The sequence below is a fragment of the Theropithecus gelada genome, chromosome 1 (assembly GCF_003255815.1).
Source record: "Theropithecus gelada isolate Dixy chromosome 1, Tgel_1.0, whole genome shotgun sequence".
In the NCBI taxonomy this organism is placed as follows: Eukaryota; Metazoa; Chordata; class Mammalia; order Primates; family Cercopithecidae; genus Theropithecus; species Theropithecus gelada.
The window spans coordinates 43,922,630-43,992,219 of record NC_037668.1 but is presented as its reverse complement, the minus strand read 5'-3'; the positions used below and the strand labels follow the sequence as shown (position 1 = coordinate 43,992,219).

Here is a 69,590-nt window from a genome sequence, read left to right as displayed (position 1 = left end):
AAGAGACAGAGAGAAAAAGACAAAGGCAGACAGAGAGGAGAACCTGGCTGGGCAGACACAGACGGAGGGAGGATTTCCTGTGGGAAGCTCCTCCCCTGACTGCCTGACGGGGGCGCTGAGGGCCAGGGCTGGAAGGATGCAGGTCCTGCCACCCCCCAACCCCGCCCGCCCCCTGCCTGTAAATGCCTGGTTGGCTTGAGGGGCAGACGACAGGCAGGGTTCCCCGCTTGGATGGAGCTCCAGGAAGCGGGGAGACGGAGCCCCGAGCAGGGGAATTGTGGAGCCTCCTGCACCAGGTCTGGCCCTGGCTGGTGGGAGTAGGATCTGGGAGTCCTCACCGACCTGGGGTACAGACTTGCCGGGGGGGATGGGGGAGTGCGGGTCTGGCTAGTGAGGCTCTGGGTGGGTGGAGAGGAGGGCAGCCATGATAGGCACTCAGACCCTGGGGCCTAGACCTGCTGTGTGGCCTAGGGGAGGTGCAACTGCCTCTCTGGACTTCAGCCCCACTCTAGGGCCCCAGAACCAGAAGACCCCCTAATTCTGTTATAGGGGTTAGGGTCTGCTTCATGGAATCCTCATGGCGAGGCAGGCTGATGCTGAGCCCCAGACGGGCGCACTCTCATTCAGTCCTCCCCATAAGCCCACCAGAAGGCTACCGCTATTCTCCCCTTACCTTACAGGTGAGGAAACTGAGGCTCAGAGAGGTCTTGTTCAAGTCACATGGCTGGTACAGATTTCAAAGCCTCACGACCTCACTCCATCCCCCTGCCCTCAGGATGCTGGGCCCTGACTCCTGGCTCCCTTCTTTCTACCTGTGGCAAGGTAGCAGAGGCAGGTGCCTACCTGCCCCCCACCTGCCCCCCAGCCACAGGCACGGTGCCACGGCACCCCCCAGGAATGTTGCTGCATTCCTGTGGCAGGGGTGTGGTTGCCGTGGCTCTGTTTGCCCGAGGCCTGGGCTGTTGCTAAAGCAAGCCCTACCCCCAGGCGCTGAGTCAGCAGGCTGGGCAGTCCTGGCACTCCCAGCCGAGCCCGACCCTCACCAGGAAGGTGGTGGCAGGACCAGAGGAGGAAGCTCCAATTCCCATGGAGGAGGGAGGGGTGCCTGGGGCAGGAGTGGGCCAAAGGCTGGGAGTAATGGGGGAAGTCAGGCCCAGGAGCCCAGGGAGGGGAAGGGAGATCCATCCCCCAGAGAAGCTGGGGAGCAGAGTGAGGATTTCAGACCTGAAGGAAGGTGGCTGCTCCGCTGAGCACTGTCTGTGTGCCAGGCCCTGTGTCGCTGCTTTGTCTAGCCGCCTTATCTCATATAATAAAACTGACTCACTCTCCTCACCTTCTGTCTTTCATAAGGTGAACCTGAGGTGCGGTTAGTTCTTCTGCAAAAGGACACAGACAGGCCTGTGATGCTCAGAAAGGCTCTGCGTGCCCCAGGTGGGAATGGTGGGGACACGACTCCCCCACGCCTCCTCTGCCAGGCTGGCTCTGTGAGCCTGGACTCCCACTCTGGGCCTCAGTTTCCAAGCTCTGCTGGGGTCGGCCGAGAGGGAGAGGCGCCGTGACCTCCTCCTCAGGGCTGATATACTTGATTAGGGACAAGTGACCTTGGCTGGCCTCACCCACTCCAGGTCAGACATTGATCTCCCAGCAAGATCTTCCAGCAGTCTCACAGAGGGTGCCTCCATGCTCAGATTCCTTTTTCTTTTTTTCTTTTTCTTTCTTTTTTTTTTTTTTTGTATTGAGATGGAGTCTTGCTGTCGTCGGCCCAGGCTGGAGTGCAATGGCGTGATCTGGGCTTACTGCAACCTCCACCTCCCAGGTTCCAGCAATTCTCCTGCCTCAGCCTCCCGAGTAGCTGGGATTACAGGCGCCCGCCACCATGCCCAGCTAATTTTTGTGTTTTTAGTAGAGATGGGGTTTCACCATATTGGCCAGGCTGCTCTCGATCTCCTGACCTCATGATCTGCCCGCCTCGGCCTCCCAAAGTGCTGGGATTACAGGGGTGAGCCACCGCGCCCGGCCAGATTCCTTTTCCATTATGGGCCACACCCCTAGCCTGCCGCCCTCACCCCACTCTATCCCCTGCCACTTAGAGATGCTGAGGCAGAAGGCAAAGAAAGCCACACCCCAGGAGAAACAGTAAGGTGGAGGGCCCAGGGCCAGGAGGGGCTGGGGACCGAGGGGGCCTGGGCTGTTGGCCTCCTGGTGCCAGCTCTGCTCCCTTCTGGGTCTTCCCAGGAACAGAATTGGCAGGTTTGGGGCACTGGGTGCCAGGGTGGGAAGATGGGTGAAGCCGGTGGGGCGTGGGGGTCAGGAGGTCGGGAGTTTCGATGGCGGGTTTTGGCGGTTTTTTGATAAGAGAACCAAGGGGTGGTCACAGTCCGTGGGAGACAGGGCTGAATAGGGCGGGGTGGGAGGGGGCAGTGATCCGACTCCTGGCCAGCCAAGCACTTGTGCCCCACTGTCCAGGGCCTCCGCCCAGGTCTCAGGACCAGCTGCTCCCAGCCGTGGCTGCCCTCCCAGGTTTAGAGTCGGCGAGACTCCAATACATGACATGAACCTGGGGACTCGGGGCTGAGAGAGGCGGTGTCTGTTGTACAGATGACCCTCCCTTGGAGACATTCACCCTAGAGCTGCTGGACTGAGCTGAGGTCCCAGTCTGATGGGGGAAGGTCACCTCTGTCCTGGGAATATCCCTACTCCGATGCAGGACCCACAGCCTCTGTCCTCAGGGAGCTCCTAGTCTGATAGCCGAGGCCTGGCCTCTGTCCTGCCTCCACTCTCATGGGGGAAACCACAGCCTCTGCCCTCTGAGGAAGGGACATGTACTCAATTTCTGGAAGAGCCCTCCAATCTGCTAGAGGAGTCACCACCCCTTTCCCTCGGGGAGTTTGCGGTCTGAAGGCAGAGGCGGGCAGACTTAGCGCTGACTGGCAGGGCTGCCCAGAGCCCGGGCCCTTCACCTGCTGGGCCTGCTGAGGCCAACTTGGAGGTGAGGAAGGCAGGGCAGGGCCCAGAGATCCCCAGTCCTCCCAGGGATCAGCCTAGGGTCAGGCTTGGGCGAGGTCTGGCCCCGCTGTCCTGACTAGGGGGTGGTCTCTGCAGACAGGCCCCGAGGCACATTCTCAGGCTGTGTCATGAGGCAGTTCTGCTGGGCAAAACAGTTATTACCGCCGGTGGCTGGCGAGACAGGGAGGGTCTATTACAGGGTTGGAGCTGCAGGCAGCCCTCACTTCACTCCACCCCACCCACTGCACACACACACCTGCGCACACACACACTCCCATGGGCAGACTCACTAGTTGCATGATTTTCAACGAATCCCTTCACTTCTCCAGGGCTCAGTTTCTTCATCTGTAAAAGGAGGATAATGACATAGGCTTGCCTGGACACGTGACACCTAAGAGCCTCCATCCCTTACCAGGTTCCGTTGCACAGGACACACACTCTCAGACATGGACACATATACGACCTTGAACACTCACCTGGGAACTCCCATACAGTATGCACACATGTCCTGGCTTGCATGCCTTCACCCAAGTGCACACACACCTGTATAAGAAGTTAGAGGGGCTGGGCATGGTGGCTCATGCCTGTCATCCCACCACTCACAGTTGCCAAGGCAGGATTGTTTGAGCCCAGGAGATCGAGACTGGCCTGGGCAACACAGGGAGACCCTGTCTCTATAAAAACATTTTTAAAATTAGCTGGGTGTGGTGGTGCACATCTGTGGTCCAAACTATTCAGGAGACTGAGGTGGGAGGTTCACTTGAACCCTGGAGTTCAAGGCTGCAGTGAGCTGTGATGGTACCACTGCACTCTAACCTGGGCAACAGAGTAAGGCTCTGTCTCCAAAGGAAAAATAGAAAAAAAAAAGGTGGAGGACTGGGGCAAAGACTGCAGGAACCCAAAGGGAGCTCTCATACCCCCTCCACCAGCAACATTCTGTCTCTGGGGCAGCCTCCCACATCTACAGGCTCAGTGCCCCTTCCTTACCCTCTCTCCAGGGGAAATGCCAGGTTAACAGGGGGAGTACGAGCATGTGAGAGCCACGCAGATCTGGCTTCAAACCCCAACTCTGCCCCTGAGTCTTAGTTTCCTCATTTATAAAATGGGGAGATGAATAGTCTTTGGGAGATCATGAGGCAGCAGGTAGGGGTGGATTCCGTGAGATTATCTATATCAAGTGTGTTGCACATAAAGTGCCTAGGAAATAGTAAGTGCTCACTAAATGCTGCTTGGATTGACTTGGGAAGGCAGGACCTCTCTGGAGTGTGGAAGAAAACAGATAATTACCAGGTGTTTTCAACAAACTTGTTATGTTCCAGGACCTGAGCTGAGTACTGGTCCTCAGATCAAAAACAAAGCAAAAGCAAACCAAAGCCTGGTCCGTCCCTTCCCTGAAGATGCTTGTCCAATACTGGAAAGTTGTCAACATCCAGTTTTAAGTCAGCATGAAATATGTTGGGAGACATGGCCAGGCGCGGTGGCTGAAGCCTGTAATCCCAGCACTTTGGGAGGCCGAGACAGGCAGATCACGAGGTCAGGAGATCAAGACCATCCTGGCTAACACAGTGAAACCCCGTCTCTACTAAAAAAATACAAAAACCTAGCTGGACGAGGTGGCGAGCGCCTATAGTCCCAGCTACTTGGGAGGCTGAGGCAGGAGAATGGCGTAAACCCGGGAGGCGGAGCTTGCAGTGAGCTGTGATCCGGCCACTGCACTCCAGCCTGGGCAACAGAGTGAGACTCCGTCTCAAAAAAAAAAAGAAAAAGAAATATGTTGGGAGACACAGCAAGGCAGGAAGGCACAGGTCAAAGAATAGGGTTGCCACTTGCCAGGGGGTAATCTTAGTCAGTGACTTTCTTTCTTTAAGCCTCTGTTTCCCTCTCCATATAATGGGCATGAAATAACCACCTCCCTGCGCTGTTGTTCATGTTCATGAGGTTTTGGGCACATGGCTGGGCACAGTGGCTCATGCCTGAAATCCCAGCACTTTGGGAGGCCGAAGCAGGCAGATCATTGGGGTCAGGAGTTCAAGACCAGCCTGGCCAACATGGTGAAAACCCATTTCCACTAAAAATACAAAAATCAGCTGGGCGTGGCAGCGCATGCCTGTAATCCCAGCTACTCAGGAGGCTGAGGCAGGAGAATCACTTGAACCCAGGAGACAGAGGCTGCAGCGAGCTGAGATCATGCCATCGCACTCCAGCCTAGGTGACAAAGTGATACTCTGTCGCACATTGCCAAGATCACTAAGTAGAAGGGATGGTGACTGTGGTACTGCTGCCCTGGAAGTTGTCTCTGGGCCCCTTTCTCCTCTTCTGAGCCAGTGCTGGGAAGGGTCTGAAGGTCTAGGATGAGGCTCTCTTTTCATGGCAGAGCTGGAGGTTTCCCTGCCGAGAACCCAGTCCAATAGACCTCAGACCTCAGGATCAGGGCAAGGGACTGGGGCACCTTGGGGTGTGCTTGTGCTTGGAGAGACATGGTCAGCCTTTAGCCTGGATTTGGGCATTTCTAGTGACCATAGACCTGCGGGAGTAACAGAGGTGTCCTAACCCTTAGCAGTGTCCAGTCTGACAGGAGACACACAGCCCCTTGCCCCCGGGAGCATCCAGTCAGAGGAGGGAGACAGCACAAGAAGTCACCCTCTCGATAAGCTAAGATTTCACCATGGCAGAGCTGGAAGGCCCCTTAGAGATGTCTCTTGAGTCACTAGGAGCTTGGTCTGGAGGGATTCACCTAGGGTCCCAAGGGTGGGGACGCAGTGGGGGGACAGAGAGTGGGGGGGGTGCGATGCAGCAGGGCTGAGGTGAACTAGAGCATGCATATCCTGACTACCGGCCTTCAGAGTCAGAATGCCACACTCGGCCTCCGCTCAGACAAACCTACGCTCTCATTCCCACCCTTGCGTGGCCACTCAGCAAGCGCCTGGTGCGAATTTCCCTTTTTACAGATGGGAACACTGAGACCAGAATGAGGAGGGAATTTTCCAGGTGTGAGACCTTAAGCAGACCCCCACCAGCTTTAGTTTTCTCATTTGTAAGTATCGATAGAAGTGGCCTTTCCATACAGGGTTGGTATGAGGACAGAAGAAGATGGGGGTGAAGGAAGCACAGAGACAAAGCTCAGCCAAGCCTAGCTATGATGACTGTGATGATGAATTACTATTGTTACGAAGTGTCAGTGGTGCCACTGGGCATGGTGGTGGTGGCTGAAGGCTTCCTGGAGGAGGTGACTTTTAAAGGCAGGGGTGGCCGAGTGCAGTGGCTCATGTCTGCAATCCTAACACTTTGGGAGGCGGAGGTGGGCAGACTGCTTGAGTTCAAGAGTTTAACACTAGCCTGGGCAACATGGCAAGACTCTGTCTCTATAAAAAAAAAAAAATACAAAAATTGCCGAGCATTGCTGGGCACAGTGGCTCATGCCTGTAATCTCAGCACTTTGGGAGGCTGAGGCAGGTGGATCATGAGGTCAGGAGTTTGAGACCAGCCTGGCCAACATGGTGAAACCCCGTCTCTAGTAAAAATACCAAAAAAAATTAACCGGGTGTGGTGGCGTGTGCCTGTAATCCCAGCTGCTGGGGAGGCTAAGACAGGAGAATTGCTTGAACCCGGGAGGCGGAGGTTGCAGTGAGCCGAGATCTGGCCACTGTACTCCAGCCTGGGTGACAGAGCCAGACATCGATACACACATACACAAAATTAGCCAGGCGTGGTGGTGCATGTCTGTGGCCCCAGCTACTGGGAAACTGAGGTGGGAGGATCACCTGAGCCCAGGGAGATGAAAGGCTGCAGTGAGTCACGATCGCACAACTGCACTCCGGCCTGGGTGACAGAGCGAGACCCTGTTTCGAAAAAATAAATAAATACATTTTAAAATAAATTTAAAACAAATTAAGGCAAGGGTGGTGGGTTTGGGGAGGAGGGGCAGAGAGAGAGGCGGGCCCAGCGAGGCTGGTGGGGCTCAAGGGGAGGAACCTGCAATGGTATGCAAAGTGCTTGGGGCTCCCCGGGCCACCGCTCCCCAATCCCGTTTCCATGACGACGGAGGTCGCCGCCCCCCAGGCCCGGACCCCTTTTACGAGACGCAGAGGCAGTTCCTCGCCGCGGGGAAGGGGCTCTGGCTCCGCGGTAAACTGCGAGCGGCGACCCTCAAAGGCGGCACCTGCGGAGCTGGAAGCTGGGGTGGACCGGGGTGCGAGACTTGGGGGTTGGGGGTGAGGCTGGGACAGGGGCCGCCCCGCCCCGTTTCCTCTCGCCTCCTGCGCTAGCTTCCACACAGCACTTCCCACCCTGGGACCCTGGCTACCCCAGGACCCGCTCCCAGGGCAGGTGGGGCACCCCCCCACCCACTCCCCGCTAGCCCTGCAGGACCCGGAGTTCCACCCCCTGCCCCCCACCGCACCCCCGGCTCGCGTCCCTCCTCTAGTCCCGCTCCATTGTCCTGGCAGCCTTGCTCTCTCCTGCCTCCTCCCACCTCCCTCTCCTCCACGTGGCCCGGGCTCCTTCCTGGGCTTTCCTGGGTGCCCAGCATTCTTCATCTGCCACTGTGTCTCTGTCTCTCCAAGTCTCTTTCTGCTGGTTTCTTGTCTCTCAGCAGCACGAAGACAAGAGGGAGCGGTGGTGGGGAGTGAGAGCCCTTTGAGGGAGGAGACTGGATGACCCCAGGCAAGGGACTTCCAGGGCTGGGGGAGCCTGGGTCCCCAGCCATGCTGGTCATTAGTCAGGCCCCTCTTAAGGAATCAGGAAGTAAGAATGGAGGCCGGGCACAGTGGCTAACGCCTGTAATTGCAGCGTTTTGGGAGGCCAAGGCAGGTGGATCACCTGAGGTCAGGAGTTCGCGACCAACCTGGCCAACATGGTGAAACCCCATCTCTGCTAAAAATACAAAAATTAGCCGGACATGGTGGCTGGTGCCTGTAATCCCAGCTACTCCGGAGGCTGAGGCGGGAGAATCACTGGAACCCCGGAGGTGGAGGTTGCAGTGAGCCAAGATCTGGCCACTACACTCCAGCCTGGGTGACAAAGAAAGACTCCATCTCGGAAAAGAAAAAACAAAACCAAAAAACAAAATTAACCAGGCGTGGTGGGGCAGGCCTGTAATCCCAGCAACTTGGGAGGCTGAGGCAGGAGAATCGCTTGAACTCGGGAGGTGGAGGTTGCAATGGACTGAGATCACACCACTGTACTCCAGCCTGGGCGACAGAGCGAGACTCTGTCCCCCTCTTCCCCACCGCCAAAAAAGAAAAAGGAATGGAGGTGGGAGAATTTTCCAGTCGTATATTTCTTTTTGAGCAGGCCATTGATGCCTACGGTGCAACAGACCGCAGTGTGCCCCCTACCAAGAGGTTCCCGGTCTCCCTGTCCCCCATCCCTCCCCAGCTCCTCATCCAGGTCCCTGGCCCTCTGCTCAGCACAAGGCATGCTGGTGGCCAGAGACATATCTACTGACATGAACACATGCCCCTACCTACACAGCACTGGCTGGGGGATACCACAGGGGCCCAACTAGGGAACATGTCAACAGTGACAAGAATGGACAAGTGACCTGTGGCATGATGGATGGGCTGGCAGACAGATGGATGGATGGGTTGGTAGACAGACAGACAGATGGAGCTGCTAGGAGGTGACTACCTGGCTGTCTGGGAAGTGATGGATGGGATGCAAAGAGGGCTGAGAGGGGCTGGGCCAAGGTGGGAAGGAAGGAAGGAAGGAAGGACAGATTGACAGATGAAGGACACAGCTGAAGGGGTTGGGGGATAGATGGGTGGGGTCTGGACAAATGATGAGAGACCCTGCTGAGGACAGGGACAGTGTCTTGCAGGGGTGTTGTGGCAGAAGTGATGGACAGGGCTGGGTGGGGATAGACTGCTCACTGCAGGGCTAGCTACAGGCAGACGGCAGACAGATGGACCCATGTGTGGATGGACGGATGGGCAGACGGATGGAGGCGGAACAGGGAGGGAGTGAGCAGGGGCCCGCTGGGACTGGTTGATGAAGATGGATGGACACACAGAGGGAAACAGGGCAGGAAGCGGAATGGGAACTGGGGGAGGGAAGACCATGTCCTGTCCCGAGGTGGTCCCTACAGAGCCCCTGAGACCTGGCCATTAGGAAAGTGTATGCGAGTTTGCATGGACAGGTGTGTGTGTGTGCGCGAGCGTGTGCACAGGCATCTGTGGGTGCCCTGGCGTGGCTGTGTTCCTGGTACTTCCTGGTGTGTGTGGCCTTGTGAGGGCCCAGGCCTGGTGATGGGTGTGGAAATAGGGGCCTGGAGGAGTGTAAGCTCTCTCCCCTTCCCTCAGGGGTTGAGGGGGTCCTGGTGGGTTTATCCAGGGAGCATGGTAGCCAGGGGGCCTGGGGCAGATTTCTGGTGAATGGGGGCCTTGTGTGTTAGTGCCTGCAGGGAGGGGAGGGGGCTAGAGTCAGACTGGGAGGTTCTCAGAGACAGAAAACAAACAGAGGGGCTTCCCTGACCCCTTCCTCCCTTCCTCCCTTCTTCCTTCCAAGCCTCCACCCAGGCCTGCAGCCAAACTGTCAGGACTCAGGAAGGGGGTGGCCCCTGACAGGTACCCTGCCAGCCTGGGGCCCCCAAATATGGTGTCAGTGATAAAAATAATCCTAGCTGACATTTACGGACTACTTGCCATGTGCCAGGCACATTGCCAGGTTTTTCAGGCTCCCATGTCTCCCCACAAGGTGGGTATTGTATTATTTTTATCCCCACTTGACCGAGAAGAAGAGCTCAGGGCAGTAAAGCACCTCATCCAAATCTCCCAGTAAGTGGTGGCCCTGGGAAGCCAGAAATTTGCCCTCAGCCCCTGGCCGACAACAGCTTGATCTTCCTCTGCACATCTGCCACGGGGACACGGGTTGTCAGGCTGACCCTCAGAACACAGTGAAAGGAGGAGAGGAGGGTAGAGAAAAGTTAGCAGTGATGTCCAGAGGCCACGTGGTTAGCTGAGTAGCATCAGGGCCTTTAGAGCTCAATGGCTTGGATTCAGAGCCTGACTTTGCCACTTCCTTGTGCAATGTGGAGCAGGTCACTTCACCTGTGTAAGCCTCAGTTTCCTTGTCTGTGAAATGGGGAGTGTGCTGCTCACAGAGGCTGCTGGGAGTATAAAATAAGGTAATATAAGAAAAGTAGGCCGGGCGCGGTGGCTCAAGCCTGTAATCCGAGCACTTTGGGAAGCCGAGACGGGTGGATCACGAGGTCAGGAGATCGAGACCATCCTGGCTAACACGGTGAAACCCCATCTCTACTAAGAAATACAAAAAACTAGCCGGGCGAGGTGGCGGGCGCCTGTAGTCCCAGCTACTCGGGAGGCTGAGGCCACAGAATGGCGTGAACCCGGGAGGCGGAGCTTGCAGTGAGCTGAGATCCGGCCACTGCACTCCAGCCTGGGCTACAGAGTGAGACTCCGTCTCAAAAAAAAAAAAAAAGAAAAGAAAAGTACCTGGCAGGTTGGAAGGCCCCACGGTCACAGAGGAGGATCCTGGGACAGAGGTAAGGGCACTTCCTGGGGGCCCCTGGGCACCGGTCGCCCCACCTTCTGCAGCAGCGGGAATCTCCCATTTGTCATTGTCTCTGGATTGTATCCTGGGCCTCTGGGCATGACGTCATGCTCTGTGCTTGGCATATAGTAACTTGTGCCATCGTCATACTGCTCTAAGAGGCTGAGCTACTGTCATCTCCCAAAGCACTGATGAGGAGAGGAAGGGAAAGACACCAGTGACTAGCCTAGATCACGCAGTGTAATCATTCATCACCCGTCAGCTGGGAAGCCACCACGTTTATTTGCTCATTCATTTAACAAATTTGTAGGACAGACGGGGGTTGGGGATGGTTCACAACTCACAGAGCAGCAGCAACTCCAGCCCTTCTCCTTGAGCTTACACACAAATGGGGGTGGTGGGTGCAAGGGGAGACAGACAATAGACAAATGAACAGTAATCTCTGGAGTGTGGCAGCTGGTGGTGGTAATTGCTATGGAGAAAAATACAGCAAGGAAGCGGGACAGTGAGTCCAGGGGTGGAGTGGGGTGAGAGGCTGCTATTTTATTTATTTTTATTTTATTTATTTATTTATTTTATTTATTTTATTTTGAGACAGAGTAGCTGGGATTACAGGCATGAGCCACCACGCCCAGCTAATTTTGTATTTTTAGTAGAGACATGGTTTCTCCATGTTGGTCAGGCTGGTCTCAAACTCTCGACCTCAGGTGATCCACCTGCTTTGGTCTCCCAAAGTGCTGGGATTACGGACTTGAGCCACCATGCCCGGCCTGAGGCTGCTATTTTAAATACGGCGGTCAGGACATATGGCACACGTGAGCTGAACTTCAAACAGGGATCTGAAGGAGGCAAGGGAGCCAGCCCTGAAAATTTGGGGGCAGGGGCACAAAGGGATCCAGGCAGAGGGGACAGTACGTGTAAGAGCACTGCGGCAGACCTGGCCTATTTTTCGAAAAAATAATTTTTTTTTTTGAGATGGAGTTTCGCTCTTGTTGCCCAGGCTGAAGTGCAATGGTGCGGTCTCGGCTCACCGCAACCTCCGCCTCCCGTGTTCAAGCTATTCCCCTGCCTCAGCCTCCAGAGTAGCTGGGATTACAGGCATGCGCCACCACGCCTGGCTAATCTCGTATTTTTAGTAGAGACGGGGTTTCTCCATGTTGGTCGGGCTGGTCTCGAACTCCTGACCTCAGGTGATCCGCCCGCCTAGGCCTCCCAAAGTGCTGGAATTACAGGCGTGAGCTCCCGCGTCCGGCCCCCTTTTTCTTTATTTTATTTTTATTTTTTCACACACATTCCGTAGGATGAGATGCTTTTTGATTTTTTAAAGAACACCTCGTTGAAGACTCGCACTCAGAGGCCGGAGAAAAGCCTGTGGTTCCGATGGTCAGGGAAAGGCGTTGGGGGTCGAAGCTGAATTGGGAGAGAGAAGGATGTGGCCGGATGGGGAAGGCAAGGCCGAGCAGAATGAGAGGCGCCCTCAGGGAATCGGGGATGTTGGAAGGGGGCTGTGAATACAGGCGGGAGGTGGGCGGAACCCGCCGAAGCTACCGGGCGACCGCCTCCCCAGTGCGGGCCCAGGCTGAGGCCCCGCCTCGCCCGGAGGCTCCGCCCGCATCCAGGCCCCGCGGGCAGGATTTACCGAGAACCCACTTCAAAGGCTCCCAGGAAGCGCGAGAGAGCCCCAAAGGAAGCGGCGCAGCCTCTAATCCAGCTCTGGGGGTAGGGGAAGCCCCGCAATTATTGGGGGGCTTCCTCCCGCGCTACCCCCTTTAAAACCCGGGAGCCCACATTTAAGTCTCCCCGCCCCCACCTCAAATTGCCTCCTTGCTGGGGGTGAGGCGGTGTTCAGCAAAACTTTTATTCAGACGAGTTCACCCCAGAACCTCACCTGAAAAGCTGAACAGTCTCTCTTTGCGGCTGCAACCGGGGAGTGTTTTCTTTTGAAAAAGATGGGGCCCTAGTTACCGCATGTGTGTGTAACACACACGTTTACTGGGCACCACTGTATGCCCGGCACCATGGGGGATGGCAAAATGGAATAAAATCAGGCCTCTGTCCTTCAGGGATCCCCCTGGCTAAAGAGGAGGGAGTGAGAGCTGGAATTATTTATTTGGCCTGGGGGAACCCAGTCGGTTCTTCAGAAGTGACTTTCCATCGATTGTAAAGGTAGATAGCCAAGATTCAATGCACATTCACTGTGTGCCCAGCACTGAGCGAAGGGCATTAGATACATGATGGTCTCACTGAGTCCCAGGCAGCAGCCCTGAAGAGTGGAAACCAGGATTATTGCACCCACGTGGCTCCACCAAGGCCACACAGTGGGTTACATGGCAGAATCCAGGTCTGCTGGACCCACTGTTCATTCATTCACCAAATCTGTGTTGGGCTCGCACTATAGACCAGGCACTTTCCTACCCTTTGGCACTCCGTTCTCCTGTGTTATGTATGCCAAGGCAGGTCGAGAAGGAGCTGCCCAGATGGAAGGGGCATCTGGGGAGAGGGCACAGCTGGGACAAAGGCATGAAAGCCCAGGATGTGTTCAAAAAAGAGCAGGTCGACTCGGCTCTGGGGGAGACACACTTCACTTCTTAGTTCCATCTCTGCCACGTACCACTGTGTAATTTTAGTCATTTCTTCTCTCTGAGCCTCACATTGTTTCTGCAAAAATGGAAGAAATATTAGTTTTTCCTTCCAGGGCTAGAGAGGATTGAATGAGTTCACAGAGGTGAAGTGGCCTGGCATAGAGCAGGCCTTCAAGAAATGTGGATTGAAATGAATGGAGGGGGCTGGGCGCGGTGGCTCACACTTTGGGAGGCTGAGGCGCTTTGAGAGGCTGAGACCATTCAGAGGCAATGATCCAGACGTACCCATGACAGTGTGTGCTGGATCTAGCCTGTCTGGGCCAGAATCCCAGCTCCAAATTTTACTTCCAAATTTGCTGTTCTGTAAAATGTGTACAGGAGCAGTGCCACCTCATTGAAAGTGTCATGAGAACTAAGTGGATCGCTATAGAGAAGTGCCTAGAACTGGGTCCGGGACACAGTAGTGCTTTATAAGTATTGGCTACAATTCTTTTCTTTTCTTTAAAAAACAATTTTTTTTTTTGAGACAGGGTCTCACTTGGTTGCCTAGGCTGGAGTGCAGTGGTGCAATCACGGCTCATTGCAGCCTTGACCTCCTAGGCTCAAGCAATCCTCCTGCCTCAGCCGCCTGAGTAGCTAAGACCACAGGTGCTCACCACCATGCCCAGCTATTTTTTTTTCTTTTTTCTTTTGTAGAGATGGGGTCTCACTGTATTGCCCAGGCCACATTATTTTTTTCGGATGCTCTTGGCCAAAGGCAGGCACAGATCAAAGGTGGGTTAAGTGAGGCCATGGCTTCAGCATTCACCTTTGTCATCTCCTTGACCCCAGTCCCCAGCCCCAGCTAAGTCCTAGCAAAGGTGGGCCCCTAAGCAGACTGGTGGGCTGGAGGCAGGGATTGGCAGGGGAGGCAGTCACACACAAACACACACTCACTCGAGTTCCACCTGCCTGTACAGGAACCTTGTCTGCTGCAGTGGCGCTGAGGCCCTGAGGGCTCCTTGGGGCCTTTATGGGGTAATTCCATCTCCATTAGGGCTGATTGTATCGCTGTAAATACCACGTTTTGGTGCCGCTTTATAAGACTCACTGAAAAACTTTCCTCCTTAGCACCCAGTCACCTAGAGCGGGAAGGACTCTGAGTCGGACAGGAAAAGAGGGAAGGGTGTGTCATTAGATGGGTGACTAAAAGCCAGGGAACGGTCCCCACCCCATACCCTCTTGCTGCCACCTGACATACCACTCCTTTCCATAGGCCTCTGCTCACGTCACACACTGCAGGTGAGCGACACCCTGCCCTGTGCTCTCGGCCCTCAACTTGTGCATATACTGCTGGGCATGTGGCCCACAGCCATCAGGGCCTGCCTGCACCCCGCCATGTGCGTGTGCTTGGATCCAACCTTTTGAGGCCACACATGGAAACCCACACTTGTCACCGGAAGGACCGACCAACACTACGTACAGAGAGTTTCACGCAACACAGAACTTGGAACACTGTCATTCACTCAGTTCATTCATTCAGCGGAGGTTTGCTGAATATCTAGTGTGTATCAGGCACTGACTGTTTTCTTTTTTTCTTTTTTTTGACTCTAACTCTGTCACCCAGGCTGGAGTGCAGTGCCGCGGTCTTGGCTCACTGCAACCTCCGCCTCCTGGGTTCAAGCGATTCTCCAGCCTCCACCTCGAGTAGCTGGGATTACAGGTGTGTGCCACCACGCCTGGCTAATTTTTGTATTTTTAGTAGAGATGGGACTTCACCATGATGACAAGCTCGGTCTCGAACTCCTGACCTCAAGTGATCTATCTGCCTTGGCCTCCCAAAGTGCTGGGTTTACAGACGTGAGCCACCGTGTCTGGCCCAGGAACTGCCTGTTTTCTACAAACATCCCTGTCCTCCTGTAGTGTGTCCTCTAGTGACACATCTGACAGATGGAGCCTGCAAATGGCATATAACATACATGTACAAGCAGTGGCTTCCACGCAACTCACATGGAGTCTTACACACACCAGTACCCCTAGCTCAGAGGCTCCAATACAACATGCAAAACACTTATCCAAACCACATACTACACACATGCTCACACTCATCCACACACCCCATGTGCCTGTCCGCAGAGCCCCGGGCACAACACATGCCCGGCTCTCCACGGATGTGGCTTCCTGTTGCTGAACTGTGTGTAACCCAGTAACAGCTGAGATTTCATGCGTGCTTTCTGTAGTTCTGGCCCCCGTAGTTTACATGCATGACTTTATTTGATCTTTACAGTAACTCTCCGAAATAGGCTTTACATCTTCCCAGTGAGCAAACTGAGACTCAGAAAAGTGAAATAACTTGTTCAGAAACTCGCGGACTCACTCCACAACTACTGCGAAGTATGGCACACTCACAAATACATGCATACACAAATCCACACTCGCATGCACTCATACACAAATCTCTCACACCCACATGCACATTCATACACACATCTAGACACATCCACACAATCCACACATTCAAATACACACTCACACACACTCATACCTAAATCCTCTCATGCCCATGCACACACACTCATACACACATATACCAATTTTTTTTTTTTTTTTTTGGAGACCGAGTCTTGCTGGCCCAGGCTGGAGTGCAGTGGTGCAATCTCCGCTCACTGCAATCTCTGCCTCCGGGGTTCAAGTGATTCTCCAGCCTTAGCCTCCTTAGTAGATGGGATTACAGGTGAGTGGCACCACGCCCAGCTAATTTTTTTGTATTTTTAGTAGAGACAGGGTTTCACGATGTTGGCCAGGCATGTCTCGAACTCCTGACCTCAAATGATCTGCCTGCCTTGGGCTCCCAAAGTGCTGGGATTACAGGCGTAAGCTGCCATGCCTGGTCACATACAACACTTATGTCCATACACACACACACAGTCATACATACATCAACACTCTCATGTCTACACACATGCATGCACATTCAACACAATCTCACACCGTCACACACATGCACTTATTCTCACAGGCACTTGCACACTCACAGGCTCTCAGAGGACCAAGGCTCTCCTCCTATCCTCTTGGTCAAAGGCTTTAATTAACCCCAACACCTGTAATTAACCCTTCCTCTCCTCCTGCAGAAGAGACGTCTGGACCCGCTTCCCAAGAACAGGCACTAAGGCAAGAGGCCAAGATGTCCACATCTGGCAGAGAGGACCCAGGTGCCTGGGTAGCAGGTCCCGGACATCGAAGCAAGGATGGGGTCAGAGAGGAAGAGGTAGGCAAAGGGAGTCTGGGGCCTCCCAGGAAATCAGGCCTGCCACAGTTGCTCTTCCTAGACTAGTCAAATGGTGATTGGCCAACAGGCAGCCGTGGGTGGCCAGGCAGGCTGGCCAGAGCACATTTGCCGTTTGTTTCACTCACACTAGCCGCTTCTGTCAGGAAGGGAGATGAGCTCATGTCTGAGGAAGTTTTATGAAGAGGCCTTATCAAGGGGCAGGTGGTAGGCAGGTGTCCTCCAAAGTGTCAAAACCTATCAACCAATCCTGCCATGCCAGGGTTGGGGGCTAGGGGTGCTCTGCACGGCCGCCCCTTCCCCCGTTCCCCAAAAAGAAGCAATGGTTCAAGCAGAGACCGCCAGGATTCAAATCCTACTTCTACTACCCATGAACTGTACACCTTTTGGGCATGTTGTTTCTGCTCTTGGAGCCTCAGTTTCCTCTTGATGACCCCTGCCTCCCAGATGAGAATGATTAATAAATAAGATAGTGCATGTCTGATCCATTGCCAGAGGAAATGAACCTACTCTTAGATAATAGTAGGCTTAGAGGCTTCTGAACAGAGATACTCTTCTTGACCATTAACAGCCTGGTACACTCTTCAAGGGTTTTAGGAAGGAGGGCATCCGGGTCTATTTCTGGGCCACTCTCCCAGGCCTGCTGCTTAGAAGGCAACTGCTTATTGGACCCCCAATCCATTTCAGCTCAGGCCTTCAGGCCAGCGTTGAGCTCAGTCGCATTGAGCTCAGTCTCAGAGGTGAAGGACAGAATGGGTATGGCTCAGCGCAAAACCATTCCACGTTTGCAACGAGGATCCCAGGCTCAGAGATCCCTGGGGACTAACCCGTAGGGGCGCTGGCGCTTTGAGACGCTCAAATTCTGGAGGGCCTGCGGAGATCCCGCGAGTCCAGAGGGCCCCAAGGTCCTCCTCCAAACCCCTTCGGACTTCCCCTCCCTCTCCTCCGGGTGCCAGCCCGGCCCCTTTAAAGACATTCCTGAGGGCGTGGCCTCGGTGACGTCACGCGGGGCATGAATGAACAGGAGTCGGTTCTCACCCAACTTCCATTAAGGACTCTGGGCAGGAGGGGCAGAAGTTGCGCGCGGGTTGGCTGGCGGGAGCGGACACCCAGGCCGGCGTGCAGGCGTGCGGGTGTGCGGGCGCCGGGCTCGGGGAATCGGACCGAGAGCAAGGAGCGCGGCATGGAGCTCTGGGCAGCCCGCGCCTGCTTCGCCCTGCTGTGGGGCTGTGCGCTGGCCCCGGCCACGGCAGCGCAGGGCAAGGAAGGTGAGTGCGCGCGGCGTCTGGCCCCCTGGCCCCCGGGCCCCAGTGCCCCCCAGGGCCCGGCGCGTCTTCACCCGCGCAACTTTGGAAACCGACCTGGTGCCGCCCAGTGCCGGCGAGCTGGAGTCCGGAGGGCGCACGGGCTGCGATCGAGGCGAGCCCTGGCCCCCAACCGGGGTCATAGGGGCTCCGGAGAATAAGGGGTTTCAACTTGGTCGCACGGGCCTCGGAGGCTGCGGAGAAGAGGACGCGGCGCAGGCCACGCGGTTGCAGTCCAGGCGGCGGCTTTGGGAACGCGTCCCGGCGGGGGGCTTGGGGAGTGCCCTAGAGAAGTGGGTGTTTGGGAGGCTTTCCGCGGGCTCAGCTTCTTAGTGACCTGAATTTACTAACCCACTTGCCGGGGTTTTGCGGAGAAGGCATACTGTGCAGGCCTTGCAGTTTGAGGAGGGGGCTCGGGCAGACGGGAGCCCCCTGGCGAAGCCCGTGTTCCCTGAGATTTTCTCCATGCCCCCCTTCACCTCCAGTGCCGGGGGAGAGCGTGGAGGAAGGTTCGGGCCAATCCCTGTTCACACACTCCTTTCCCTCCTTCCCAAGCCGCACTCCCGGGCTCCCGGGGCAGGTTAGGGGCAGCGAGTGCGGACAGGAAGTCCCAAAGTCAAGCGTTCTGAGCAAGGGTGACTCAGAACGAGGAAATGCGGCAGGTGGGGGCCTCCCTACGTGTGGAGCTGTCAGCCCAGGGCCACCAGGGAGTCAGGACACCCGGGGGTGGGGGACTGAATCATCCACCCCCGCCCCAGTGTTCCCGGAGCCGCGCAGGGTGAGGGGCCGAAGACTTTGCTCATGGCGTGGCGGGTGTGTAGTGGGGGTGTTGTCCCTCCGCTAAGGTCGCGGTGAGGATGGGGCTCCTGCCCTGGCCGAGGACCTTCCTGTCCACCCAGCCGAGGCCAGCTTCAATTTCCAACAGTGAGGGCAAGGTTTCCCCGCCTGCCTGGGCAGAGCGAGGTTTCCGCAGGCTCCACAAGGGGAAGCGGGTGAGAAGTTCCCCCTTTTTTTTTATTTTGAGACGGAGTTTTGCTCTTGTCGCCCAGACTGCAGGCTGGAGTGCAGTGGGGCAGTCTCGGCTCACTGCAACCTCCACCTCCCGGGTTCAAGCGATTCTCCTGTCTCAGCCTCCTGAGTAGCTGGGATTACAGGCGCCCGCCACCACGCCCGGCTAATTTTTGTGTTTTTTAGTAGAGACAAGGTTTCACCATGTTGGCCAGGCTGATCCTGAACTCCTGACCTCAGGTGATCCACCCGCCTCGGCCTCCCAAAGTGCTGGGATTATAGGCATAAGCCACCGTGCCCGGCCTGTTTCCTTCTTTTTCTGCCTCCCAAACTGGGTTTGAAGGTTTTGCTGTTCCGTGTTGGGAGAAAAAGAGGCCAGATCTGGAGCCGTTGTGCAGTGGCAGGTGTTGGCGGTGGCATCCTGTCTCAGTCTCTGGAGTGACAGGACCCGGGTCTCAACTGGGACCTCTGGTTGCAGGAGGCACTCATGGTAGGGATTTCTGCCACCCTCAATATCCGCCCCACCAACGTTTGGTCCTCCCCCTTCCTGAGGGACTGTGGTTGGAGAGAAGGGGAGAGACAGCTGGAATCACTACAGGCCTTTCTCCTCGGCTGCCCATGGGGAGTGGGGGATTAGGCGGGTGCTTTGCTGCTGCAGCCCCGAGCTGGCCTGGAAGCCTGGAGCTGCCTTGTTCTTGTCCCCTGCGCCCACCTCTCCCCAGCCTGTGGTTAAACCCCACCCCCACACCCCGTGGGGTGCACGAGGAAAGGCTTGTGTATTGCACTGGGGTAGGGGTACATTTTTGCTTGACTCTGAGTCCCTGTGAAAGACTCCCTAGAGAAGTGTGCCTAGGTGGGCGTGGGCATGATGGCCCAGCTGGCAGCTGCTGGTTTCAGTTCCTGGGAACCAGGCTGGATGCGTTGTGACGGCCTGGGGGTGGCTTAGGGGCAGGCAGGAGGACACAGGTGCCTTTTTCACCTACCCCCAGGCTGCTGTGGACTTCTTTCTTGCCCCCTTGCCCCTAGGCTGTACTTGGTTGCCCACGTGGCTCCTGTTAGGTCGTCAACAGCTACTGAATCTGCCCTCTTTTTTACAAATGGGGAAACTGAGGGAGGCCCAAGTCCTTGCCAACCAGGGACCTCTGAACAGAGGACCAGACCTGAGCATCCCGCTTCTTGGCCGCTGGAGCCAAGGCCCTGCCTGCCTTATGGTTGGTGTCATGGTAGATTTCCTGGCATAGCTGGGCAGAGGCCTGGGCGGGTGGCAGGGGGTGCTGAGCTGGGGTGCTGCTGATGGGAAGAGGTCTGGAGAGTGCCAGAAAGTGCCTGGTTTCTGGTTCTGCTGGGGCCCAGTCTGCCCTCTGTCCCCTTCCCCTTTTCTTTCATGTTTTCCCCAGAGCGCCCACCTCCCCACTTCCTATAGGGCTCAGCTAGTCTTGGTTAGAGAGGAATGGGGGGAGCAGGGAGGGAACCACAGGGCAGTGGGTGGTAGTCCTGCATTTGTGGAGGAAACTGTGGAGCAATGTGGACCCACAAAGATGGCACTTACGATGGAACTCATGGCAAAGAAGGAGGTATTTTTTGCTTTTTTTTCCCCACAGAAATGGGAAGGTAAGGGGATAGAGGGCTCATGGATAAGCCCTGCTTAGCCTAAGCCTCTCCAGGAAGCCGTCTGGGGCAGCTGAGGGGCTCCCAGGCTCCCACCCTTTCCAGGGAAGTGGGAGCCTCTGTCCCTGGAAGAACCTGGGGAAAGAGCCGCGCCCGCGTCAGGGCGGAGGGACCCAGCGCTGGGCGCCTCCTGTTCCTGGTGGTTGGTTTGAGGGAATTTCCCTGGGAGGGGGCCGGGGTTGGAAACCCGGGGCTGGGGGGGGGCTTCTTCCTGCGTGAGGGCTTCTTTTCTTCTCTGATTGAGCCCTGTGCTACTCCTAGAGCCAGGCCTAGGCTGGAAAGGGAGGGCCCTCCATGCCAGGTTAACCCTTCAGAAGCCTGGTAGCGGTGAGCCCTCTCACCTGGGCACAGACCTCAGCCTCCTGTCAATCTGAGGGGGGGCTGCAGGACTGTGAGGAACCTTTGTCCTACCCACCCTGCTGAAATCAGGAGCCTCCAGATTCCTTCCTGTGTAGCTGGAACATTCCATTTGCTAGTGGGGTTAGTGAGTTTCAAAGCCCCGGCCCTGGGCATGTCTGAACAAATCCCTGCCCCTGCCCACCTCGCTGCCCCCAGCCACCCTCCCCTATCCCCACAGCCTCTGCCATGGGGCCGGTGCCACATGGGATTTCCTCTTGCCTGTCTGGGCTGCCTGACCCTTCTTAGAGAGGTCTGGCCTGGTCAGTAGTGGGGATGGCAGCATTTCACGCCCCAGCCTGGGGCCTTCAGCCCAGGTAGGAGGGCCATGTCACTTCAGGAAGGGGTTTCCAAGACCACCCTCAGAGCCCAGCTCCCATCTCCCCAAACCAGTCCATCCCTGCTCCCAGCCTGCCTGGAGCTCTGTCCACCCTTTGAGTCCTTCTCCGGTGCTGGCCTTGAGGAATGGGGCTTCTGAGGCAGATCCCTCATGCTCCAGGGCCCAAAGGAAGCATTGACTTGGTTTCTTTACCCCCACCTTAGGGCTTTACCCTCTGAATCCATCTTGCATGGGTTCTGTGCCTCAGTTTTTCCATCTCCTTACCCTCTAGGGAGGGCAGCACTTATTGGCAGCTACCTGGACTTTACTTGGAAATGGAGCGGGGGCAGTACCTAGGGTCTTAGGTTTTGGCTATGGCCTCTGAGCCTGGCGGAGAACCTGGGGTGGATCAGTGGGAGGAGCCCAAGGGCAGGACTGGTCTAGGGAAGCCCCTGGGAGTGCATCCCTCCGCCAGGCTCCAGTTGCCTCTCTGGGAACAGGATGGTCCTGATACCTGGTCCCTCTGGGCCTAGAATGTCCCCTACAAGGGCTTTCATCCCTGATTCCCCAGGAAACTCTGGCACCTCTGGCAGGGCAGTGGTCAGGATGTGAGGGGCAGGGGCGGTGGGAGTGACTTTCCCAGGGAGGGGACCTCGCCAGCTGTGTGTATCTTTGGGCCCCTCTTAGGGGCCCTATGGGTTCAGGGATTTATCCTGCCTGCTCTGTGGCTTTTGTGGTGAGAAGATCGGTTTCCAGATACCCCCTTCCCTCCTCCACCCTGGAGCTGTTCCCACCTGTTAACAGGACTCTCTTCTTGGAGTGCCACAAGATGCACGTGTACATATGGGTGCATATGTGTGTGCCACATGACCTGAGTGGGCTTGGTGTGTTTCCTGCTGGGGGGAATATGGCAGAAGCAGACACCAGTGTCCCCAAGGCCCACATGCATGTGAAGTGCTGCCGAAGGGCCTTGTTCAAGGAAGCAGACGGGGCGGTGTGGTGTCATTTAATACCCTGCTCAGTCAAGCTCTCTGCCCAGCTGCTGTTCTCCTGCTGGGCTGAGCTCCCTGGCCTGCTCTGCCCAGCTGGGGACTAACAGAGGAGGGCAGCATGGCTGGAATCCTGGCCTGGGAGACAAGAGGCCCAGTCCTGACCCCAACCTGCTATGTGGCTTCAGCTGGGTTCCATCCCTCATGGTTCTCATGAGGGAAACATTCTGGGCCTGTTTCCCTCATGAGTCAAGGGATGGTTTTCTTGGGTATGGTGACCCTGTGTGGTGGGGTCTCTCTCTGTCTAAGAGTTGGGGTTCCTGGAGGGATCCTCACCTTTTCTGCCATGGTCTGACTCCTGAAGTCAGGCTCACCCCCTCTCCCTTCTCTCTTTCAGTGGTACTGCTGGACTTTGCTGCAGCTGGAGGGGAGCTCGGCTGGCTCACACACCCGTATGGCAAAGGGGTACGTAAGCCTTCGGGGTGGGGAGGGTGTGGGAATGGAGCTGCTGGTCCCCTGTAGAGATGGCGAAACTGAGGCCCAGGGAGCATGGGGCATGGCTTCAATTCAGCAGCTCAGCCAGGTCTCGGGCTCAGGGTCCAGCTTCTCACACCAGACTCAGAGGCAGCCGGCCCAGGCCGGGGCTGGATGGGCATGGGAAGGTACTGGGGGCGGTAGGTGTAAGCCTGAAAGGTGGGGGGAACTGGGGAGACAGAGAAGGCCCTAGTGGAGCTGGGCCTTCCATGTTCCAGAAAGGCTGACAGTCAGAGGGATCTCTGACATCCCCCATCCACCTCTTGGGAGGGAAGGGGTTAAAGGTGTCCCCTGTCTTGAGATCTCAGCCCAGGAGGTGAGAGGTGAAGAAGAGACAGGGAACAGGAAAACCTGATCAAGTTCCTTCCTGCCCGCCCCTTTCCCACCTCCAGCTGTTGCTTCCCCTTCCTGTAGGGGGCTGCATTTCTCTGCCTCATTCTCACCCAGGTCTTCCCCTCTATGCTGTCCCGATGTGACCAGGAGTGGGGGCAGGGGCTGGAGGCTTTTCCCCCCAGCTGTGTGTGTCTGCTGTGTGATCTTGGGGAAGATGCTGCGGCTCTTGGGGCCTCAGTTTCCCTCTCTATACAGTGGGCCCTTGCTGAGTTCGTCCTGGGGCCCTGAGCTGAGAGAGGGGACTGTCTCCCAGGGACTACTTGGAATAGTCCCCACAGCTGGCCAGATCTGCATGAGTCGGGTTCTTGTCCCTAGTCACCCTAGCTCTGGGCAGGCTTGGCTGGGGTGTAGCCCTGAGCAGGTTCCTAGGATCCTGGAAGCCTAGCCGAGAGGGAACATGGGTCACCTAATACAACCCAGGCATTATACAGAGTGGGAAACTGAGGCCCAAGGGCATGTAGGGCCTTGGCCAATGTCCCACAGTATAGCCTGGGCCTCTCTCCTCCTCCCCTGTGCTTTCATCCATTCTTTTGTTCATTCATTCAACAAACGCTTCCCTGAGCACCTACTCTGTCTCAGGCAGGCCCTAGGGACACAGGTGAATTAGATGCAGACCCTGGCCAAGGAGCTCAGAATCTTGTGTGGGAGCCCAGATGTTGGTGTCCCCATGTGCCGTACCAAGTGCACCTTGATAAATGGCAAGGGGTACAGGGCAAGGGGAACATGGGCAACTGTGGGAGCTGGATGGCAGGGGGCACTTGGTCCAACTGTGGCTTAAGCTGGGAATTCTTTCCAGAGAAGGCTGAGTTGTGATCCAGGGAGGGAGGAACGTGTTGATCTGCTCCAAAGCCAGATTCTAAATGATGGAGAGGATCATCCGTTGTTTTTGACTTAATGCCACTCCTGTGCTTGTCAACACACATGCGTGTGCGTTGAATAATACTAACGGTAACAATAATCATACTATCTGCCCATATGCCTATTACCTTGTGCCAAGCACTGTGCTCGGCCAGTGTAGATATTCTGTCCTTTATCCTCACAGCAATTCTGCGAGGTAGGGGGTCTTGCTCCCATTGTATAGATGAGGAAATGGCGGCTTAGAGAGCATAACCCACCTGAGGTCCCGTGGAGCCCTGGACTCCACCCTCAGGCTCACAGTCTAATAGGGAGGTTCAGCTTCCAGATATGTGAGAGCGAGACCAGGGGCCAGATTCTGGCTCAGCCACTTATGGATACATCCCCTACCCGCCCCAGGCCTCAGTTTCCTTCACTTTAGAACCGGGAGAGCATGTACCAGAAAGTGTCTTCCTAGTGCCCTGCTGTGCCACCTGGGCCTCAGTTTCCCTAGGCGCCTGCGCACGCTAACCTGTGTCTTCCCCTCACAGTGGGACCTGATGCAAAACATCATGAATGACATGCCGATCTACATGTACTCCGTGTGCAACGTGATGTCTGGTGACCAGGACAACTGGCTCCGCACCAACTGGGTGTACCGAGGAGAGGCCGAGCGCATCTTCATTGAACTCAAGTTTACTGTGCGCGACTGCAACAGCTTCCCTGGCGGCGCCAGCTCTTGCAAGGAGACTTTCAACCTCTACTATGCCGAGTCGGACCTGGACTATGGCACCAACTTCCAGAAGCGCCTGTTCACCAAGATTGACACCATTGCGCCCGATGAGATCACCGTCAGCAGCGACTTCGAGGCACGCCACGTGAAACTGAACGTGGAGGAGCGCTCCGTGGGGCCGCTCACCCGCAAAGGCTTCTACCTGGCCTTCCAGGATATCGGTGCCTGTGTGGCGCTGCTCTCCGTCCGTGTCTACTACAAGAAGTGCCCCGAGCTGCTGCAGAGCCTGGCCCGCTTTCCTGAGACCATCGCCGGCTCTGATGCACCCTCCCTGGCCACTGTGGCTGGCACCTGTGTGGACCATGCTGTGGTGCCACCAGGGGGTGAAGAGCCCCGTATGCACTGCGCAGTGGATGGCGAGTGGCTGGTGCCCATTGGGCAGTGCCTGTGCCAGGCAGGCTACGAGAAAGTGGAGGATGCCTGCCAGGGTGAGTGACGGTTCTGGTGGCAGGGAAGGGGTTCTGGAGTGACAGGTTGCATTCCCAGGTTCTGGTCTTTAGCTTTGGAATCGTGGGATCTTGGTAGGCTCATCCCTGCTTTGACACACATTAGTTCTGTTAGTGGAAATTATAGATCCTTCCCAGACATCAGTTTCCTTATTAAGGCTGGATTAACTCATACATTAAGAATGAATGAATTGTGGCTGGGTGCGGTGGCTCATGCCTGTAATCCCAGCACTTTGGGAGGCTGAGGTGGGTGGATCACTTAAGCCCAGGAGTTTGAGACCAGCCTGGGCAACATAGTGAAACCCCGTCTCTACTAAAAACACAAAAATTAGCCGGGTGTGGTGGCATGCACCTGTAATCCCAGCTACTTGTGAGGCTGAAGCATGAGAATCAATTGCTTGAACCTGGGAGGTGGAGGATGCAGTGAGCTGAGATCACACCACTGTTCTCCAGCCTGGGGTGACAGAGTGAGACTCTTGTCTAAAAAAAAAAAAAAGAATGAATGAATTGAGAAACAGTAGAATGTGGATTTTATGACTGTTGACTCTAGAACAAGAATGGCTGTGTTCAAATCCCAGGTCTACATTTTTAGCTGTGTGGCTTTAGGCCATTTCCTTGACCTCTCTGTGCCTGAGTTTCCTCATCTGTTAAATGGAGATAATCATAGCGTCTATCTCGTAGGGTGGCTGTGATAATCAAATGACTTAACAGTAAAGCGCTTAGGTCAGTGCCTGCCATGTAAGTACTTTTAAATGTGGCTGTTATTTTTGATTCATCCCACGAATGTATACTAAGTAGCTCCTGTGCAGCGGCACTGTGGTCCCATGGTGGAGTACCAGGAGCGAGTTCCATGTCTGTTATCAACTCACTATGTGGCCTTAAGCAAGGTACTTAGCCTCAAACTCCTCTTTTGTACATAGAAGTGACTGAGTTGGACCCGGGGTGCACATCCCCTGGCTGCATTTCAGGATCACCAGCGGAGCTTTTGGGAAATGCTTTTGTTGAGGGAGAGGTTGGAGCGGGGCCAAGGGTCTGCCTTTCTTGTCTGAATCTCCCCAGGGCCACAGACTTCCCATTGGGGCCTCTATTGATTTTCCATTGGGGCCTCTATAGATGACACACTGGGCCCAGAAAAGGGCCAATTAAATCAGACTCTCCTTGGGGAATGAGGCTTGGGCATTAGTGAGTTCACATGGAGGAAGCTGTGGCGTGGTGTGGCCAGGGCCAGTGACAGCGGCAATCTCCACAGCAATGTGGATTTTCAATGGGTGACTTTTTCTGGAAATTGCCATGAGGCAGAGCATTTGTGGAATGCAGGCGGACCTTTGGAGGGCTGGCTCATCCCCTTTCTCTGGCATCTTCTTTGCTGAGATAAGCGGGACGTTAAGGAATTGGAGGTTTAGTGGCTGCGATGCACACACCTTGGCTAAATCCCCCCTCATCTCTGGCCTTGGGTTTCCTTTGAGTCAAATGAGAAAGTTCAACAGCACCAGCAGACTTTATGCTTGTTTTCTAGCCATGGATCCCACAGCCCTTGGAGGGGGTTGAAGGGTTGGAGGACCCTGAAGCCCTTTGTGATAGGCCCCACTTGCCTCCCAAAGCAAGTCCTCAGAACCTTACTTAACACGGTCTGTAAACCCCGGATGAGAAGTTCCCTACGAGCCTTTCTGGCCATAAGCCTGTGGTGTAGGCTCTGCTCCGGCCCATCCCATTGCCCCCTTGTCTTCCCAGCTCCCCTGTGCTGAGTGAGCCCCCCTTCCCCAAACGGCCCCTGCTTTTGGTGACCTCGAATGCACACTCCCAGTTTCAGACAATGACTGCGGGTTGGGGGGGCCCCGGGACGAGGCAGCCCAGTGGGGCGAGCAGGCTCCTCCTACATGACATCCTCGCACAAGAATGCGGGGGTGGGGGTGAGGGGCAGCTGAAAACTTTCCACAGGCTGGTGAGACAGGCCCCATAGAGATAAGCGGACGGTTGGGGTGGGGGTGTCTCTCCAGGAAGGGGGGCAGCCTTCCCTCCTCTAGAGGTGGGGGGTCGGGGTTCTGGCAGATTGTTTGCAGAGAGCCGAGCAGCCCCCTGTTGGAAGATCAGCCCAGCAGGAGGACAAGTTTCCAAGAGCGAAATTTCCTACTTAGTTGGTGGGACCCTGTCAATCGCTAGTCACCTATTGCCGGATTGTTCCTCCTCAGGCTCCTCCCACCAAAATTCCTTTCAGTGTGGATGGGTGCCGGGTGCGTGAGATGCCAGGAACACCCAGCTGGCTCCTCTTTATGCCTCTAGACTTTTCTCAGCAGCCCCTGGCCATGCTGCTGCGGGAAGTGATGACAGTCGCTACCGTAGACAGGAGCCGTCGGAGGGGCAGGCACTGAGCCAAGCAAGCACTTTATCAGACATGCGAGTGGAATCCACACTGCCTTTCTGTGCGGCAGGGACTGTGATCAATCCCATTTGATAGATGAGGAAACTGAGGTTCAGAGAGGTAAAGAGGCTTGCCTGAAGTCACACAGCTAAGATGTGGCTGCATCAGGATCTGAATCCAGGCAGTGCAGCGGTGCCCAGGCTGCAGGATGGGTCAGGAAACGGGGCGGGAAGTGACCAGTTCCTTTGGAATCCCTGACTCAGCTCCTGGCCCTGGGGTAGGCTCTCTGGCCAGTCCTGGGGATGGCAGGGTCTGTTGCAGGGGCTTGGGGGCTCTGTTGGAGGCAGGGGTCCTGGAGAGGGCACTGCTGAGCACATTGAGGGAGAACCAGAGGGAGGCACAGGGTCTGCCCTCCCTGCTGGACCCTCCCCAGGCCTGGAGACCCAGATTCTTTCACTGGGGCTCCTCCTGGTGACAAACCAGACCCAGAGCAAGGCGGGGCACCCTGAGGTCACCTGACACCTTGTCTAGGTTATTCCCAGCTTGTCCGTTTCTCCTCAGGGTTCTTTCCCCAGGAAGCCTGGAGCTCAGGAAAGAGTTAAGTGGACAGAGGAAGGGAGGCACCTCCCAGGTGCTGTGTGCGGCAGGTGGGCACGCTGCCCGGAGCGCTCCCGTGAACTATGTCAGGAATGAGCCAGCTTCCCTTGGTTCCCCCTCCCGCCTCTGGCCCTGCCTGCTGGACGGACAGTGGAGTCACTCGGGCTGACCGCTGTCCCTGGGGGCTGCTTTGTCTCCCTGTCTCCGCTTCCTGTGCTGGCTTCAGCAGCTGAACTGGCGGGGCCCCTGCTGGCGCCTCAGCCCTGGGGACCGCTGGCCAGGTGAGCAGGTGGCCAGCAGTCTTGGCCAGCGGCTCAGCTGAACAGCTGGGAGGCCAGAACTGGGGTTGTGGGGGGTTGGAGATTCCCTCCTGAGAGGCCCCTGCTCCCTCAGGGGGCCCAGCCCCTTGGGGATGTCCCCTCCCTACTGTTTCATGATCCCCCGGTTCATAGGGACACCCCATTCCAGGCACCATGTTGAACATCTCATAATCAGGGCTTTCTTCTTTCTTCACACACAACCCGGAGAGGATGAGGACTTGATCCCCATTTTACAGATGAGGAAACTGAGGTCCAGAGAGGAAGCAGTGAACAGTCACCAAAAGAACGGGGGCCTGGTACAGGAAGGCAGTTGCCCCTGATGTGTGTCCTTCCACCCACAGGCTGTATGACCATAGCACGTCCCCTCGGGGTCCCACCCCAATCTGTAAAATGAGTGGGCCGGACCTGTGGCCCTGAAGGACGCTGCCAACCTGGTGATCTGAGCTTCCCTCCTGTGGTTTCCCACTGGGGCTCAGTCTGAACCCCGGGGAAGCTGTTGACTGTGTGACTCAAGTGTGGTGAGGAGAGGTCCCACTGTTTGCAGCCCAAGTGGCCTAAGGTCCAGAGCTGACAGGGAGGAGCCCCTGGCCAGGGTATGGCTCTGGTGAAGGCGGTCTTTAGACAGGGTGGTCTCGGGCCGTGGCGGGGGCTGTGGCAGGATTCCTGTTTCATCACATCGTGGGTGGTTCCGCAGGTGGGGGACTCTGGGAGCTGCTGACCATGGCTCGCAGGCTTGTCCCCTCCTTGGGAAGTCTCACTGGGCCTTATTTCTGTGATGTTTCTTCTGGCCTACAGAGGTGGGACCATGGTGGCAGCACCCCCAGCCCCCCGTGGTAGCTCTCACCTCTGTGCCCTGTCTGCCCCACCCTCAGCTCACGCTGGGGGCAAAGCTAGGTGCTGGCAGCTCCGCTGGGCGGGCACCAGCTTCTCCCTCCCTCTCACCCTCCCTTTCTCCCTCCTGGAGGTAAGTGGGTCCCCAGAACGGAAGGAAGGAGGCGAGGGAAAGCAAACAGAAGATGAAAGGCTGGAGGCGGGGGCTGAGGTGGGGAGCAGGGGCTGGGGTGGGGAGCGGTGCTTATCAATGGTGGAGGAATGTGCCTGCAGATAGCTCCTTAGGGTGTGTGTGAAAGGGACAGGGTGCTGGCAGCCATCGGGCCCTGGGGGCAGCCCCCCTTCTGCAGGGACGACAGGGCCTGCTGGGAACAAGAAGCCACCAGGGCCTGAGGTTGTCAGCTCCCTTATTTGCTGGGTCAGTAACCCATAGGTCGCCATTTGCCGTCTGTCAGGGCCCAGAGACAAAGTCCAAGCTCCACATCCTTGGGCCAAGGTGGTTCCTGCGGTCGCCTGCTGGGCCGGGCTTGGGCGGTGACTAGCCCTAGGTAAATTGCCACCATGACCTCTTGACCTCACAACCTTGCCACTGCCAGCCTGGGAGGTGGCTGTGCCTTGGGATGAGGGGCTTCACTGGGGGCTGGACTTGCGTCACGATAAGGGCGTCTGTCCCTGAGTCACCTCATGCTGCCACCTGAGGGGCGGGCATCAGGAACTGGAAAAACCAGGGTATAGCCGGAGGTGCAGCCACTGTGCCCCAGTTCCTCTGCTCGGAGTGGCCCAGGCCTGCCAGACAACCGGGGCCAGAACAGCTCTCCACAGGTGTGCCACAGGTGTGCCAAAGTTAGGCTCTTGTGCAAGGCAAGTAGGCATCCTGGTGGACCTTCTCCACAGTGTCTCTCTGGGCGCTGAAACACTGCTCACTTCTCTGGCCCTGGAGTGCATATTTCATGTGTACATGGTAGGTTTGCCACCCATTCTCTCTCCCACTCACTCCTCCATCCACCATCCATCCATCCATCCATCATCCATCCATTCACTCATCTACCTGCCAACCCACCAAACTACCCATCCACTTGTCCATTCATCTGTCCATCCATCCACCCACTCATACCCTCCTCCACCCATCCATCCATCCACCCCTCCACCCATCCCCTCACCCATCCATCCATCCACCCCTCCACCCACCCACCTACCTATCCATCCCTCATCCATCCATCCACTCATCCACCTGTCCACCCGCCAACCCACCCATCCACTTGTCCATTCATCTGTCCATCCTCCACATCCATCCATCCATCCATCCATCCCTCCACCCACCCACCCACCTACCTATCCATCCCTTATCCATCCATCCACTTATCCACCTGTCTACCCACCAACCCACCCATCCACTTGTCCATTCATCTGTCCATCCTCCCCACCCATCTATCCATCCATCCGTCCACCCCTCCACCCATCCATCCATCCTTCCATCCACCCACCCACTCATCCACCCGTCCACCCACCAACCCAAACATCCACTTGTCCATTCATCTGTCCATTCATCCACCCACTCATACCCTCTCCAGCCATTCGTCCATTCGTCCATTCATCCACCCATCCATCCATCCACACACTCATCTACCCATCCACCCACCAACCCACCCATCTATCCATCCATCCATCCATCCATCGATCCATCCATCCATCCATCCATCCATCCATCCATCCATCCATCCATCCATCCATCCATCCATCCATCCATCCATCCATCCATCCATCCATCCATCCATCCATCCATCTGTCCTTCCATTCAGCAAACATTAACTGAGCACCACTGGGCCATGGGATACAGATAAATTGGTCTCCATTCCTGCTCCTCAGGAGCTGCTACTCTCACAGAAGCTCCTGATACATGCAGGAATAATTTCTAATGGAACATGAAAGCCAAGTTATGAATTCCCCTGGAGCTGAAACGGTGTTTATCTGTCTCACCATCATATCCTAGCACCCAACATTGTGCCAGACACATATGAAGTGCACATTTCTATTTGGTAAACATAAGATTAATAGATGCCCTAATGGGGGCCAGGAGGGCCAGGAATTGGGCAGTCTGGGAGGGCTGTGTAGAGGAGCTTAAGCTGGGTATTAAAGGATGCATAGGAGTTTGCTGGTTGGCTAAGGAACAGTAGGTATTTGGTGTATATGGGTGTGTTTGAGTGTGTGTGACCCCTGTCCCCACTTGCCCGCCCAGAATGCCAGGAAATCCAACTAGATAAAGTCAGGAAGAACACAGGGGCTTGCTGGTGTCCTACTCATGAACTCTGGGACCCCTGAGTACTTGGAAACTCTGGCGGGGTCCTGGAGACAGGCCCTGGTAGCTCTGTGGTTGGAGGAGGGGAAGCACATCTCGTCGGGCAGGCACATGCCCTGTTGACGCTGCCCCTCCACTGTATTATCTGGCACATCCGCAGCGGAAATCTCTCCAAATTCCCTCTTTCCTGGCGGCAGCAGGCAAGCCACCCCCGGGCGCTGGGGCCAAAGAGCCCGTCTCTTCCCCCACTTCCTCCTCTTGGCATAGGAGCAGCCGCACGGTGGGGAGTCGGGGCATTGTGAGGGTTTGCTAAAGCCTTCAGTGGGTCCGAGCCGGGCTGTGGGGGTTTATGGCCCCTGCCTGGCCTGAGAGCCTGAGCTGGGAACGCCCCCGAGCTTCCCAAGTCTGCTGGCCCTGGACCACCTGGAGCCAGCACTTAGCCAGGTGAAGTCTCCTCAGCAGACAAGTCAGGGCATTTGGGGGAATTGAAACCCCAGGATAAACACGGCCCGGCTTTCTGGAGTCTCAGTTTTGCTCAAAGATCTGGGGGAGGAGAGAGCTATTTTTGTATCATGCAGATACGTTATGGGGAGGGATGCAATATACTCATGGGTTTCCAAATACAATAGGAGACTTGAAAGACATTTGGGGCTTGAGGAAGACCACTTTAGCCACCCAACCAACCCCCTGGGCTGGATTCTACACTTCTCTGCTCACAGACACAAAAATGCCCAGATCTGTGGTGGGCAATGCCCTCCCCCTCCCTCCACAACACAGAGACCCACAGCTGCTCTGAAAATAATCGGGAGCGTCTGGCTTTTGAAGTGGGTCAGGCCTTATCTCCTGTCTCTTCAGGCTTGTTTCAGAATGTTGATTGCTCTTTGCTCCAAATTGAAGTGTTCCTAAGAACAGAAGTGGGAAAAGAGGCCCAGTGCGGTGGCTCACGCCTGTAATCCCAGCACTTTGGGAAGCCGAGACGGGTGAATCACTTGAGGCCAGGAGTTCGAGACCGGCCTGCATCTCTACTAAAAATACAAACGTTAGCCAGGCGTGATGGCGGGTGCCTGTAGTTCCAGCTACTCAGGAGGCTGAGGCAGGAGAATTGCTTGAACCCAGGAGGCAGAGGTTGCAGTGAGCTGAGATCCCACCACTGCACTCCAGCCTGGGCAACAGAGCGAGACTGCATCTCAAAAACAAAAAAAGAAAAAAGAAAAGAAAAAAAAGAAAAAGGAGTGGGAGAGGAGAGAGGCTGAAAATCAGACATCCTAAGTTTGAGTTCTGATTTCCTGTCTTGGGAGCTTGGTGACTTCAGGCAAGGTTTTTTGTCTCTCTTCACCTCCAAAGTGGAACGAGCGCTAATAGTGCCTGTATATAGCAGGTCTATTGTGAGGACTAAATGAGTGTAAAGTGCTCAGCCCGAGCCCTGCGCACAGTAGGTGCTTATTTGCAGTCACTGTCACTGGGACTTCAGGCTCTGTGCAGAGCAGGAGTCGGGCCCCGGGCCTCCTCTGTCCTGCTGCGTGACCCAGGACAAGCCCCCTTCCCTGGCCTGTGTGCTTGAGCTCTCGCAGGGCCAATGCTGAGGGTCTGCAGAAGCAGGATGGGCCGAGGAGGTGAGAGTGGCTGTTTGTGTGGTCCCTGGGCCAGGGTGGGGAGGGGACAGGGATGCAGCCTGGTTCTGAGAGCAGAGTCATTAGCAGGAAGTCACAATCTGGCACCTTACGGAGCTGGGTGTCCTTTGAGTCATGTTCCCCTGACTCCTGGTCCCCCCCTCCCCACCTCTGCTCACACAGGGGACTGGACGAAGAGAGTCTTCGCTCCAGATTCTGCTCCTGAGAGTTACCCGGCCTGCTTGGGCCAGGGCACTTGAAATTGGCTTCCCTGGAGAGGGTTGTCCTTAGGCTATTAGGAGCCAGGCTGTCCCCAGGGTCTTGGACAAAAGCTGCCTCCAGGCACAGATTTTTCCTGAAGGCAGGAATCTGACCTCCCCATATCAGACCTCCAGCAGCTTTCCATTGCCTCCAGGATAAAGTCCCAGCTGCTTGGCCTGGCATTCTCAACTGCTTTATTGCTTGTTGCTCCCCACATTTGTGCCCACAAACCCACTCATACCTTCCGTATTAGTCATGCTCTTTCTCACTCCTAACTCCCTCTCCCAATAGCTATCACTCCCCTGCTGAACTCTTATGCAGCCTCTGAACCCCAACCAAAATGTCCCCTGTGACTTCTCAGACTTCCTGGCCAAGGTTGTTTCCCCTCCTCCACCCCCTTAGCTCTTAGCTTGTTTCCTCCCTCTGTCTTGCAGACCTTGTCAGGTGCTTCTGCTCCCTGAGATCAGGGGTTTGTTTTCATCTTGGTGCATACCCAGCACTGGGGCTGGGCCAGACACAGAGCAGAGGATCATTGTGTGTGTGGTGAACGTGGTGCTGAGGTTGGAGGTGTCTCAGGACCCTGTCACCAGAACAATCTGAAGGATTAGTATTGTAGGGTTGTTGGGGGAGCTCCCTAGGGTGGCCTCTACTCACCCTGTCCACTTCAGCAGCTGCCCAAGCCCTGGACAGCCCTGCACCATGAACCCTGTGTCTGGGCAGCTTCCTGCCTGTAGGGCCAGGAAGGGGCTTAGGGCAGCGGTGGGATGAGACAGGATAGGGTGGTGGGAGGAAGAAGCCCCCGGAGTCAGGTGCCTGAGCCCCCAGCCTGCTGGGCCAGGACAGGACTGGCCACTGGGGGAGGAAGAGTCACTTCCTGGCTGTCCTTGTGAGTGGCGGATATGACTCGGTCCTGGAAGCAGAGCCAGAGAAAATGCCGGGGGCTTGGCCTTTCCTCCTTCCTGGTCAGCCCCGAATGGAAAGGCGGGCAGGTCCTGGGCTGGAGGGAACACCTGCAGGAATGGCATCCTGAATTGATGAGGCTGGCCAGTGAGTCAGGGTGGTGCTGACAGTCAACAAATACACATGGTCAAGAAGAGGCAGTCATTGCCCTGGGCAGCTCTCAGCTACCCAGGTGGGGACCTGACAGGCTAGTCTGCACGGATGAATGGGAATGAGGCCGGTGGGCAGCGTGCTTGGTGAAGTGCTTAGCTAGGCTGTGATGGGATTCTTGGTTAGCTGAAAGGCAAGGTATGGCCTTAAATGCCAGGCTCAGGGGTGTGGTGCTTCTTGCAGGAGCCAGTGGGGAGTGAAGCAAAGGTTTGCAGCATGTGTGTGAAGCACTTCCTGGGTGCCTGCTACATGCTAGGCTTTTGCCATGCATTTTTCCATCACAAGACATTTTGCCAACGAGAAAACAGGTCCATAGAGATTTATTGACCTGTTTGCAGGGCAGGGGTCCCTGGTGAGGGAATGAGACAGTCACGTGGGGTGGAAGCAGATTGAACTGATGTCCTCGTGCTCTGTATGTCCTGTGCCCACCAGCCTGCTCGCCTGGATTCTTTAAGTTTGAGGTGTCTGAGAGCCCCTGCTTGGAGTGCCCTGAGCACACGCTGCCATCCCCTGAGGGTGCCACCTCCTGCGAGTGTGAGGAAGGCTTCTTCCGGGCACCTCAGGACCCAATGTCGATGCCCTGCACACGTGAGTCTTGCAGTGGGTCAGGGTGGCGTGACTGAGGGTGACATGTGACATATCCGCCTGGGTCCAGCAGAGCACTGACTCCTCCCGTCTGTGCAGGACCCCCCTCCGCCCCACACTACCTCACGGCCGTGGGCATGGGTGCCAAGGTGGAGCTGCGCTGGACGCCCCCTCAGGACAGCGGGGGCCGCGAGGACATCATCTACAGCGTCACCTGCGAACAGTGCTGGCCCGAGTCTGGGGAGTGTGGGCCGTGTGAGTCTAGTGTGCGCTACTCAGAGCCTCCACACGGACTGACCCGCACCAGTGTGACAGTCAGCGACCTGGAGCCTCACATGAACTACACCTTCACCGTAGAGGCCCGCAACGGTGTCTCAGGCCTGGTGACCAGCCGCAGCTTCCGTACTGCCAGTGTCAGCATCAACCAGACAGGTGAGGTCCAGGGGTGGCAGCTGTGCCCTATGGGGCCTGCCCAGGTGGGGCTTAAGGAGGACGGCCACCTGGGGCTCGGGTGTGTTTAGAGAGAGACAGCAGAGTATGTGGTTAAAGGCACAGTCTCTAGAGCAAGCTTGTCCAACCTGTGGGCCACATGCAGCCCCAGCCAACATTGAATATGGCCCAACGCAAATTCGTAAATTTTCTTAAAACGTTATGAGATTATTTTTGCAATTTTTTTTCCTTTTTTTTTTTTTTTGAGACAGAGTCTCGCTCTGTTGCCCAGGCTGGAGTGCAGTGGCTCGATCTGAGCTCGCTGCAATCTCTGCCTTCTGGGTTCAAGCGATTCTCCTGCTTCAGCCTCCCGAGTAGCTGGGATTACAGGCACGTGCCACCACACACAGCTAATTTTTTGTATTTTTAGTAGAGACGGGGTTTCATTATGTTGGCCAGGCTGGTCTTGATCGCCTGACCTCGTGATGATCTGCCTGCCTCAGCCTCCCAAAGTGCTGAGATTACAGGCATGAGCCACTGTGCCCAGCCTGCAATTTTTATTTGTTTATTTTTTTTAGGTCATCACCTGTCGTTAGTGTTGGTGTATTTTATGTGTGGCCCAAGACAATTTTTCTTCCATTATGGCCCATAGAAGCTGAAAGATTGGACATCCCTGCTCTAGAGCTGCTTCTGAGCTCTGTGACTGTGGGCAGGTTACTTAACCTCTCTGGGCCTCAGTGTTCTCACCTGTAAAGTGGGATAATAATTGAGGATTGAGGCCGGGTATGGTGGCTTACACCTGTAATCCCAGCACTTTGGGAGGCTGAGGTGGGCAGATCACCTGAGGTCGAGAGTTCGAGACCAGCCTGACCAACATGGAATAAACCCCATCTCTACTAAAAATACAAAAAATTAGCCAGGTGTGGTGGTACATGCCTGTAATCCCAGTTACTTGGGAGGCTGAGGCAGGAGAATCACTTGAACCTAGGGAGCGGAGGTTGCAGTGAGCTGAGATCGTACCATTGCACTCCAGCCTGGGCAACAAGAGCAAAACTCCGTCTCAAAAGGAAAAAAAAAAAAGCAAGCATGCAGCAAAAGTTAGTTCTTCTTTAAGAGAAAAAAAAAAAAAAAAGATAGCATTCAGCAAAAGTTATTTCTTCTTCTTCTTCTTTTTTTTTTTTTGAGACAGAGTTTTGCTCTTGTTGCCCGGGCTGGAGTGCAATGGCACGATCTTGGTTCACCGCAACCTCTGCCTCCCGGGTTCAAGCTATTCTCCTGTCTCAGCCTCCCGAGTAGCTGGGATTACAGGCATGCACCACCACACCCAGCTAATTTTGTATTTTTAGTAGAGACATGGTTTCTCCATGTTGGTCAAGCTGGTCTCGAACTCCCAATCTCAGGTGATCCTCCCGCCTCGGCCTCCCACAGTGCTGGGATGTGAGCCACAGGTGTGAGCCACTGCGCCTGGCCTTTTATTATTATTATTATTTATTCTGTCATAAATATGGGACACCTCTGATGTGCCAGCCCCTGTAATGGGGACAAGGTGGAGGCCTGGGGGTCTGGTCCTGTGCTCCGGAACTGGAAGGTTAGGATCCTAGACTGGGATCTAAAGAGCCTAGGAGCTGGGCATGGTGACCATGCCCATAATCCCAGCATTTTGGGAGGTTGAGGCAGGAGGATTGCTTGAGCTCAGGCATTTGAGACCAGCATGGGCAGCATAGGGAGACCCCATCTCTGCAAAACATACAAAAATTAGCCAGGTACAGTAGCACGTGTCTGTAGCCCCAGCTATTCAGGAAGCTGAGGCAGGAGGATCACTTGAGCACAGGAGTTCGAAGCTATAGTGAGCCGAGATCGTGCCACTGCACTTGAGCCTGGGTAACAGAGCGAGATCCTATCTCAAAAAAAATAAAAGAATCTGAGCTGTGGAGGATCTGGCTCCACGTCCATTTGTCCCCCACAAACCCTGCCTGCCCGTAGGCAGCTTCTTACCTGCTTCCCCCACTGCCTTTCCTGCCCAGAGCCCCCCAAGGTGAGACTGGAGGGCCGCAGCACCACCTCGCTTAGCGTCTCCTGGAGCATCCCCCCGCCACAGCAGAGCCGCGTGTGGAAGTACGAGGTCACCTACCGCAAGAAGGTAACTCCCAGAGGGTCGGGGCTGGCTCTAGCTGGGCTGAGAGCAGGGGATAGGCTGGTCACATAGATGCTCACCAAACCACCCAGCCATCTGAAGAAGCACTCTTCTGCAGATGGGGAAACAGACCTGGGGTCTGCCAGGGGGTTACATCTCCCAAGGCAGCACAGCAGAGATTTGTAGGAGAGAAGACATGGTGTCCTTGGAAGAGGCAGTCAGGGTGAGGACAGGGGCAGAATTTGGGGACCCCACACAGCTCGGTTTGAGTCCTGGGTCATGCATTTAGTGGTTCTGACCTTGAGTGAGTCACTTAATTCTGAGTCTCAGTTTCCTCCTCTGTAAGAAGAGCCTCAAGTTTGCTAACAAAGGCAAGCCACCTTGCTAGCTCAGGGTGGTCTCCAGCAGGCTGAGCCAAGGCCCCTGCCCTGCCCTGCCCTCACTGCCCGCTCCTCTGCCTGCCACCCACCCACAGGGAGACTCCAACAGCTACAATGTACGCCGCACCGAGGGTTTCTCTGTGACCCTGGACGACCTGGCTCCGGACACCACCTACCTGGTCCAGGTGCAGGCACTGACGCAGGAGGGCCAGGGGGCCGGCAGCAAGGTGCACGAATTCCAGACACTGTGTGAGTTGGGGGACCCTGGGCATGGACTGGGCCAGGGCCCAGAACCAAGCAATTGAGACATCTTGGGAAAGGAAGTGAATCAAAGAACTTAGAAATGCCCCTTTCTCCGTCAGCCCTTCGGGGACTGCCCCCAGGCCTGGGGACAGGGAAGCATGGAGGGCTGAGGGGTGGAAGAGCTGGGATGTGAATTCACGACAGTGATGTGAGGAAGTTCAAATCCGCATTGCGCCGGGCGCGGTGGCTCACGCCTGTAATCCCAGCACTTTGGGAGGCCGAGGCGGGCGGATCACGAGGTCAGGAGATCGAGACCATCCTGGCTAACATGGTGAAACCCCGTCTCTACTAAAAATACAAAAAATTAGCCGGGCGTGGTGGTGCGTGCCTGTAGTCCCAGCTACTCCAAGGCTGAGGCAGGAGAATGGCGTGAACCCAGGAGGCGGAGCTTGCAGTGAGCCGAGATGGTGCCACTGCACTCCAGCCTGGGTGACAAAGTGAGACTCCGTCTCAAAAAAAAACAAAAAAAAAAACAAAAACAAATCCGCATCGCAGAAAGAGCCAGAGCTTTGAGCCCCACACACCTGCAGTACCTCCTGTGAGACCTTTGGGAAGGCCTCCGCCTGACCGTCTGTGAAATGGGACTGAGTACCCTCTGGAGCCTTCCCAAGTGCAAAAGTGCAAGCACCCAGCACACAGTAGGGGCCCAGGTGTCTTGGGTGCAGCGCGGGTGTTGCTGAGATTTGTGATTTGTCATCACCTGGTTTCTTCCACCAGCCCCGGAGGGATCTGGCTCCTTGGCGGTGATTGGCGGTGTGGCTGTCTGTGTGGTCCTGCTTCTGCTGCTGGCAGGAGCTGGCTTCTTTATCCACCGCAGGTTCGTCAGAGCCCATACCCTGGCTCCTCATGGGCTTGGGTGGGAAAATGGGGCAGGAACCTCCGTTTCCTCATCTGAACCATGGGGCCCATAGGACTCTAGTCGAGTCTAATCCCTGCCTCTGGATGATGCGAGGATATACGAGCTGGAGTGAAGTGCCTGGCACGCGGCGGGGCCAGGACACGGGCTTCATTACCTCTGCTCTTGTTTTTAATGATGTGTCCACACTTCCTCTGGACACGCAGGCAGGAAACCCCGAGTAGCTGTAATGGAAATGCCTTCGTCACCGCTGCTTAAGGGGCCATTCTGGGGCCTAGATCCCGGGGAGGGAGTCCTGGCTCGCTCCGCCCGCCTTCTCCGCACCCTCGGCCCTGAGAGTGGAGCTTGGGCAGCGACAGCGGGGACTGGGCTGCGTTCTGAGCACCCCAGGTCCCCCTCAGACCAAAGTAGGGTCAGGAGGCTTCCCTGGCCGGAGCAGACCTCACTGACCTCCCTGCATTTGGTTCCCTGTGGGGCTGTTTCAGGAGGAAGAACCTGCGCGCCCGCCAGTCCCCGGAGGACGTCTACTTCTCCAAGTCAGGTGAGATGCAGCCCCGGCTCCAGGCCCAGCCCTGCGGGCACCGTCCCCAGCTCTGTGGGGGAGGTGGGGGCAGCCAGGATGTTCCCAGCGCACTGAGGTTGGGCCACAGGCTTCCGTGGGCAGCTCTGAGGGGTCCATCCCCAACAGCCTCGTGCAAGTCTCTGAAGATCACGTGACCTTCTCTGACTCCAGGGCACCCCCCATGGGGCCGCTCCTGAGCTGCCTGTGACCCCACCTCTTCTCCTTCCAGAACAACTGAAACCCCTGAAGACATACGTGGACCCACACACATATGAGGACCCCAACCAAGCTGTGTTGAAGTTCACCACCGAGATCCATCCGTCCTGTGTCACTCGGCAGAAGGTGATCGGAGCAGGTGAGGTCGGCCCGCTGCTGAGGGGCCCTGAGGAGGCAGTGGTGGTGACACAGGGTGGGAGCCCTCGTGCCGGGCCTGACTGGGGCGCTCCCCTGACCCTGCCTGCCCACAGGAGAGTTTGGGGAGGTGTACAAGGGCACGCTGAAGACATCCTCGGGGAAGAAGGAGGTGCCCGTGGCCATCAAGACGCTGAAAGCTGGCTACACAGAGAAGCAGCGAGTGGACTTCCTCGGTGAGGCCGGCATCATGGGCCAGTTCAGCCATCACAACATCATCCGCCTGGAGGGCGTCGTCTCCAAATGTGAGGCTTGGGGCCTGCCCACATGGGGTGGAGAGGGGCCACCTAGCAGAGGCTCTGTCTGTGACTGTGCCCACCTCTCCTATACCTGTGCCCACCTTCCCCCCATACCTGCACCCACCTCATCCACACCTGTGCCCACCTCTCCCCATACCTGCACCCACCTCCCCTACACCTGTGCCCACCTTCCCCCCATACCTGCACCCACCTCCTCTACACCTGTGCCCGCCTTCCCCCATACCTGCACCCACCTCCTCTATACCTGTGCCCACCTCCTCTACACCTGCACCCACCTCCCCAATACCTGAGCCCACCTCTCCCCATACCTGTGCCCACTCCACCTGTGCCCACCTTTCCCCATACCTGTACCCACCTCCTCTACACCTGTGCCCACCTGTCCCTGATACCTGCACCCACCTCCTCCCCAACATCTGTGCCCACCTCTCCCCATACCTGTGCCCACTCCTCCACCCATGTTCATCTTTCCCCACACCTGTGCCCTCCTCTCCCCATACCTGTACCCACCCTTCCCCACACCTGTTCCCACCTCTTCTCACACCTGTGCCCACCTCTCCTACACCTGTGCCCACCTTGCCCCATACCTGTGCCCACCTCTCCCACACGCCCGGGCACACTTACCTCTCACCTGTGCCCCCCCCCAACAGACAAGCCCATGATGATCATCACTGAGTTCATGGAGAACGGGGCCCTGGACAAGTTCCTTCGGGTAAGGATGTGGGTTATGGGGCGGGCATGCCTGGCCATGGGGCCTAGGGCTGGCCTTGCAGGTTCAGGGCTGGCCTGCAACTGAGTGCCCATGCTCTGGCAGGAGAAGGATGGCGAGTTCAGCGTGCTGCAGCTGGTGGGCATGCTGCGGGGCATCGCAGCTGGCATGAAGTACCTGGCCAACATGAACTATGTGCATCGTGACCTGGCTGCCCGCAACATCCTCGTCAACAGCAACCTGGTCTGCAAGGTGTCTGACTTTGGCCTGTCCCGCGTGCTGGAGGACGACCCCGAGGCCACCTACACCACCAGTGTGAGTTGGGGAAGGGGACCTCAAGGGAGAAGCAGCCTTCGCCCTGCCTGGTGTCCTCTTGCCTGTATGCCTGGGCATGGGCTTCAGGAGGTGGAACACCTGTAGGAGTCCAGGGAGGGGTCCTGGGGCCTGGTTGCAATGGTCCTGGGGCCAGCCAGAGGGGATAGTGGTGACTAGGCCTGGGTTCCCTGCAGGGTGGCAAGATCCCGATCCGCTGGACGGCTCCGGAGGCCATTTCCTACCGCAAGTTCACCTCTGCCAGTGACGTGTGGAGCTTTGGCATTGTCATGTGGGAGGTGATGACCTATGGCGAGCGGCCCTACTGGGAGCTGTCCAACCATGAGGTGGGTGCCCTTGCCCTCCCCAGACCTGCCCGGACCTGAACTCAAGCCTTTACTCATCTGAAACTCCAGGGGCTGGGCAGAGGAGAGTTTAGACAAACCTTCTTAGGTTTGCTCCATAAATGTTTCTTTTTTTTTTTTTTCTGGAGACAGAGTTTTGCTCATGTCACCCAGGCTGGAGTGTAATGGCATGATCTCGGCTCACTGCAACCTCCACCTCCCAGGTTCAAGCAATTCTCCTGCCTCAGCCTCCCGAGTATCTGGGATTACAGGCATGCGCCACCACACCCAGCTAATTTTTGTATTTTTAGTAGAGATGGGGTTTCACTACGTTGGCCAGGCTGGTCTCTATCTCCGCACCTCAAGTGATCCACCCACCTCCACCTCCCAAAGTGCTGGGATTACAGGCGTAAGCCACCGCACCCAGCCCCGTAAATATTTCTTGAGGATCTACTGCGTGCCAGGCCTTGTGCTGGGTTCCAGGAGCTGGGTCATAGAGTGCAGAGATGAAACAAGGAGTGGGGTGTGCGTGTGTATCCGTGTGTCCATGCGTGTGTGTGCATCCATGTGTGTGCGTGTCTGTGTGCTTGGTGCCTTATTCAGCCTGGTGACCTGGGAAGCTTCTCAGAAGAGGTCACGTCTCTGCCAAGACCAAGGGCACTATAAGGCAGCCAGATGAAGAGAAGGAGGAGATGAGAGATGGGAGGGAGGCTGGGCTGAGGGCACACAGTGTGGCTGCTACCTAGTGCCCTGTGAGGGAGCAGGGTCCCTTCTAGCTGGGAGCCATGGCACATGCCTATAATCCTAGCACTTTGGGAGGCTGAGGCAGGAGTATCACTTGAGCTCAGGAATTCGAGACCATCCTGGACAACATGATGAAACCCCATCTGCACAAAAAATTTAAAAATTAGCCAAGCGTGGTGGCACGTACCTGTAGTCTCAGCTACTCAGGAGGCAGAGGTGGGAGGATCATTTGAGCCCAGGAGGCTGGGGCTGCCATGAGGTTTGATAGTGCCACTGCACTCTAGCCTGGGTGACAGACTGAGACCCTGTCTCAGTCAAAAAAAAAAAAAAAAAGTCCCTTCCAGTGAACTCTGGCCACAGCCTCTTAGGCATTTGCCCTTTGGGCAGCTCTGAAGGTTGGGTGTCAGCTCAAGAAAGACCCTTCCCGTGTGTTTCTGGGGTGTTCCTGTTTCCCTTCCCTCCGAAGCCCACTTCCGTAGGCTGGAGGCTGTATAGGGTTTCAGTGGCTTTCTGCAACAACACCCCTGACCTTCATGCCCTGCCAGGTGATGAAAGCAATCAACGATGGCTTCCGGCTCCCCACGCCCATGGACTGCCCCTCCGCCATCTACCAGCTCATGATGCAGTGCTGGCAGCAGGAGCGTGCCCGCCGCCCCAAGTTTGCTGACATCGTCAGCATCCTGGACAAGCTCATCCGTGCCCCTGACTCCCTCAAGACCCTGGCTGACTTCGACCCCCGGTGAGTTCTGTGCCCTCTGCCTATGATGACCCCAATTTCCCTTCTGCAGACTCCTGAACCACTTCGGTAGAGTGGCCACCCAGGGGAAGTTGAGGGGTGCTGGGGGCTCAGAGGTTATGTGTGGACTTGACTTAGACTGGACACGATGACCCCGGAAATCCTAATAGGAGCAACCAGCTTATGTTGAGGGTGCAGGGCACTGTGTGAACAGTTAATACGTTTTCATTCATTTAAACAACGTACGAGATGAGTCCTCTTCTACAAAATTATCCTCATTTTGTAGAAGAGGAAACTGAGACACAGGGTGATTGAATATCTTACATAGCTGGAAGTGGTCAGGCTGGGATTGTGACCTCGGGATCCGGAATCTCTGCTCATAGCGTTTTATGATCTGGTAGTTATTGGTGGTGATCCTGTTAGTAGGAGTGGAGGGGCAGCAGTAGTTACAGATGCTGAGCGCTCCCAACATGCCAGGAGGTCTCATTGAACCCTACGTGACTGGGCTTCCCCGTTGCCCAGATAAGGAAACCGAGGCACGGGGCAGCTGAGTCAATCATCCAGGTTAGGGAGCAGCAGGCGCGGGGCCCAGGGTGGACTGGGTGCTGCAGCCCCTCACCTGCAGTGCTTCCGGTTGCAGGGTGTCTATCCGGCTCCCCAGCACGAGTGGCTCGGAGGGGGTGCCCTTCCGCACGGTGTCCGAGTGGCTGGAGTCCATCAAGATGCAGCAGTATACGGAGCACTTCATGGCGGCCGGCTACACTGCCATCGAGAAGGTGGTGCAGATGACCAACGAGTGAGTCAGGCCCCTTCCTGTTCCCCCACCACCCCTGCTGCCTCCCACTCCAGAGGCTGCCTCCACGCCCCCAACCCTCTTCCCTGCCCCTCAATGCTCCACTCTTCGTTCTTTCTCTTCTGGTAAGAGGCTCCTTGGAAGGCAAGGGCAGAGCTCCGCCAGCAGCTGGCAGTTCTGGGCGCCCACTCTCAGCTCTTTCCTCTTCCTACATCCTTTACCAGAGTGGGGAAATAATAGTAACCGTAATCATAATGGTAGCTACTGTTTACTGAGGGCTGTGTGCGGTCTCTGCTTGAGCACTTTGAATGAGAACCCAGCAGGGTGAGTCCTGTTAACAGGTGAGAAACAGGTGCAGGTGAGAAACAGATGCAGAGAAGTGCAGTGACCCGCCCAGGGTCCCACAGCCACTAGGGGCAGAGCAGGATTCCAGCCCCAGTCATTCGGGGTCCCAGAGCCCAGGGATCAGAGAGGTCACTGGTAGACAAACAGGCTGAGATGTTACCGGCTTGCCTGAGGTCACACAGCCAGCTTGGGGCAGTCTTCTCCAAGATGCCCTACTTGCTGCCCAGGGGAGAGTTGAACCCCTGGCCTACCCCTGGCACCTCTCTCCATTTGGTTGGCTCTCAGCCTGCAGTCCCACCTGCTGAGAAGTGCCACGTACTCCCTGCTGGCCCTGGGTTTGGCCCTTTGTCGAGCTGCCCCATGGGAGCTCTTCTCTCCGTCCCAGCTCCAGCACTGAGACTTTTCCCGGCATGGCCTTGGCACAGACACCTCCTCCTGTCCCAGGAGGGGGAAGACACTATCCTCTTAGCCTTTTGTGCCTCTAAAAATAGTGGCGGGTTTCAAAAACCCAGCTTGTGCATGGCCCAAGGTCACGGTGGGAGCAGACCCCGAGGCTGGGAGGTTTTGGGAACTGTATGGATGGGATGACCTGGGCCTCCCATGGTTCTGGGTCACAGAAGTTCTGGGACTTGAGCCTGTTCATGAACATTCTCTAGGGCCTTTGGAAACTGCTCAGCTGGGCTTCCAACCTGCTAGCCAAGGCCACAGTCCCTCTCAGGGGACAGTCCGTGATGGGAAGCAGGCAGGGACAGAGCTGACCAGAGGGAGGCAGGGAGACGTAGGGAGGGGAGATGGATCACAGGATATCTTTTGCTGCCGGCCAGTGCAGCAGGACCACAGACTTGGGCTCTGCACACGTGCCTGGGTTCAAGTCCCGCATCTGCCACTTCCTAGTGGGTGACCTTGATCAAGTTTGATGGGATTGCATGGGTGCAGTGCAGATGACACGCCTGGTATACAGTAGGCGCTAAATCCTTGTTGCTCTCCTCTTTTCCTCCACTCCCTTGCTTTCCTCCTCTAGTGCTGTGCAAATGACCCTTCCTTTTCTCCTTTTCCCTGGGAACATCCACAAGACCCTTTGCCCCTCCAGGGGCTCCCACCAAGGACAACACAGCCTCTCTTCTGGTGACCAGAGCTGAGGGCAAGGAGAAGTGCTTATAGGAAACACATGTTCTTAGAGGCTTCCCTAAATAGCTCGGGGTGCTCCTCGCCAATTCCTTTCCCACGAGCAGGGATGGGGCGGTCTTGGACGGAGGGAGGCTGTGTGTGTGTGTGTGAGTGCTGCAGTGTGCGCTGTTGTGAAAGGGCCTGGATAAAGGCAGGAAGTCATTCGCTCTCCCCCCTCACCAGCCGCTGGTGCTCGGAGCTGGGGCCTGCAGGCCTCCTCCTTCTCCTCTGCCTCTTTTCAAATAAATGGGGATCTCAAAGGACTTTTTAAAACCTGAAGCCTGGGTCTACACACGCCACGGGTCCCAATGGGAGACTTCGAGCTGGTTGCAGGGGAATGTGTGCCCTTCCCATTGGGATCAGGATTTAGTGTCCCATCCCCTCCCCTTCTGAACCTCCTGCCTCCTTGAGTCCCTCCCAGGGGACCAGCTGCCTGTTCCCCTGGGGTCCCACAGCCACTGTCTCTTCTCCATTTGTGCTATTTTGGAGTCAGTTGGGTTTCTAGCTAGACTAGTGGTCCCAGATGTTTTGTGAGCAGCTGATGAAAGGGGTGGATGTTGCACCCCGGAAAAATAGCCCAATCCCAGGCTCTGTCTAGAGCTGGGAGTGCAGCATCCGCATCCTGTGTGGGGGTCGAGGGCACAGGTTGTAGATCTTAGGGTCTCCAGTGTCCTTGGCATAGGCTTGGTACTGAAGGAATGCTTGCTGAATGAATGAATGATCTGACGCGTGAGGCTCTAGGAGCCATTTCTCACTCCCGTCTCCCTGCACCCAGGGCCAGAACACAGTAGGAACTCACCGAGTATATGGCCTTGGAGTTTTCTACACAGGGCTTCAGAAGCAAACTGTGTTCCCGTCCTGTGAGATTAACCACTGCTGTTTGCAAGAGGGACCAGAGGTGGCCCAGCAACGGCCCAATCTCTGCTAAAGCATTCATTCGCTCATTCATTCATGCAGCAGACACTCCTTGGGGACCTACTATGTGCCAGGTCTATCCTGGACCCTGGGCAGGGGTGGGGGCGGGAGCAGGGGCTGTGGGGGTGATGGGCCCAGATGACGAGGTCTCAGCACTTGTCCTCCTGGAGCTTACAACCCACTGGTTCTTCAACCGGATGTCAGGTTTCTTCTGGGATTCAACCAAATGCAGACTCCCTCCTCCACCTGCGGAACTGCAAATCTGGGGTCGGGCCAGGGTCCTGTCTCCTTCTCCGTGGTCTGAGCGCTTGTCCAGGGGCCGTAATTCAAGACCTTCAAGTGTGTGGGAAAATGCTGCTTTTTCAGCACCTCCAACTATATAGGTTAGAAATGTCCCGTGCGGGTAGCATAGGAAGTTCTCCCAAGTGTCCCGGCCTTCCTGCTGCTGAGGGAGCACCAGCCTCTGCTGGAGGTCCCGGAGTCCCCCCGACTCACCTGGGTCTGCCCTTCCCTGCTCTGCGCCTGTCCCGGGGCTCCCGGAGCCTGTAGGAAAGTCATGTCTGCAGAACTGCAACTAGAATCTTGCATCATATAATTAGCTCCCTTTACAGCCAAAAGACGGCCCGTAAAAACCTGGGTGTTTTCATGGGTTTGGGCTAGTGGGTGAGGACGGTGGAGGAGAAAACTCCCAAAGTGAGTAATAAATGCCCTCCTCACAGGTTCCTGGGAGCATAAGTGATTTCATGAGGGGACGGAGGGGCATGGAAGGGGGGCCCAGGAGAGTGTGTACCCTGTGGGGGTGGGAAAGCTGGGCTGTAGGCTCCTGGGCACATCTGTCCACCTGGAACTGATGCTGCCTTCTCCTTCGGCTGCTGGTTTTGAGGCCTCTCGCCCTCCAGATGGACAGTAGCTCCCATTTTACACGGGAGGAGACTGAGGTTCCCCCAAGGGAAGACATCTTCCTAGTCACTGGATCTGGTGACCTGCAAGCTTCACCCATGGAGACTCGCAGAGTTGAACCCTTCAAGTATTTCCCGAGTCCTTCCTTCATGACCAGCAGTGGGAACTTGGAAGGAGTGAGGGAGAAATGAGGCAGCGGGTGGGAAGAGACCTTGGGCAGAGAGGCTTTGAGCGACATCCCTAGAGAGTTCCTGGGAAGGAGGCCTGAGCTGGGGGCACTGGGGACAGACTGGGGGTGAGGGGAGGGGAGGCATTTGTTCATAGCTGGTTTGATTCCCAGCTCTTCCACCTCCTAGCTGTGTGACCTTGGACAAGTCACTTCACCTCTCTGACCTCAGTTCTTTAATCTGCAAAATGGGGATGAAAAGAGCACCTGCCTCACAGATAATTCAGAAGATTTGATTTATTTTTATTTTTTAAAGCATCGTACAGAGTTGAGGCTTCTGTCGTTTTCCTAACTTTGTTGATGATGGGCCACCTTGGCAAGCTTCTAGGCTGTGGCTCCTTCTCCCAGGCCTACCTAACCAGAGCTCTCTTGCCCTACAGGTCCCCAAGGCCCCCTCTCCACCCTCCTCCTCTGCTTCCCTCCACTCCCCTCCCCTGCCGCCCACCGAGTCCTGTCCCTGCCCAGCCCGGCCCCCTCCCCTGCTCTAGCCCCTAACTCTCCCTCTCTCCCTCCGGGCCCACAGCGACATCAAGAGGATTGGGGTGCGGCTGCCCGGCCACCAGAAGCGCATTGCCTACAGCCTGCTGGGACTCAAGGACCAGGTGAACACGGTGGGGATCCCCATCTGAGCCTCGACAGGGCCTGGAGCCCCATCGGCCAAGAATACTTGAAGACAGTGGCCTCCTGCTGTGCCATGCTGGGCCACTGGGGACCTTATTTATTTCTAGTTCTTTCCTACTGATACCCCCTGCAACTTCTGCTGAGGGGTCTCGGATGACACCGTGGCCTGAACTGAGGAGACGACCGTGGATGCTGGGCTGGGCGCTCTTTCCCTGCGAGGCACACACAGCTGAGCACTTAGCAGGCACCGCCACGCCCCAGCATCCCTGGAGCAGGAGCCCCGCCACAGCCTTCGGACAGACAGAGGATATTCCCAAGCCGACCTCCCCTTCGTCTTCTCCCACATGAGGCCATCTCAGGAGATGGGCGGCTTGGCCCAGTGCCAAGTGAACAGGGTACCTCAAGCTCCATTTTCTCACACTAAGAGGGCAGACCGTGAACTTGACTGGGCGAGACCCAAAGCGGTCCCCGTCCCTCTAGTGCCTTCTTTAGACACTCGGGCCCCGTCCTCATCCCTGACTGGCCAAACCCTTGCTTTCCTGGGCCTTTGCAAGATGCTTGGTTGTGTTGAGGTTTTTAAATATATATTTTGTACTTTGTGGAGAGAATGTGTGTGTGTGGCAGGGGCTCCCGTCAGGGCTGGGGACAGAGGGTGGCCTGTGTCAAACATTCCTGAGCTGGGGACCCGGGGGCCGGTGCTGCAGGAGTGTCCTGCCCATGCCCCAGTTGGCCCCATCTCTCATCCCTGTAGATAGCAGGTTCTATTCTGTCAGTGTTAATGATTTTGTTTTGTTGAAAATTTTTTTCGAATCTTAATTTATTATTTTTTTTATATTTATTGTTAGAAAATGACTTATTTCTGCTCTGGAATAAAGTTGCAGATGATTCAAACTGATCTTGGCTGTCAGTCTTGGGAAAAGCAGTGGGGTCTCAGAGCTTCCTGAGTGGGAGTTGAGGGGTTGAGTGTTCCCCCCAAACACCGAGTGTTTAAACAGAGATTCGTGCACGAGGCAGACACATCACTTAACCCTGGGAGCAGGGGTGGGTGGGAGGTGGGCAGGGGGCCAGGAAGCAGGTTTTGCCGAGCCCGGCCTCCATGCCAGCAGGCCCCAATCACCTTTGATCTCCAGGCCGCTTAGTCTTCTGGAGGATTGGGAGGTAGGAGAAAGCAAGAGCCGCCATCAGCTTCCCTCCCACGGCTCCCCGGAGCTGTCGAAATAGATCCTTCAACCATCCACGTATGGCTCTGAGGTTTACACAAGCTTTTCACAGGTTTCGGCTTGTTGGAACCTCAACACTTTGTTATGAGTTTTGTGGGCGGCCCCATTTCACAGAAAAGGAAAATCAAGCTGGAGCCCAGCAACTGGACTTGCTCAAGGCCACACAGCAAGTTAGGGGCAGAGGCCAGAATTGAAAGCAGGGTCAGAAATCTCAGTGGGATGCTTTTCTCTTAGATGAGGAAATGGAGTCTCAGAGACATGCAGCGACTTGCCCAAAGTCACACAGCAGTCTCAAGAAAAGTCAGAGTTCTAATTTCTCTCTTTTTTTTTTGAGACGGAGTCTCACTCTGTCGCCAGGCTGGAGTGCAGTGGCGCGATCTTGGCTTGCTGCAACTTCCGCCTCCCGGGTTCAAGCGATTCTCCTGCCTCAGCCTCCTGAGTAGCTGGAACTATAGGTGCGTGCCACCACACCCAGCTAATTTTTGTATTTTTAGTAGAGATGGGGTTTCACCACGTTGGCCAGGATGGTCTCGATCTCTTGACCTTGTGATCTGCCCACCTCTGCCTCCCAAAGTGCTAAGATTACAGGCGTGGGCCACTGCGCCCGGCACCAGTGTCCTAATTTCAAACCTGAGCCTTCTCCACTCTACCGGGTTGCAGCCCTGCAGGTCAGAGGTCATTCATATCGGGGGTTAGTTAGGAAGGTGTCAAACACAGGTCACCAGGAACATAACCAGGGAGCAGAGATGATCTGAGGCCCAGGAGGAAGACTTCCTGGAGGAGGTGGTCCCAGAGCTGAGACCTCAGGGACTACTAGGAGTTAACCAGCGAAGCCAAGGGAGGGTGATGCAGAGTGAGGCGCGGGGGCGTGAAACCGCATGGTTGTGCAAGGGAACCACAAGCAATTTGGTGTTATTAAGGCATGACGTGAGGTGCTGGAGAGGTCTCTAGGGCCTTGTAAAGCAGGCCCAGGAGTGGGGATTTCAAGCTGAGAGCAATAAGGAGTCATTGAAGGTTTCAAGCAGGGAGTGGCATGATTGTTGTCACTGGTAGAGGCAGGTCTGGAACCCAGAGCTCCTGACTCTCAGCCTGGAGCTTCGGGGAGATACAGGAGAGGCGCTGGCGAAGTCGGGAGGGTGTTCGGCCTGCCCTGGGGTCTCAAGGCTGGCACGCTCTGCCCTGACCCCCGCTGCTGCAGGAGAGCTGCCTCCCTCTGGGTCTTGGCCCACTGGGCATCCATGAGACATCTGACCGCCTGTGTCAGGTGTGGCTGGGGTTGGGTGAGCCATGGGAGTGCAGGGAGCACCTGGCTGGGCCTTCCTCCCATTAGTGTTGGGTCACCTGAGTGTACTGGGCATGATGGCTGAGTCAGGCCTTCCTGGTGCCTGACCCTGGCCTGGCCTGACCCAGGTGGCCACAGTAGCTCTGTGGCTGGGGTATGGCTACTATCGCTACCACTGACAAAGCTGTTGGCCCAGTAGGGAGTAAGCCTGCAGCTTGCAAACCCACAGCAATCTGGGCTATGAGGGCACGTCAAGACCAGGCTTGAGTCCCATTCCCAAAGCAACTCGGCCATGGCCCTGCTGATGAGCAGGAATGAGCGCAGGAAGTGGCTCAGCATTGGGGGAGGTGGCCTCGTGTGCTCTCTCCCTTGAAGTCCTGGACATAAGGCCCTTCAAGGGCATGTGAGAACGCATAAACCTGTGGGCCACAGACAGGTCCGATGCTCAAAACCCAGTGAGCAGCTGTCTGCAGTCTCCAATGGACCCTGCAATTGGCAGGAGGGGAAACTTTATTTTTAAATGAAAGCAAATCCAGAGCTGTCTCCTAGAGGGCCTAAATGCAGGAACACCCCTGTAGCAATAAGAACATCCAGCCCACAGATCTTGGTTCCTGAAAACCATTCTCTAATAAAAGAACCAGGGCTCCTTAGAGAAATGGCTGATTCTGGGGCTGAAGCAGGGAAAATACAAGATGAGCTGGGAGCATCTTGGAGCATCAGAGCGTAAAGAAGTGCTCAAAAATAAACAGGTGGGGCTGTGCCAGAGAGACACAGGAGCCAGCCCTAAAGAACTCCCAAGGGCCAAACCTAGAACAAGCTGAGCAACAAAACGATGAGGTATTAGATTAAATCAGAAGTCGAAAATAAATATTCACGAGTCCATACTGACATAAATAAATGATTAAAGGCTGGGTGCAGTGGCTCACACCTGTAATCCCAGCACTTCGAGAGGCCGAGGTGGGTAGATCGCTTAAGCTCAGGAGTTTGAGATCAGCTTGGCCAAGATGGCAAAGCCCCATCTCTATCAAAAGCACAAAAAATTAACCAGGCATGGTGGCACACGCCTATGGTCCCAGCTACTCAGGAGGCTGAGACGGGAGGATCGCCTGAGCCCGGGAGGTGGAGGTTGCAGTGAGCCGAGATTGTGCCACTGCACTTCAGCCTGGGCGACAGAATGAGATCTCATTTAAAAAAAAAAAAAAAAAAAAGCTTGAATAAATAAATAAGTTGGGGGAGACTAGACAATTCTTCCTTACAGATGAATTTCAAAGGGGTGGATTCTTTTCCCTCTAGCAGGTAAAGCTTACTTCCCCACTGCCTGGACTGTGGACTGGACACCCTTCCAAAGAAAGGCAGTAGGGAAGTATAGAAGGGGTTAAAAAAATAAGAAAGAAAACGAAAAGTAACTTTACAGTGGAGAAACCTGGCAAACACCACCGTAACCAAGTGATCAAAGTTAATATCATCAGAGAAAAAACAAACAAACCAACTCAGAGCAGAAGGAACACTGAGCTTGAATTGAAGATCAGGTATCAGCAAACACTTACACAAGGCTTTCTGGGCACCACCCACTGTTCTAAGCACTTAGCCTGTGTTTACTTATTTAATTCTTCCAACAGTCCTTCAAGGTAGATATTATTAATATCCCATTTTACAGATTCGAACACCGAGGGGAGGGAGGTTACATAACTGGCCAGAGACGTCCTCTCCCCTCTCTGCCATCATGGACACTTCCCTAGATAAGGTCTGAGAAGCACTGGATCTGGGGAAACTGAGGCACCATAACCTGCCCATGGTCTCCAAATGCCACCACATCCCACACCCCAGGTATCCAGATGGTTTGCTCCTCTGTCCCTTCTCTCAGTGGCCATTTCTTGCTCTATGCCAGGCTGGGCACAAGGTCCACAAAGATGGATAAGGCCTCTGTCTGCCCTCATGGGACTCTTAGTCTGGTGGGGGCAGCAATGGTAATACAGTAGGACCCAGGCTAAGAAGGGGCAGAGCTGGGTGTTATAGGAGCCAGAGGTTAGGGCGGAGGGGCACCTGACTCAGCCTAAGAAGTCCAGGCAGGCTGCCTGGAGGAGAAACCATCCAAGCTGAGGTCAAGGTCAAGTGGGAGTCCACCAGATGGGGGAAGAAGTGTCCCAAAAGAGCCTGGCTCTGACTCCAGACCTCTGTGGGTGGGGCTTGAGTCTCCCCTCTAACATCTGGGTCCCATTTGACCAAGTCAAGCTTCCTCCACCTCCTATGCCACCCTAAACCCTGGCTGTTGTGTCAGGAGCAGCATAAGACAGCAACCATGCCCTCATCCCACCCCGACCAAAACCTTCATCTCTGATTTTAGTTTTCTCTGCTGAGAAGTGGGCCCGCAGCCCTTTCTGGGCTCTGAGCTGCAGGAACCTTGGCAGGCCTTTGATGTATCCAGCAAAGCCCCGAAGGAGGTGAAAGGCAGTGGTGATGGGGGCATTGGGCAGGGAGGTGCCTGCTTTCTCTGCTGCTCCCAGTCTGCATGGCAAGTTAAAACCATGTCACCAGGCACCAGCCTGAGACTTCCTAATTCATTAGCAAATTCTGGAGGGACAGGCAAGCTCTCTGCTCACCTCCCCATTCACACCTCCTCAGCTCCAGCTGCAGCCCAGGGCCTGGGATGGGGCCTGGGGCACCATAGTTGCTGCTAGAACAGGGGGCAAATGAATGTGTGTGGGAAGTACTTGAGTCCTTGGCTCGGGCCTTCTGTGCCTTCACCCATTCTGTGTGTCGTGTCTCCTTCGCCCCTCCCTGGAACTATGTCTGGTACCCAGTAGGCCCTCAATAAACATTTGTTCAATAAACAAATGAACTGGGGGGCCAAGAACTGGGCTTTTGAGATCCAAGGGCCCTGTGGAGCCGGATATGGGTTCTGGGAACACGGTAAGTGCTGTGCAATGGTCCTGGGCTCCCTCTGGCTGGCCAGGAGGGACCTCAAAAGCTGGTAAGGAGAAGCAGTTGAGTGTTTCTGAACACCTACCATTGTAGGTGGTGGGTGTTGCTTTAGCATTGCCTGTTCCTAGAGGAGTTGCTAACGAATTAGGAAATCTAAGGCTAATGCCTGGCAACACGGTTTTAACTTGCCACGGTGCCAGTGACTCTGCCATGCCAGTGCCCAGCCCAAGACCCACACTGTCTTATGCAAGGTCACAGTGACCCTGAGAGTTATACATTTATCCCCATTTTGGGGACCCTGAGGCTCAGCAAGGTTACAGTATTCAGACCAAGTTCCCACAGCTAGGAGGTGACAGAGCGGCACAGGAGACACGAGTCAGCTCATCCCACTGCCTGCTGCTCGGTGACACTTGGGGACCTTGGGCTTCTTTTTAGGAAATGGCAGGAAGATCCTTGGACTGGGAAGGGAAGACAGAGGTTCGGTTGGGCGCCTCCTATTGACTTGGCTGTGGACTCCTGGGCATGTCCCTTGGTGTCACAGGGGCTTAGTTTGTCCATCTGTAGTGAGGAAGGCTCCAGGAAGTCTGTCCTGGCTGAGATGAGGGGCCCCTGCCCCCACCACAGAGTTGCCCCCTCCTCACTCCTGGCACCCTCTCCCCAGGCAGCCCTGGGCAGCCCCAGGTAGCCCGGCCAGCAGGCCCCACTCCAGCCCTCTGGGTCTGGCTTTTCAGTTCAAACCGTCAGCCAGTCTCTGTCGGCAGAACCAGACCTAGTTTCTGGGAAGCTGCAGCCACATTCCACCCCTGCCCAGGGTGGGGGCCTCGTTTCTCCCGCTGGGCCCGGGCCCCATTTCAGCAGCCTCATCACATTCCCCACGGCCTCAGCAGCCTAATGGATGGACGGATGCAGTTTCCACACTGGGCTGGCAGAGCAGGCGGCTGCATGATCAGGTCTCCTGCTGAGCGGAGGGGCCTTTCCCCCAGGACCAGGCCTCATGGGCCCCGCCAACCAATTCCAGCATCTGGCCACAGGACACACTTCCCCAGCCTCTGCATCCCTCCCCTCTAATGTGGTCCAGACTCCTGGACCTGCCCTCAGTTCACCCCTCTAATGTGGTCCAGACTCCTGGACCTGCCCTCAGTTCACCATGAGCCCTCGCCCATCCCCGCACATATCCCTCCCTATTTTTGTCTGCAGAAAATGCACCCACCCTTCCAGGCTCAAATCAAATCACCCGTTCTCCAAGAGACCTTTGCAGGCTGGATGCGGTGTCTCACGCCTGTAATCCCAGCACTCTGGGAGGCCAAGGTGGGTGGATCACCTGAGGTCAGGAGTTCGAGACCAGCCTGGCCAACATGGTGAAACCCTGTCTCTACTGAAAATACAAAAGTTAGCTGGGTGTGGTGGCTCGTGCCTGTAATTGTAGCTACTCAGGAGGCTGAGGCACTAGAATCGCTTGAACCCAGGAGGTGAAAGTTGCAGTGAGCTGAGATCGATCGCATCACTGCACTCCAGCCTGGGCAACAAGAGCGAGACTCCATCTCAAAAAAAAAAAAAAAAAAAAGAGAGAGACCTTTGCAGAGTACACTCTGCTGCCAGGCGATGGGGACACGTCAACCCTGCCTCCCCCAAGCTCCTATCGCAGCCGGCTATGGATCACATAGGACTTGAATGACACTCAGGTGTGTCTGTCTGTCTGAGCCTCTCCCCTGAGATTCTGTGTGTGTGTGTGTGTGTGTGTGTGTGTGCGTGCGTGTATGTAATAAAATGCTAATAGCTAACAATTATTAAGCGCATTACATGTACTGCCGCTGTTCAAAGTGTTTCCCATGGATTCACTCATTTCATCCTCCTAACAACTCTGTGACCTAGTCCTACTATTACCCCATGGGCTGGGGGCCGTTTCTCCCTTCCGTCCAGGTCAGTCCTGGCTTTGGCCTGTTATCCTGGTATAATTGGCTGTAATAGCTCCCCCTTTCACCTTCTGTCTTTAATTGGACAATAACTGATCCAGTCACCCTACCATGAAGTGCAGAGAAGTGAAGGGTTTGCCCAGAACTCCACGGCTAGCAAGTGGCAGCGCCAGGATTTGAGCCCAGCCCCTTGCCGCAGGGCTTTGCTCTAAGCTATCAGTGAATTTCCCAGTGAGTGAGCCTAGGTCTCCTTGTGCTTTTCTCTCCACCCTCCTTTTATTTTGCAAGATTCTTTCTTTTTTTGTTGTTTTTTATTGTTTCTATTTTTTTCACATCTGACTCAGTCTCTACACAAGATCCTTGAGATCTGCTAAATGCCACCCACTGCCTGGAGCTCTTCCCCACATCCTCAGCACGATCTTACCAGCTCATGAGCAACACCCGGGAAGAGGGTGCCCCCATCACCCTTTTTTTGTTGTTGTTGAGACGAACTCTCACTGTATCGCCAGGCTAGAGTGCAGTGGCGCGATTTCAGCTCACCGCAACCTCTGCCTCCCAGGTTCAAGCGATTCTCCTGCCTCAGCCTCCTGAGTAGCTGGGATTACAGGTGCGCACCACCACGCCCGGCTAATTTTTGTATTTTTAGTAGAGATGGGGTTTCACCATGTTGGTTGGGCTGGTCTCGAGCTCCTGACCTCGTGATCTGCCCGCCTCGGCCTCCCAAAGTGCTGAGATTACAAGCTTGAGCCACCGTGTTCCACCTCCCATCACCCATCTTAAAGGTGCATCCAACCTGTACCATGTTTCATTTGTGCCACTTTGGACTTTGCTGCTGTGGCCCCACGTGGTGAGATAATTTTCTGTCACTGATCCCTGCCTCCCACTCAGTGGCCAGCTCCATGAGGATGGGGACAGGCATGTTTTTCCCTTAGATTCCCAGACCTGACACCCAGTGGGTACCCCCACATATTTGATGAAGGAGTCAATGGACTCAATGAATGCTGCTCCGTGCTGGGGAGACAGCAAGGGGCGGGAGAGCCCAGGCGGCACTGTCACAGAACTCCTACTCTGTCGGAGAGAATACTCCAAAGATAAATGTTGTGATATGACAGACGTGGGGGCTGCGGGACCCAGGAATTGAACAACATGCTCAGCCTGTGGAGAGTCAGGAAGGATTCCTGGAGGAGGTGGTGTCTAAGCTGAGATTTGAAGGAAGAGACGGTAGGGAAGGCTAGGGAACAGCAATTGTTAGGCTCAGAAGTGGAAGGAAGGCCAGCGTGGCTGAAGGCTCTCGCTGCAGGGGGCCGGGTGGCAGGGAGGGGGACAAGGCTGGAGGGGTGGGCAGGGTCTGAGCCTTGTTGCTCTGCTGAGGATTTTATTTTTATCCTAAGGGTGGACACCAGGAAGCCACTCAATGCTCCTTAACTGACAGGTGGTGGTGGTGAGCCAGGATAAAGGGCAAGAATATCTCAACTTGGCCGGGCGCGGTGGCTCAAGCCTGTAATCCCAGCACTTTGGGAGGCCGAGACGGGCGGATCATGAGGTCAGGAGATCGAGACCATCCTGGCTAACACGGTGAAACCCCGTCTCTACTAAAAAATACAAAAAAATTAGCCGGGCGAGGTGGCGGGCGCCTATAGTCCCAGCTACTCGGGAGGCTGAGGCAGGAGAATGGCGTGAACCCAGGAGGCGGAGCTTGCAGTGAGCTGAGATCGCGCCACTGCACTCCAGCCTGGGCGGCAGAGCGAGACTCCGTCTCAAAAAAAAAAAAAAGAATATCCCAACTTTTACTTTTTTCAAAACGGCATTGTTCCCTTTAAAAAAAAAATGGTCTAAGTGTTGACTCACACCAAAGAAAAGTCANAAAAAAAAAAAAAAAAGAATATCTCAACTTTTACTTTTTTCAAAACGGCATTGTTCCCTTTTAAAAAAAAAATGGTCTAAGTGTTGACTCACACCAAAGAAAAGTCAATTTATTTGCCTGTCCTTAGTGGCACTGCAGCCAATGCTGCCTGGCCCTGCCGGCCTGTTCTTCAGAACCACGGCTGGCCTGGCCGGGACTGAGCCACCGAGGATGCAGGTGTCCTGGCCCCGCCCCCCATGACCCCCGCCCCAGCCATCTGTCCCACCCCCAGTCTGGGCGGCTGGGAAGGTCCATTGTGGCGGCCTCTGACATCACAGCAGGGGGCAGCATGATGTCACAGGGCCCCATTGTGGCTGCACAGGAGGGTGTCCCCCACCAGAGGCCGGCTCCCCACCCCCAGCCTCCAATCCTATTAAGCACGGGCTGGGGACAAAGGAAGGCGCTTTGTGTTTTACCCATGTCTGAGGGAAGGGACGGCAAGAGGTTGTGCATTCCAGAGCTCCCTCCCCCAGCCCCCACCAGCTGGGCCTCCAGGTCAGACTGGAGACCCTGCTGCCACCCCCGTGGCTGTCTCCAGGCCCCAGCCCTCCTGCCTCCCCATCCCCCGCTAGGGAGACCACAGAGATAAAGGAGCTCCAGACCCCCTGCCTCCTGCCCTGCACCACTGTCAAATCTAGGGTCAGATCCCAGGCAGAGGAGGCTGCAAGCAGAACCTGTGGGGTGAGGAGGAGAGTCCTGGGGGGGCTCTCAGCTGGGAACCATGGGCAAGGAGAACCATGGGCAAGGAGAAGGAGGCCATGAATCTGCTGGAAGATAAGAAGATCCCAATCCCTGATAGGCAGGCCTGGGGGAAGCAGCCTCAGGGCACAGGTTGGGGACAGAGGCCTAGAGAGAGACAGGGACTTGTCACCCAGGGCACCAATGAACACTTATTAAACACCTGCTGAGAACTACACTGGTCTGTGCTGGGGTCATTTAATCTCGCAAGCCTGGAAGGTGGTGTCTGGCATCAGCCTCAAGCCTGGCTGCTCTGTGCAGGCACTCAGAGAGGGAAGCCCCTCACGGGGACAGCTTGGGGACAACTTGGCAGCCCCCTCCTTCTCCCAGGTGTCCCTGAGTCTCCAAGGTTGGAGCTTTGGGGGCACAGGACTGATTTGCAGCTCCTCCTCTGCCACGAACTTGCATGCCCTCCCTTTGCTGAGCATCTGTTTACTCGTCTGTAAAATGGGCCTGACGGTGCCTCCCTCGCTGGGTGTAGGGAAGACTGGATGAGAGTGCGTGAGCGCCCGGAATGCTACTCACGCCTCACCCCTTCCTTAGCTGGGGCGCGGGTATTTCCCTAGTCCTGACACCAACACTCCAACCACTGTCTCTCCTTGGACTCCAGTCCCCAGCCAAGCCCCCTCCCAGGCTGGCATCGGCACCGTTTAATGGACCCATGTGGGCCCTAGGCTGGGAGGAGGGAGCGACTGACCAGGGGCACACGGGCTGGGGCAGGCTGAAGTTTCAGGAGAGGCCTCGGCAGCCCCGCCTGTACGGTGTGGGCTTCTCTATCTTTGGCCGAGTGCCTGGGCATGCAAGGAGACCGGGGGCGGCTCAGTTTCGGGCAACAAAGCCCCCTTTCTCCCCAGCTGAAGGAATGCCTGGCACCCCTCCCACCCCTGCCTTGTTCCATATCTGCTCCCCGGACCCAGACCCCAGTGTTCACTCTGTGGAGCCCAGGCTGGAGCCCGAGAGGCAGCCATGGTCCTTTATGGGGTGGGAGCACCACCACCCTCCTCAGCACGGTTCCCCCCACCTTCACATGTCCCACTACACGCACACCTGAGGGCATGCAGCCCTGGCCCCCCAAACAGCTTGGCCCTCAGGTTGCCGCCCCAAGGTCCACCCACAATCAAAGCAGTCTAGGGCAAAGTTGTCCCCAGCTGGCTGGGAACCAAGAGGGGCCCATGGAGAGCCATGTGGTCAATGCCCACCTACACCTGTCCGTGATTATTATTATTATTTTTTATTTTTTATTTTTTTTGAGACGGAGTCTCACTCGTTCGCCAAGCTGGAGTGCAGTGGCATGATCTCGGCTCACTGCAACCTCCGCCTCCCAGATTCCAGCGATTATCCTGCTTCAGCCTCCTGAGTAGCTGGGATTACAGGAGCCCACCACCATACCTGGCTAATTTTTGTATTTTTAGTAGAGGCGGGGCTTCACCACGTTGGCCAGGATGGTTTCAATCTCTTGACCTCGTGATCCCCCCGCCTTGGCCTCCCAAAGTGTTGGGATTACAGGCGTGAGCCACTGTACCCAGCCCTATTTTTTTTTTTTTTTTTTTTTCTGGAGACGGAATCTCACTCTGTCACCTTGGCTAATCGCAACCTTCACCTCCTGGATTCAGGCGATTCTCATGCCTCAGCCTCCAGAGTAGCTGGGACTACAGGCATGCCCCACCACACCCAGCTAATTTTTGTATTTTTGGTAGAGATGGGGTTTCACCATGTTGGCCAGGCTGGTCTCAAACTCCTGGCCTCAAGTGATCCACCTGCCCCGGCCTCCCAAAGTGCTGGGATTATAGGCATGATCTAATGCACCTGGCCTAGGCTAGATTTTTTTTTTTTTTTTTTTGAGACGAGGTCTCACTCTATTGCCCAGGCTGGAGTGCAGTGGCGTGATCTCAGCTCACTGCAACCTCCGCCTCCCGGGTTCAAGCAATTCTCCTGCCTCAGCCTCCCCAGTAGCTGGGATTGCAGGCATGCACCACCACACCTGGCTAATTTTTGTTCTTTTAGTGGAGACAGAGTTTCACCTTTTGGGCCAGGCTGGTCTGGAACTCCTGACCTCAAGTGATCTGCCCACCTGGGCCTCCCAAAATGCTGGGATTACAGGTGTGGGCCATCGCGCCCAGCCTGTCCCTGATTTTTTGGATCAGTATTGGCTTGAGAAATTCCAGAGCGGGAGACCCTGACTCTGTCCAAGCCCCTCATTTTTACCAAGGAAGGTGTGGAGACCCAGAGAGCAGGGGTTGCCCAAGGCCACAGAGCCTGACTGGGCAGGGACCAGAATCGGGGAAGGCTGATGAAGGCCACCCAAGTGCTCTGGTGGGGCCGCACCCCCAGCTCAGCCCAGGGCAGGAAGAAGAACTGGCCTCCCCAGTGATGGTGGCACCCTTTGTGTAGATGAGAACACTGGGACTCCAAGAAGAGAGGTCCAGGGTCTCCCAGAGGAGCAGAGTGAAAATTAAAGCTCTAGTCCATGGATAGGGAGGGGGACAGTGAGCCCCCAAGTCTCCCCCTGGGTACTACACACCCAGCACAGCTCCAGGCCTCAGCTGGAGACTGCTCGGTGCTCAGGCCCGGCTGCTGCCCTGTCCTTGACCCCTGAGTAGGGGAGCTGCCCCTCCTGCCACAGCCCTGCCGGACTCTGCCCAGACACCTCAGGAATGCAGGGGGAGGGGGACTCAGGGAAGAGGGACCTGGGGTCCGGGTTGGACGGAACAAAGAAGCCTCGTGTCTGCGCTCTCTCTGCACCCCCAGCTGGACCACAGGTGGCAGAGGGAGGCCCGCAGGGGTGGCTCAGGCACGTGCCATCGTGTGCTGTGTGACCCTTGGGATGTAGCTGCCCATCTCTGGTTTCCTGGGATGCCAAGTGGAGTTCCAGAGCCTGGGCTCTAAGGCAGAGGAGCCTGTTGAAGCTCTGAGGTTGGGGCTTCTGGCAGAGGGAGGAAAGAAGTGGGGGCCCAGCCCTGTGGCGGGCTCCTCTGCCTGCCTCCTCCTGCAGCCTCAGGAATCGCCTTAATTACAGCGTCAGCCTTGCTGCGCTTCCTGCCATAAACCCAGGAATCTAAATTAGAAGGCAGGAGGTCGGCTCCCCCTTCCTTCTGACCCCCCGAGTCTGCCGGGAAGTTCTCCTGGAGACAGGCTGCCAGCAGGAGCCAACCTCAGAGGGAGACTAGGGGGGCCCGAGAGCCTAGAGGAGGGTGGGAGGCTGTCCACAGAATCTTCATGCCTGTCACTGTCCGGTGCCCACTTTGTGTCAGCAATACTGCAGAACTGATGTAAAGGTTCCTGTTGACAGAGGAGGAAACTGAGGCACGTGCCCAAGGTCTCCCAGAGTGATGGTGGCTGAGCTGGCTGGACCGGGGTCTCTGGGTCTCTGGCCAGGGTTGGCTGCCTTTGCAGAAGGCAGACTAGCGTGTGGGGGCAGAGGAGATGGTCCGTCCACATGGGGCGGGGTGAGGGGACCCTGAGCCTTGAGTAACCCCCAGTTCCAGGGGGAGATGGGAGGGACACTGGCAAGGAGTGGGCCGGGTGTGTCTGAGCAGAGAGCTTGATTTCTGCAAACCCTGCCTGGGCTCCCTGCTGTGGCTCTGCTCACTCCTCCCTGGGACCTGACTAGATGGGCCAAGCCTGCACAGAGGCCAACTATGGGCAGGGCCACGTCAGATTTAGAGAGAAACCCAGCCAAGGACCCGTGTGCATGGGTCTGAGCATATGAGAGTGTGTGCTGGTGTCCCTGGGCGTATGCACCTGTAAGTGTGTTTCCATGTGTATGTAAGTGTATGTGTCACTGTGTCTTTGTGTGAGTGCGTGCGTTTGTGTGGATTTGTGTGTGATAGTGAGCGTGTGTGTGTGTGTGTGTGTGTGTGCACATGGTGGGGAATGAGGTCATCTGGGCAGAAGGGAGTGAGCTTGTCCAAACCACTGGAGCCACTGAGGGAGAGAGACAGACTCGGGAAGGGGGGCAGTGGGTGATGAGGCTGGAGAGACCAAGACTGAGGCTGAGGGCGGGAAAGAGATCAAGGCAGAGAGGACAGATGCAGCCAAGGACCGGGCAAGGGACGAGGTAGGGGTGAAGCAGACAGACAGACAGACAGACAGGATGATGGAGGATAAGGGGGCAGATAAGGTGGGAGACAAGGAGAGGCCCAAGAGAGGCCCAGAGAGAGCATGATTGTGAAAGGGGGCGCCAGGCTCATGCCTGTAATCCCAGCATTTTGGGAGGCTAAGGTGGGAGGATCGCTGGAGCGCAGGAGTTCGAGACCAGCCTGGGCAACAGAGTGAGACCCTGTCTCTACTACAAATAATTTTTTAAAGAGTGCATGCCTGTGGTCTCAGCTACTCTGGAGGCTGAGGTGGGAAGATTGCTTGAGCCTGGGAGTTCGAGGCTGCAGTGAGCTGTGATTCACTAACCAGCACTACACTGCTGGGTGACAGAGCAGGACCCTGTTTCAAAAAACAAAAAGCTTGAGAAATAGGGACCCAGAGACCCAGAGAGCTGAGAAGAGGGAAGATGGGCCCCCAGAGGGGAGGGCAGCTGTTCAGTCTAAGGGGTTTCCCGACCCCCACTACCCTGAGTGGAAGATGGAGGGAGGACCCTTTATGGTTATTTGTATTTCAGGTTGAGGGCAGTTTCTGGACACCCTGATAGCTGCATCCCAGGGTGAGCCTACCTAGGGAGCAAAGGCTCAGTGGGGGCCAGGGGTGGCCCCTGGATGGCCTCCCCGGCTTGGTGTGGGTTGGGGAGGGAGCCCTGGGGACACTTCCAAAGGAGCTGCGGTGGAGGGGAGGCCAGTACAGAGCTCGCATCTGGGCAGGCCTAGGGTAGAAGTGAGGTGTCCCCTTCTCCTCAGTCATGTCCCCGACCCTCTTTGATCTTTCCATCGTCTGACCCCTGGAAGGGGCTTGCCAGGCCCTGCTGGCCCTATGATCTGTCCGCCTTGTCATCTGTGCTCTCCCCGACCCTGTGGTCTTCAACCAGGGGCAATAACCCTCCCCACTGCCCACCCAGGGGACGTTTGGCTCTCTCTAGAGACACTTTTCTTTGGTACAGTTGGAGGGATGTCACTGCTGGTATCTGATGGGCAGAGGCTAGGGAAGCTATAATCATCCTGCAACAAACAATTTTCCGGCGCACTCACCTTTCTTTTGTTCCTAGCGCATGTCATGCATGTCACGTTCATTTCTGCCTCAGGGCCTTTGCTCTTGCTGTTTCCTTTGGCTGGAATGCTCTTCCCCTCAGATCATCACACAGCTGCTTCCTTCTTACTTTTTGAGAATCTGCTCAAAAGTCCCTTCCTCAGAGCGGTTTTCCTGACACCTCCAGCCTCCCTGCACTCTCCATTCCAAACCTCTGGCTCTTTCCTTCGCAGCACTCATCCCCAAATTGTAAGAATCTTGTTAATTCATTTAAACCCTTATTTACAGTTTATCTATCCTCCACTTGGCTCTGGGTTCCTTGAGGGCCAGGGACTTTGTCTGGCTCTCAGCAGTACCCGCACACACCGAGTATTAAGTGACAAGGTCGAGACCTCACTTAGAATAGCCAGGAAGCTTTGCTTAGGAGACTTTGCTTGTTAACTCGTTTCAGTCCTATGAGGCAGCCACTGTAGTTATGCCCATTTCACAGATGGGGAAACTGAGGTTCAGAGACAGCAAGTGATTTGCCCAAAGTGACATAGTTAGTCAATGCCTGAGGTGGGATGTATGCCCAGGCACGCTGACTCCAGGTTCACTCCCTCACCACCACACGACAGCCTTGTAGAGAGCTGAATGTATGTCTCGCCATCAGAAAGCATGTCCTGCAACCCAGGTCCCTGTCCCTCCCTCTCCCCGGAAAAGCCTCCCCACTCTGGGCCTGAAGCTCTGGTCTCAGCAGAGCTGTGGCTTCCAGATAAAAGAGGGGGCCTCTTCACTCCAGGTCAGCAGGGAGCTAAGGCTCTTTTTGGCAGGTCCCTACAATGAGGAGACTTAGGGATCCAGGTGTGGGGAGGGAGCCCCAGGTCTTAGTCACCTCAGTGGGGCTACAACCACCGAGTCACTGCTGACTCTCCCAGGCACTGGAGACAGCAGCTTGTGACAGCCCTGCCCTCCTCCAGACCCAGAGCTGAGCAGGAGGGGCCTGGGAAGAAGTGCGCCCCTTCCTCATGCCCCCTGGGTAGGGCAGGGTAGGCTGAGCACTGGAGTGAGTCTGAGGGCTGTGCTGAGTCCTGCACCAGGACCCGGAGTAGCTAAGGAGGGCCCCTATCTCCCCCAGGCTAGCCTCAAACTCCTGGACTCAAGTAATCCTCCTACCTCTGCCTCCCAAAGCACTGGGATTGCAGGAATCAGGCTCTGTGTGCAGCCTCCCCAAAACTTATTTCCCTGTCCTCATTTAGGTGTCCGTCGAGGCCAGGAGTTCAAGGCTGCAGTAAACTACGATCATACCACTGCACTCCAGACTGGCAACAGAGCAAGACTTTGTCTCTTAAAAAAAAAAAAAAAAAGTTTTGGGGCGACTGGGACAGGACCATGCAGCTGGTGGGAGAGTCATAGAGATACCAGTCCCTGGCAGAGGGGCAGAAGGGGATGAAAAGGGATAGTCAGTGGGCTCTGGGCCGGCAGGGGCCTCCTGGCTGGGAACGGGGTCAGCAAACAGCTCTGGGAAGACTTCCAAGCTCCTCCCCCATCTCAGACAGCAAGGGCTGCCCAACTTGCACCCACGGCTTCCTGGTGAGCACTTCCTGATGTCCCTACTGTGACCCCTCCCCCATTTTGGTTGCTGTTCTTTACTAGGGGCCACCATATTGGCCAGGCTGGTCTCAAACTCCTGGCCTCAAGTGATCAGCTTTAACCTCCCAAAGTGCTGGGATTACAGGTGTGAGCCACTGCACCCGGCCTGTGAGTCATTATTCTTGTTAGCTAGCATCATCTGTGAGGATCTTTATAAAATTGAGATACAATTGACATTCCAAAATATTCATCCTTTTAAAATATATACAACAGTGGTTTTTATTATAGTCACGAGGTTGCACAGACATCACCATGGTCTCATTTCAGAACATTTTCATCATCCCAAAATGAAGCCTGTAAGCCACTCCCCATTCTCTGTGCCCCACCCCTGGCAACCAGTAATCCATTTTCTGCCTCTAGGATTTGCCTATTCTGGACATTTCATATAAATGGAATATACAGGCTGTGGCGGTGGCTCACACCTGTAATCCCAGCACCTTGGGAGGCTGAGGTGAGCATATCACTTGAGCTCAGGAGTTCGAGACCAGCCTGGGCAACATGGTGAAACCCCGTCTCTACTAAAATACAAACTTTAGCCAGGCGTGGTGGTGGCTCGTGCCTGTTACTCGGGAGGCTGAGGCAGGAGAATCACTTGAACCTGGGAGGTGGAGGCTGCAGTGAGCCAAGATTGCACCACTGCACTATAGCCTGAGCGACAGAGTGAGACTCCATCTTAAAAACAAAACAAAACCCAAAAATTGAATATACAGTATGTGGCCTTTGTGATTGGCGTCTTTCACTTAGCCTAATATTTTCAAGGTTCACGCATGTAGCACAGATCAGAACTTTATTCTTTTTTTTAATGTGAATAATGTTTCACGGCAAGGATTGTTGATCAAAAAGTGAAATAATAGGCACTCAGTATAGAGAGTATAGACCGAGAACGTGTCCAGAAGTAGATTCTGTGAGGCACAGTGTATAATTTTCTCACAGAGGGATATGCACAGCACAGAAAGTGGCAGAAGCAGCGTGAAGCAACGGCTGCATTCCTGCTGGTCTCAGCTAAGTGACACTATTGTGTAAGATCAGATGAACATACTGTCGAGCGAGCGGGTGGAGAGAAAGGTTAGGCGTCTTAGGGTCTGGCGGAAGGTCTGGTGGAGGGCAACTGGTTCCATCTTGTCTTTGTTCTGCATCTGATAAACAGGTTTACAGCCAGCAACTTTCAGTGAAATATTTCACAAACTCCAGTGGTGCAGGCAAGTGGTGAGCATTAGATGATAGGTCCAGGTTTTATCACCCACGTGTCTGACTGCAACCACCCTGGTCCACTATGAACATTTTCTTTTGAATGGTCCTTTTTCTGAGAGGATAGAACTTATTTTACTTTATTTTATTTTATTTTATTTTGAGACGGAGTCTCACTCTATCACCCAGGCTAGAGTGCAGTGGTTTGGTTTTGGCTCACTGCAACCTCTGCCTCCCAGGTTGAAGTGATTCTCCTGCCTCAACCTCCCGAGTATCTGGGATTACAAGCATGCACCACCATGCCCAGCTAATTTTTGTATTTTTAGTAAAGATGAGGTTTTGCCATGTTGGCCAGGCTGGTCTCGAACCCCTGACCTCAGGGGAGCCGCCCGCCTCGGCCTCCCAAAGTGCTAGGATTACAGGCGTGAGCCACCGCGCCCGGCCAACCATATTTTATTTAGCATTCACCATTGTATGGGCTTTGGGGTTGCTCCCACTTGTTGGTTATTATGAACAGTGCTATTGTTAACATCACCTGTTTTTCCTTCTCTGGGGTATTCCTAGGAGTGGCATTGCTAGACCATACGGTAACTGCTCATTTAGGTAGTTTGCTTGTTTGTTTGTTTTTGAGGTGATGTTTTGCTCTGTTGCCTAGGCTGGAGTGCAGTGGCATGATCTCGGCTCACTGCAACCTCTGCCTCCCCGATTCAAGCAATTCTCCTGCCTCAGCTTCCCGAGTAGCTGGGACTACAGGTGCATGCCACCACATCCAGTTAATTTTTGCAGTTTTAGTAGAATTGGGGTTTCACCATGTTGGCCAGGTTGGTCTCGATCTCCTGACCTCAGGTGATCCACCCCTCTTGGCTTCCCAAAGTGCTGGGATTACCGGCGTGAGTCACTGTGTCCAGCCTCATTTAGGTTTTTGAGGAACTGCCAAACGGTTTTCCAAAGTGGTTGCACCATTTTATATTCCCAGCAGCAATGTGTAAGGGTTTCAATTTCTCTGCATCCTCAACAGTGCTTGTTATTGTCTGTCTTTGGTTATAGCCATCTTAGTGGGTGTGAAGGAGTGTCTCACTGTGGTTTTGATTTGTATTTCCCTAATTGCTAACAATATTGTCTTAGTTCAGGCTACTATAACAAAAATACTATAGACTGGGTGACTTAAGCAGAAATCTGTTCCTCACAAGGTCCAAGATCAACGTGCAGCATGGGCAGGTTCTGGGGAGGGCTCTCTGCCTGCTTCATAGATGACTTCCTGCTGTATCTTCACAAGACAGACAGCAGAGCATAGGATAGAGAGCAGAAAGAGCAGAGAGCAGGCTGGACACAGTGGCTCACACCTGTAATCCTAGGACTTTGGGAGGCTGAGGCGGGAGGATCACCTGAGCCCAGGAGTTTAAGACCAGTCTGAACAGCATGGTAAAACTCCATCTCTACAAAAAATAAAAAATTAGCTGGGTGTATTGGCATGTGCCTGGAGACCCAGCTATTCTGGAGGCTAAAGTGGGAGGATCTCTTGAGCCTTGGAGGTTGAGGCTGCAGTGAGCTGTGATCGTGCCACAGTGCCACGGTCTGGGTGACAGAGCAAGACTCTGTCTCTAAGTAAATAAATAAATAAATAAATAAATAAATAAGAAAATAAAAGAAAAAGGGAAGAGAGACAGAGAGAGCAAGCTCCTGTTTATCTTCTTCTAAGGGCACTGATCCCATTCCTGAAGGCTCCATCCTTATGACCTCATCTCCCCCATCTCCTAACACCATCACATTGAGAGTTAGGATTTCAACCTATGAATTTGGCAGGGGAGACACAAACATTAAGTCTATGCTACTATGAAACACGTTTTTGTATTTTGATTAAGTGCAATTCACGTTTTTTGTTTTTTGTTTTTTTGCTTTTATTTGTATGTCAAGTATTTGGTCTCCAACTCCATTTCCTGGCACACAACTCCTAAAACCCTTAGAATCCCCAAAGTGACATCTTTGTGTATGTTAATAAGTGGACTAATGGCTAGCTGCTCCTCAGTAACTTTAGGCTGGGGCTGGTCACCAGAAAAACCAAGGCATGATTAAGTGGTTAGTTCTTTCAGCCTCATCTCCCAATCTCTGGGAAGGAGAGAGGTACTCAAGCTTAAATTGCTCATCAATGGCAAATATTTTAATCAATCATACCTACATAATGAAGCCTCCATAAAAACCCAAAGGACCAGACCTAGAGAGCTTCCAGACAGATGAACAGGTAGAGGTTACCGGAGGGGGCGCTCACCCAGGGAGGGCATGGAAGCTCTGTGTCCCATCCACCACACCTTGCCCTTTGCCTCTCTCCCCCTCCCCTCTCTTCCTCTCCCCTCTCCTCTCCTCTTTTTAAAGACAGTCTGGCCAGGTGCCGTGGCTCACTCCTGTAATCTCAGCACTTTGGGAGGCCGAGGTAGGCAGATTTCCTGAGGTCAGGAGTTCAAGAACAGTCTGGCCAACATGAGGAAACCCTGACTCTACTAAAAATACAAAAAATTAGCCAGGCGTGGTGGTGTGTGCCTATAATACCAGCTACTCAGGAGGCTGAGGCAGGAGAATCGCTTGAACCTGGGAGGTGGAGGTTGCAGTGAGTCGAGATCGTGCCATTGCACTCCAGCCTGGGTGACAGAGCGAGACTCCATCTCAAAATAAAATAAAATAAAATAAAATAAAATCCGGTTTTCCCAATACAATTTCTTGAAAACTACCTCCCCACTGATTTTTTTTTTTTTTGAGACCGAGTCTCACTCTGCCACCCAGACTGGAGTGCAGTAGTGTGATCTCAGCTCACTGAAACCTCTGCCTCCTGGGTTCAAGCGATTCTCTGCCTTAGGCTCCCAAGTAGCTGGGACAACAGGCGCACACTACCACACCTGGTTAATTTTTGTATTTTCAGTAGAGACAGGGTTTCACCATGTTGGCCAGGCTGGTCTCACACTCCTGACCTCAGGTGATCCACCCGCCTCAGCCTCCCAAAGTACTGGGATTACAGGCGGGAGCCACTGTGCCCAGCCTGCTTGGTTATTTTTGACTGACCTGCTCATTGTATTTGAAAATTATTTGTGAGAATAATTTGAGGCCTAGGATGATGACACCCAAATTGTCCCTTCAGACAAGTTTTTTGTTTGCTTCTACCAAGCCCTTAGGGGCACTACTACGAATCTAAGGCCACTTTAATTCAAGTTCAAGACTTTCATCTCATTCTTCTTTTCTTTTTTCTTTTTCTTTCTTTTTTTCTTTCTTTCTTTCTTTTTTTTTTTTTTTTTTTTTGAGACAGGGTCTTGCTCAAGTGCACTGCAGTGACACAATCGTAATTTACTGCAGCCTCCATCTCCCTGGCTCAAGTGATCCTCCCACCTCAGCCTCCCAAATAGCTGGGACTGCAGGTGCACGCCACTAGGCCTGGCTAATTTTTTAATTTTTTGCAGAGGTGGGGTTTCACCATGTTGCCCAGGCTGGTCTCGACTTCCTGGGCTCCAGTGATCCTC

The 69,590-nt window shown here is 55.2% G+C and overlaps 1 protein-coding gene and 1 long non-coding RNA gene across 3 annotated transcripts; one reads left to right on the top strand and one right to left on the bottom strand.

Moving 5' to 3' along the window:
* Nucleotides 1–16,142: 16,142 nt before the first annotated feature.
* LOC112604703 lies at nt 16,143–18,268 on the bottom strand. The gene is made up of 2 exons (XR_003115268.1): nt 17,724–18,268; nt 16,143–16,501 (listed from the first exon to the last, which is right to left on the bottom strand). It is a non-coding gene; the product is annotated as an uncharacterized LOC112604703 (long non-coding RNA).
* EPHA2 (EPH receptor A2) lies at nt 17,371–49,051 on the top strand. Of its 2 annotated transcripts, XM_025354011.1 has the most exons (17): nt 17,377–17,630; nt 22,444–22,511; nt 24,359–25,028; nt 34,863–35,018; nt 35,115–35,447; nt 37,469–37,584; nt 38,054–38,207; nt 38,979–39,078; nt 39,603–39,658; nt 39,909–40,034; nt 40,147–40,335; nt 40,998–41,059; nt 41,162–41,371; nt 41,566–41,715; nt 43,002–43,195; nt 43,833–43,988; nt 48,062–49,051. In XM_025354011.1, the coding sequence occupies exons 1-17, from the start codon at nt 17,546–17,548 to the stop codon at nt 48,165–48,167; spliced, it is 2,931 nt and encodes a 976-aa protein (XP_025209796.1). In that variant the 5' UTR covers nt 17,377–17,545; the 3' UTR covers nt 48,168–49,051. The 2 variants fall into 2 exon arrangements, with proteins under 2 accessions (XP_025209806.1, XP_025209796.1); XM_025354021.1 differs by lacking the exon at nt 22,444–22,511 and having other exon boundaries at nt 17,371–17,630.
* Nucleotides 49,052–69,590: the final 20,539 nt, after the last annotated feature.

What these genes read in the sequence shown, in the direction of transcription:
- EPHA2 (XM_025354011.1), top strand. Translation starts at nt 17,546, where the DNA reads ATGGAGCTCTGGGCAGCCCGCGCCTGCTTCGCCCTGCTGTGGGGCTGT. An exon ending in TGTCAGCATCAACCAGACAG is followed by an intron (nt 35,448 to 37,468) that starts GTGAGGTCCAGG and finishes TTTCCTGCCCAG; the next exon opens with AGCCCCCCAAGGTGAGACTG. An exon ending in GGGAGCTGTCCAACCATGAG is followed by an intron (nt 41,716 to 43,001) that starts GTGGGTGCCCTT and finishes ATGCCCTGCCAG; the next exon opens with GTGATGAAAGCAATCAACGA.